The sequence below is a fragment of the Xenopus laevis genome, chromosome 7L, assembly GCF_017654675.1.
Source record: "Xenopus laevis strain J_2021 chromosome 7L, Xenopus_laevis_v10.1, whole genome shotgun sequence".
Classification (NCBI taxonomy): Eukaryota; Metazoa; Chordata; class Amphibia; order Anura; family Pipidae; genus Xenopus; species Xenopus laevis.
This window is the reverse complement of record NC_054383.1, coordinates 113718390-113790478: the sequence shown is the minus strand read 5'-3', so window position 1 is coordinate 113790478 and position 72089 is coordinate 113718390. Positions and strand designations below refer to the sequence as shown.

Genomic DNA, 72089 nt, shown 5'->3' with positions numbered 1-72089 from the left:
GTACACACCCTGGCTATATTTAAATAGCATTCATTAGACCACAAAGCTTGCAAAATGTTGGACACAGGAAACTATTAGTTGTGAAATGTTTCCCAGTAATGCTTGCACCTGCTCATATGTATGTACTTTCTTGACCATGTATGGCAAGTCCGTTTACATCTTTCTTATAATGAATGCTCTGTAAAATATATATAAACTTGGTCAAATGGACGTGACATTTAAAGCTCTCCATGCCATGCTAAGTGTGACATTGTGACAAGCTTCCCAAGGCTCCAATGTTTTGTCTAATAAATAAATCGGTTATTCTGAAGAACCTTCTTTGTCTTGGAGTTTTTAAATAATAAGGTTCTGGTAAATCATTTACCAACAGTGTCAACAGGTGAATAATGTGGGCATTTCAGTCTGGGTCTCAGGTGTGAACAGTACAGGGCTTTAGGGGTATGAACAATAGAGGTGTCACAGGTGTGAACAATATAGGGGGATCACAGGTGTGAACAATACAGGGGATAATAGTCTGAATTTGAGGTTTAAACAATGCAGGGACCAGTTAATCTCTGGTGGTACCTTTTAAAGTTTATGCATCGTAGGCAAACACAGCAGATAGGTGGGGGGTCACACAAGGGGGGTTGTGGGCCACATGCGGACAGCCCTGTTCTAGAACAGCCTTGTTCTAGGCAAAAAGAGCTCCCCTATAATATATATTGGATCTAACTGTCAATGATTATCTGACACCCAACAGCTGCATGAAGACAGAATGAAGAGAAACAGATGCTAAGAGAGGAATAGTGAAGATTAACTTGATTATTTCTGAAACAGTACAGAATTTTATTATTGATTGTACTTAGAAAGTTTCTTATTTCAGTATACTGAAGCTTATATTAAATGTTCATTTTTGTGATAGTTCCCCTTTAAAGTGTTCAGGCACAGATCCTGTATCCCCAGGTGAAGAAGCATTTGTGAGTTGAAGGGCCTCCATTCTTTTGTCCATAAGAGATTGGACTGGCCCCAAGTCAACAATGATAGGAAATATCTGAATGAGTCATTGCAGTCCTGCTGTAGTTGGTCAACAAGGTGCTGCTTCTGATGAGCTGAAGTTCTGGAAGTCACATTTGGCCTTGTATATGGAACTACAGAGATGCTCTATTGATTTCATGCTATATTCCTGAAAGAGAAGGAAGAGTTGTCTGTGTATCTTGTGAGGTAGGAGCAAAACTTGAGGCTGCTGGTAAGCTGTGGTGCAATCCAAAGCAATGAATTGGATCCACCAACTGAGAATATGGACTTTGAATTGTGACCGTGTTGGAGTGACAGTTACAGTGCACTGCCATTATAAGCTACCCACTTGGATATGTTGCTCTGATGGAGAAAGTTTAGCAATGGAGGCTGATGCCTGTGTGATGGTGAAAAGAAGTTCCACCTCAAGGGAAGCAGAGTAGCCCCCTGCTGATGCTTAACTGTTGGAAGAGAAAAACAAACTTCACAAAGAGGAGGAGATAAAAACTCAGTTGTCTGTGAGAGCCAGAACCCCAACCGAGACTAAAAAAGTTCCTAAGTGTTACCAATGTGGCAAGACTGGCCACATAAAGCCAGACTGTTCTGTCACAACTAGTGATAAGCAAAAAATTTTGCCATGTACAGATTTGCCGGAAACTTTTGGATTTTTGTCGTTTTTCATAAAACTGCTTTAAAAATTTACCACACGCCTCGTTTTACTTTACACAGCAACAAAAAAAGACGCAAGAAAATAAAAGATGCATGACAAATACTTTAGTCATTTTATCCTTCTCCTCTCCTTCCACTGGAATCAAAGGGATCTGTTTATATCAGGACATACATATATATATATATGGTTTATTCATTTTAATGGGGGATACAAAGCACCCACATATTATCTGTTGGTAGTCAGTGTTTGTAAGCTAGTACAGGTATGGGATCCATTATCCAGAATGTTCTGAATTAGGGAAAGGTCATCTCCCCTAGACTCCATGTTATCCAAATAATACAAATTATTTAAAATTATTTCTTTTTTCTCTGTAATAATTAAACAGTAGCTTGTACTTGATCCAAACTAAGATATAATTAATCCTTATTGGAAGTAGTACTAGCCTATTGGTTTTATTTAATGTTTATATGATTTTCTAGTAGAAGTATGGTATGAAGATCCAAATTATGAAAACATCCCTTATCCAGAAAGCCCCAGAACTTGAGAATTCTGGATAACAGGTCCCATACTTGTAGTAATATATCAACTAAAGATGGTACATTTTGCTTAAACAGCAACACAATGCAGTGTATATATCATTAACAGTTGACCAGAGGTAATGTAAAAAATCACAGACCTTTTTCAAAGAAATTGGCAACATGGGAGCCTTTTTTCTATTGGAAAAGCAGTTGATAGTGGATAGGAGGTCCTGTAACAATGTAGGGCATGCCCTCCCAATTTTTATTGGCAGCCCAAAAGCAGATGAAACAGCACCACTCCTTTATGAAATAAAAATGCCTTTATTGGAACCCTTTAGGGCATTACAGCAATAGGGATGTAGCGAACGTCGGAAAAAAAGTTCGCGAACATATTCGCGAACTTGCACAAAAATGCGAGCGGTTCGCGAACGGTTCGCGAACCCCATAGACTTCAATGGGAAGGCGAACTTTAACATCTAGAAAAGACATTTCTGGCCAGAAAAATGATTTTAAAGTTGTTTAAAGGGTGCAACGACCTGGACAGTGGCATGCCAGAGGGGGATCAAGGGCAAAAATGTATCTGAAAAATCTGCCTGTGTGTGCTTGGAAGAGATAGTGTAGGGGGAGAGCTGTTAGTGATTTCAGGGACAGATGATAGTAAGCTTGCTGGCTAGTAATCTGCTTGATACTGCTCTGTATTGGAGGGACAGAAGTCTGCAGGGATTTGAGGGACATTTTAGCTTAGGTAGCTTTGCTGGCTAGTAATCTACTGTTCTCTTTAAACAACTGCCATACGTTGACCTTGTAGGCATTGTTTGCCCAGTTTTTTTGGACGCAGCCACTGAAGCACAGTTGCCAGAAAAAATATGCCATATAAATGCTGAAAATAGTAATTTTTCGCCATACGTTGACCTTGTAGACATTGTTTGCCCAGTTTTTTTGGACGCAGCCACTGAAGCACAGTTGCCAGAAAAAATATGCCATATAAATGCTGAAAATAGTCATTTTTTGCCATACGTTGACCTTGTAGGCATTGTTTGCCCAGTTTTTTTGGTCGCAGCCACTGAAGCACAGTTGCCAGAAAAAATATGCCATATAAATGCTGAAAATAGTCATTTTTTGCCATATACGTTGAGTCAACGTATGGCAAAAAATGACTATTTTCAGCATTTATATGGCATATTTTTTCTGGCCTCTGTGCTTCAGTGGCTGCGGCCAAAAAAACTGGGCAAACAATGCCTACAAGGTCAACGTCGTTGACCTTGTAGGCATTGTTTGCCCAGTTTTTTTGGCCGCAGCCACTGAAGCACAGAGGCCAGAAAAAATATGCCATATAAATGCTGAAAATAGTCATTTTTTTGGTCGCAGCCACTGAAGCACAGAGGCCAGAAAAATTATGCCATATAAATGCTGAAAATATAATTTTTTTTGGTTGCAGCCACTGAAGCACAGAGGCCAGAAAAATTATGCCATATAAATGCAGAAAATATGCATTTTTTTGGTCGCAGCCACTGAAGCACAGTTGCCAGAAAAATTATGCCATATAAATGCTGAAAATATAAATTTTTTTGGTTGCAGCCACTGAAGCACAGAGGCCAGAAAAATTATGCCATATAAATGCAGAAAATATGCATTTTTTTGGTCGCAGCCACTGAAGCACAGTTGACAGAAAAATTATGCCATATAAATGCTGAAAATATAAATTTTTTTGGTTGCAGCCACTGAAGCACAGAGGCCAGAAAAATTATACCATATAAATGCAGAAAATATGCATTTTTTTTGGTCGCAGCCACTGAAGCACAGTTGACAGAAAAATTATGCCATATAAATGCAGAAAATATAAATTTTTTTGGTTGCAGCCACTGAAGCACAGAGGCCAGAAAAATTATGCCATATAAATGCAGAAAATATGCATTTTTTTGGTCGCAGCCACTGAAGCACAGTTGACAGAAAAATTATGCCATATAAATGCTGAAAATATAATTTTTTTTGGTTGCAGCCACTGAAGCACAGAGGCCAGAAAAATTATGCCATATAAATGCAGAAAATATGCATTTTTTTGGTCGCAGCCACTGAAGCACAGTTGACAGAAAAATTATGCCATATAAATGCAGAAAATATAAATTTTTTTGGTTGCAGCCACTGAAGCACAGAGGCCAGAAAAATTATGCCATATAAATGCAGAAAATATGCATTTTTTTGGTTGCAGCCACTGAAGCACAGAGGCCAGAAAAATTATGCCATATAAATGCAGAAAATATGCATTTTTTTGGACGCAGCCACTGAAGCACAGTTGCCAGAAAAAATATGCCATATAAATGCTGAAAATAGTCATTTTTTGCCATACGTTGACCTTGTAGACATTGTTTGCCCAGTTTTTTTGGTTGCAGCCACTGAAGCACAGAGGCCAGAAAAAATTAAACCAGTAGGGTTTGCACCCTAGTTTGTAACGGTGGCGGAGGGAGGAGGAGGACGCTAAAGGACAGCTGTGTGTGGAGTCATGAGGCTTGAAGAGAAGGACAGCTGCATAGAAGTCAGAACAAGTCTTCCGGCGTGCAGTAACCCTCCGAGATCCACCCCTCATTCATTTTAATAAAGGTCAGGTAATCGACACTTTTGTGACCTAGGCGAGTTCTCTTCTCAGTTACAATCCCTCCTGCTGCACTGAAGGTCCTTTCTGAGAGCACACTTGAGGCTGGGCAAGACAAGAGGTTCATGGCAAATTGTGACAGCTCTGGCCACAGATCAAGCCTGCGCACCCAGTAGTCCAGGGGTTCATCGCTCCTCAGAGTGTCGATATCTGCAGTTAATGCCAGGTAGTCCGCTACCTGCCGGTCGAGGCGTTCTTTGAGGGTGGATCCAGAAGGGTTGTGGCGCTGCCTTGGACAGAAAAACATTTGCATGTCTGACGTTACAGACTGGCCAAAGGGCTTTGTCCTTGCAGGTGTGCTCGTGGCAGGATTACTGGCACCTCTGCCCCTGGAATGTTGATGAGTTCCTGAAGTGACATCACCCTTAAAAGCATTGTACAACATGTTTTGCAGGCTGGTTTGTAAATGCCGCATCTTTTCGGACTTGTGGTATGTTGGTAACATTTCTGACACTTTATGCTTGTACCGAGGGTCTAGTAGCGTTGCGACCCAGTACAGGTCCTTCTCCTTAAGCCTCTTGATACGGGGGTCCTTCAACAGGCATGACAGCATGAAAGACCCCATTCTCACAAGGTTGGATGCAGAGCTATCCATCTCCGCTTCCTCATTATCAAGGACTGCATCATCCACGGTCTCCTCCCCCCAGCCACGTACAAGACCAGGGGTCCCCAAAAGGTCACCACTAGCCCCCTGGGAAGCCTGCTCCTGTTGGTCCTCCTCCTCCTCCTCCACAAAGCCACCTTCCTCCTCTGACTCCACTTCTGGCACCTCTCCCTGCGTTGCAGCAGGTTCCTGGGTTCGTTCTGGTGATTCCGACCAGAAATCGTGCGCTTCCAGCTCCTCGTCACGCTGGTCTACAGCCTCATCTGTCACTCGTCGCACGGCATGCTCCAGGAATAAAGCGAAGGGTATTAGGTCGCTGATGGTGCCTTCGGTGCGACTGACCATATTTGTCACCTCTTCAAAAGGTCGCATGAGCCTGCAGGCATCGCGCATAAGCACCCAGTAACGGGGGAAAAAAATCCCCAGCTGTGCAGATCCAGTCCTACCACCCAGTTCAAAAAGGTACTCGTTGACGGCCCTTTGTTGTTGCAGCAGACGTTCCAACATAAGGAGCGTTGAATTCCAGCGAGTCTGGCTGTCAGAAATCAAACGCCTGACTGGCATGTTGTAGCGCTGCTGAATGTCAGCAAGGCGTGCCATGGCTGTGTAGGAACGTCTGAAATGGGCCGACACCTTTCTGGACTGGGTGAGAACGTCCTGGAATCCTGGGTACTTGGAGACAAAACGTTGGACTATTAAATTTAACACATGTGCCATGCAGGGCACATGTGTTAAATTGCCTAGTCTCAACGCTGCCAACAGATTGCTTCCATTGTCACACACCACTTTTCCGATCTGCAGTTGGTGTGGGGTCAGCCACCGATCGGCCTGTGACTGCAGAGATGACAGGAGTACAGATCCGGTATGGTTTTTGCTTTCCAGGCACGTCATCCCCAAGACAGCGTGACAACGGCGTACCTGGCACGTCGAATAGCCTAGGGGGAGCTGGGGGTGCACAGGTGTGGAGGAGGAGAAGGAGGACCCAGCAGCAGAGTAAGAAGAAGAAGAAGACGAGGTAGAGAGCGATGGAGGAGTAGAGGTGGTGGCAGAACCGCGTGCAATCCGTGGCGGTGACACCAACTCCACTGTTGTTGTTGAGCTACCCATTCCCTGCTTCCCAGCCATTACCAAGTTCACCCAGTGGGCAGTGTAGGTGACATACCTGCCCTGACCATGCTTGGAGGACCATGCGTCAGTAGTCATATGGACCTTTGGCCCAACACTAAGTGACAGAGATGCGGTAACTTGGCTCTGCACATGTTGGTACAGGTGTGGTATTCCCTTTTTAGAAAAAAAATTGCGGCTGGGTACCTTCCACTGCGGTGTCCCAATTGCTACAAATTTGCGGAAGGCCTCAGAGTCCACCAGCTGGTATGGTAAAAGCTGGCGGGCTAAGAGTGCAGACAAGCCAGCTGTCAGACGCCGGGCAAGGGGGTGACAGTCAGACATTGGCTTCTTACGCTCAAACATGGCCTTCACAGAAACTTGGCTGGTGGCAGATGACTGGGAATGGGAACAGGTGGTCAAGGTGGAAGGCGGAGTGGAGGGTGGTTCAGACGGGTCAAGGAGAGCAGAGGTAGAGCAGTAAGATGCTGGACCAGAAGGAGTGTGGCTTTTAGTTTGCCTGTTGCCTTTGAGGTGTTGCTCCCAAAGTGCTTTGTGCTTGCCGCTCATGTGCCTTCGCATAGAAGTTGTACCTATGTGGCTGTTGGGCTTACCAAGGCTCAGTTTCTGACTGCACTCATTGCAAATTACAATGCTTTTGTCAGAGGCACACACATTAAAAAAATCCCACACTGCTGACTTTTTGGAAGTGTGCGATCTGGCGGTAACAGTAGAAGTTGGCGGTATTGGCGGCAATGGCGGGTGCGTTGGCCGGCTGAACACAGGTGCCGATACATGTTGTTGCCCTACTGATCCCTGCGGGCTGTCCTCCCTGCTTCTTCTAAGTCTTATTCTCCTACTGCCTCTCTGACTCTCCGTCTCTCCATCTGAACTACCCTCCTCTTGCTCTCTTCTACTAGGCACCCACAAAACATCAATCTCCTCATCATCATTCTCCTCAGATGCATCAATTTCTTCTGACACATCACAGAAGGAAGCAGCAGCGGGGACCTCCTCCTCATCACTCATTATGTCCATCTCTATCGTGTTCTCTGCCAGAATTAAATCTGGTGTAAGGTCCTCATCTCCTTCATCTTCTTCTGGCAATAATGGTTGCGCATTACTCAGTTCAAGAAACTCATGGGAAAATAACTCCTCTGACCCCAGTGAAGAAGGGGCACCGGTGGTGGAGGAAGTGTTACGTGGGGTGGCCATAGCAGTGGAGGATGAGGAGGATGTTGTGGTAAAGTTAGAAACGGTAGAGGATGGGGTGTGCTGTGTAAGCCAGTCAACTACCTCTTCAGCATTTTGGGAGTTCAGGGTCATTGGCTTTTTAAAACTGGGCAATTTGCTAGGGCCACAGGATTGCATAGCAGCACGGCCCCTAGCACGGCCTCTGCGTGGCGGCCTGCCTTTGCCTGGCATTATTTTTAAAAAAACAACAACAACAACAAAAACTCAGTTGGTTTTTCTGGAAACGATAATACACACAGCTAGATGGCGGGTTGAAGAAAACAGTGTGCAAATAATGCCTACAAGGTCAACGTATACACTACTACAGCGGTGGATACGGATTACGTAAAATATATGAATGCTGCTTGAAAAAAAGTAACTCAAGTGGTTTTTCTAGAGACGATAATATTATCAATATTTAGACAAAATGTGAACAAGCTCACACAGCTAGATGGCGGGTTGAAGAAAACAGTGTGCAAATAATGCCTACAAGGTCAACGTATACACTACTACAGCGGTGGATACGGATTACGTAAAATATATGAATGCTGCTTGAAAAAAAGTAACTCAAGTGGTTTTTCTAGAGACGATAATATTATCAATATTTAGACAAAATGTGAACAAGCTCACACAGCTAGATGACGGGTTGAAGAAAACAGTGTGCAAATAATGCCTACAAGGTCAACGTATACACTACTACAGCGGTGGATACGGATTACGTAAAATATATGAATGCTGCTTGAAAAAAAGTAACTCAAGTGGTTTTTCTAGAGACGATAATATTATCAATATTTAGACAAAATGTGAACAAGCTCACACAGCTAGATGGCGGGTTGAAGAAAACAGTGTGCAAATAATGCCTACAAGGTCAACGTATACACTACTACAGCGGTGGATACGGATTACGTAAAATATATGAATGCTGCTTGAAAAAAAGTAACTCAAGTGGTTTTTCTAGAGACGATAATATTATCAATATTTAGACAAAATGTGAACAAGCTCACACAGCTAGATGGCGGGTTGAAGAAAACAGTGTGCAAATAATGCCTACAAGGTCAACGTATACACTACTACAGCGGTGGATACGGATTACGTAAAATATATTATGGCTGCTTGAAAAAAGTCACTCCGGTGTTTTTTCTGGAGACGGTAATATTATGGATATTTAGACAGAATGTGAACAAGGTCACACAGCTAGATGGCGGGTTGAAGAAAACAGTGTGCAAATAATGCCTACAAGGTCAACGTATACACTACTACAGCGGTGGATACGGATTACGTAAAATATATGAATGCTGCTTGAAAAAAAGTAACTCAAGTGGTTTTTCTAGAGACGATAATATTATCAATATTTAGACAAAATGTGAACAAGCTCACACAGCTAGATGGCGGGTTGAAGAAAACACTGTGCAAATAATGCCTACAAGGTCAACGTATACACTACTACAGCGGTGGATACGGATTACGTAAAATATATGAATGCTGCTTGAAAAAAAGTAACTCAAGTGGTTTTATAGAGACGATAATATTATCAATATTTAGACAAAATGTGAACAAGCTCACACAGCTAGATGGCGGGTTGAAGAAAACAGTGTGCAAATAATGCCTACAAGGTCAACGTATACACTACTACAGCGGTGGATACGGATTACGTAAAATATATTATGGCTGCTTGAAAAAAGTCACTCCGGTGTTTTTTCTGGAGACGGTAATATTATGGATATTTAGACAGAATGTGAACAAGCTCACACAGCTAGATGGCGGGTTGAAGAAAACACTGTGCAAATAATGCCTACAAGGTCAACGTATACACTACTACAGCGGTGGATACGGATTACGTAAAATATATTATGGCTGCTTGAAAAAAGTCACTCCGGTGTTTTTTCTGGAGACGGTAATATTATGGATATTTAGACAGAATGTGAACAAGGTCACACAGCTAGATGGCGGGTTGAAGAAAACAGTGTGCAAATAATGCCTACAGGGCAAATAATGCCTAAAAGGTCAACTTATACACTACTACAGCGGTAGTAAAATAAAAAAAAGTAAAATAAAAAAAAAATGAATATTAAAAAAAAAAAATTAAAGTTGGTGCTGCTGAACTACTAGGAGCAGCAGATTAGCACACCAGTCCCACTCCCCAACACTGCTAGACTAATAGCACTGGGCTCTTATAGTAGTAGTAGTAGTAGTAGTAAAACAACAAAAAAATAAATAAAAGCAGTCCTTACAAGGACTACTGTTATTGCAGCAGTCAGCAGATGAGATCAGAAGCAGGACAGCTGCCCACTGCAGCTACATACAGAGCACTGCAGTAGAAGGTAGATTACTAGCCAGCAAAGCTACCTAAGCTTAAATGTCCCTCAAACCCCTGCAGACTTCTGTCCCTCCAATAACAGAGCAGTATCAAAACGATTACTAGCCAGCAAACTTTCAACTGTCCCTGAAATCACTAACAGGCAGCAGCTCTCTCCCTACACTATCTCTTCAGCACACACAGGCAGAGTGAAAAAACGCTGCAGGGCTTCGGTTTTTATAGGGAAGGGGAGTGGTCCAGGGGAGAGCTTCCTGATTGGCTGCCATGTACCTGCTGGTCTGGGGTGAGAGGGCAAAAAAAAGCGCCAACAATGGCGAACCCAAAATGGCGAACGTTGCGCGACGTTCGCGAACTTCCGGCGAGCGCGAACACCCGATGTTCGCGCGAACAAGTTCGCCGGCGAACAGTTCGCGACATCTCTATACAGCAACATTTCGGGTCACATCTGACCCTTTTTCAAGCTTGACAAAGGGTTAGGTGTGACCCGAAACGTTGCCGTAATGCCCTAAAGGGTTCCAATAAAGGCATTTTTATTTCATAAAGGAGTGGTGCTGTTTCATATTGCAACTGGAAAGTTTACATCTGTGGAAAAGTGGCCACTGAGAAAACTTGCATCACAAGTAAGAAAAAGCCAGGAGGCTGTGCTGACTACCTTGTACGCTAGCCCCAAAGCAGAAACAAGGTGCTACAAAAAATCGGTCATATACACTAATGTAGTTTGCTACAAAAATTGGGTGCAACAAAAATATTCACAAAACAATATAGTTTCATGAATTTTTCCCCGCTTTACAAATTCTCTGGCAGTTTCGAGACTTTTTTTGCAAAGTAAAACAGGACGAATTCACTCATCACTAGTTACAACCCAATTTGAACTGTGTAAGGCACAGAAAGATCTATGGAAGTGGCAAGTATTGGGTCATCGGATTCGGAAGATTTACAAAAGGTCTATAGTACAGTCCTGTTATGAGTTCAATATGTGAGAGTGACTCCCCTGATGAAGATGAGGTGTTGATTCAAGAGAATATCAGTGTGAAGAACCCTGTTGGAATGAAGGTGGGCAGAGGAAACGCTGACACTCCTGATATATATATATATATATATATATATATATATATATATATATATATGAGACCAGGTCTAGGTAAGTGGAGAACTCCAGGTAAAGCAAGGTAAGGTAAGATTCCCTGGGTAGAAATCAAAGTACTGCGCTTGCCATTTTGTTGAGCCTGCCTCCTCCGCAGTATGTCTACTAACTTTTCCTGTGTGCCTGCACTCAGAGTATGGACCACCCACTCCTGCCTTGATTGGACAGATACTGAGAAGGGCTGTGTTGCAAGAGTAGCAGTGTAGTCCTGCCCCTCCTGCTCCATTCCCTGCTTTGCTTTCTTTTAACATCACAGCCATGGTTTGCCACAATAATAATGTAACCCTTTCGATACCCCTTTGTCGGTTTTACACTCCACGTGTGGCGCTTACCTGATGACACAGGACAACCCTGAGCCACAGTGGTATGGGAAGAGACTGGGTACCTGGTACTTACTAGCGCAGTGCCTCCACCTAGTTGGATCTGGGAATGCTCCTACGGGTGGCCCCACTAGGAATACAGTAACAACACACACACAGTATTAGTTAAACTGAATAACGGGTTATATAAAATAACTGGCCAACTAGTACATGCAGCACTCCTAACCAGTAGCAATAGGGCCTCACTAACTAACTTGCTAGTGCCAAGCTGTCTAACTAACTAAGAAAAGGCAAAGTCCTTTAACAAACAGTCTCTTTATTCTTCAGCACCTCTTTTGGGTACTGTCCCTTTAACCAGGATACTCACAAATCCTCTTTGGAAACTTTAGAGCTCTCTTCAGGTGAATCCAGCACATTCAGACATACAGTGCGATTACCAGCCCCTTTGGATGCTCAGATAGGAATCTCCTGCTGTTTGTTCCTCCAGTCTGGATTCCTCTCACACTCTCTGTCTCTCCAGGCACAGTATGTGGCTTCCCTGTGCCAGCCTGATCCAAATGAATGCTTTTGGTGGAGCCTCTAAGCTCTCTGGGCCCACCAGCAGCTCTCTGGACTCTTTCTCTGTCTACCATGTGGCTCTCTATGCTAGGCTCTTTTCTTGTGCCAGTCTCTGTGACTTCCTCTTCCTGCCAGCCACTCACTAGCTGCTGTGTCACTTCCTTTTGCACTGAGATCATTGAACAGCTGGTTGCTAAGTAACAGCTTACAGCACACAGACACAGGCTCTGTGCTTCTACCCTTACAGGGATAAGAGCAAGGAGTTTGCACAAATTCCTTACAATAAATATACATACCTCCCAACATTTTGGAAACAAAAAGAGGGACAAATAATTTGGTGTGTAGCAGCGTGAATTTTTTTTTTACCATTTTTGGCCACATCCCCTAATTACCATGTTCATTTTACTCTGCAATTAAGTTAGAAACATTGTATCTTTTTTTTAGCTGTTCAGTGCAGAGAAAATCAGGACTTTCCAGTACAAACCTGTGACTGCAGGTTGAGCTATCAACAGAGGGACTGTCCCACTGAAAACCGGACAGTTGGGCGGTATGAATATAGAATGAATAGTACTTCATGGGGTACACAGAAGATGGCATCCTTTCCATTCCCCCTATTCTCCCCCTCACACTCCTAGTAGTTATACCACTGTCACTGTTTAAGGCAAAAATTCCAAGGGGGGACAAGTGCCCCCCATTGACCCTATTTGAGGAGGTCCATGTGTGGGAGTGGCTAAGGAGAGGTACTTTGGGGAAGGAAGCATTAAGGGCTGGATTTACATAGTGGGTGCCCCTAGGCCTGATGCCATTTGTCACCCCAATCCTCCCCCCTTTATTCTCACAAATTTTCATCAGCGGGATAGGAAAATGGGAATTGGTGCACAGGAAATTTTAAAAACTATTGTATCTCCTGCACATCCCCAGTGTTTCTGAACCAATGTGGGTTCTGCTGCCCTAGGCCCGGGCCTTGGTGGCCTCTCCACAAATCCGGGCCTGTTAGCATTACTTGGGGTATAAGACCTTTTGGGAAGGGACATTTGCTTTGAACTGATATACTTATCAGTTCAAAGCAAAATTTTGTTGGTGCAAAGCTTTTTGTGTTTTATTTTCCTAGTGAAATTCCCCTGAGGTGTACATCCTCTGTACCCACTAGGTGGAGGCACTGCACTGTAAATCTGAGTTCCCAGTATCTTTCATAACCAAAGAGCCCATATCTGCTCAATTGCAATAGGTTATAAGGCAGGTAAAGTGACAGTGATCCAATTGAACAGGAGTATGTCAACAATTCCATACCTCCCAACATTTTGGAAGTAAAAAGAGGGACAAAAATTTTTTTTTTCCGCACGTAGCGCAGCAATTTTTTGACCACACCCTTTTTGTGGCCACACCCCCTAATTACCATGTTTGTTTTACAAAATTTGTAGGTTATGAAAGTTTGAAAATATTTCTCCTTATCTAAACTGTGTATCTCAAACTTGTATCTTATTTGCACCTGTTAGGTGTTCTGGGCTCTCTGCTAAAAGCCAATTAAGTGAGAAACTTTGTTTCTTTGTCTGGCTGTTCAGTGCAGAGAAAAGAGGGACTTTCCAGTACAAATGAGGGACTGCGGGTCGAGCTGTCAAAAGAGGGACTGTCCTTCAGAAAAAAGGACAGTTGGGAGGTATGCAATTCAAACATTTTAGTTATTTAATAATAAGTTAATGCACAGCTGCATAGCCTGCAGTACAGGATTAGGACATTATTATTTGCCCTTGAAGTTGTTGACTGGCATTGCTTGCTACAGCAAAGTGTATCACCTACAAGGACTCCAAGGTCCTTTTCCATAATGGATTTGCCTAGTGCAGTCCCATTAAGGGTATAAGTGGCTTGCATATTTTTACATCTCAGGTGCATGACTTTACATTTATCAACATTGAATCTCATTTGCCACTTAGCTGCCCAGATTGCCAGTTTGTCAATATCCTGTTGCAAGGATGTCAAATCCTGACTGGAATTAATTGGGATACATACAATACCCTCACCTAGCCATTAATGAACAAGTTAAATAAAAGTTGACCCAATAGCAAGCCCTGAGGGCCCTCCACTAAGAACCCTACTCCAAGTAGAGAATGTACAATTAACAACTACCATCTGTACCCGATCCTGTACCCGATCCTGTAACCAGTTTCCTATCCATGTGAAAATGACTTAATTAAGCCCAACTGACCTTCATTTAGAAAGCAGTCATTTGTGGGGCATGATATCAACCTCTTTGGCAAAATCCAAATGCATCACATCTACTCCACCCACTGTCCAGCATCTTACCTCATCATAAAACGCAATCAAATTTGTCTGACATGACCTATCCTTCATAAAGCCATGCTGATTGCTGCTCATGATGCCATTCACTAGAACATTTTGAATGTGATCCCTTAAAAAGCCTTCAAATAATTTGTAGGGCTGGATTTATATAGCGGGCACCCCTAGGCCCCCCTCCCCTTTATTCAGGCAATTTTTTGTCATTGGGACCAGAGCAATGGGTATTGACGCACGGTAAATTTAAAAAACTATCATATCTCCTGCACATCCCCAGTGTTTCAGAACCAATGTGGGTGTGGTTGAGCGGCATGCTGCCCCCCTAAATTCCTGCTGCCCTAGGCCGGGGCCTTGGTGGCCTTTCCACAAATCCGGGCCTGATAATTTGCCCACCCCAGATGTCAAATTTACTGGCCTATAATTGCCAGGCTGAGATTGTAATCCCTTTTTAAATATTGGAATGACATCAGCTTTTCTCCAATCCATAGGTGCCATACCAGATGAAAGTGAGACTAAGAAAATCAGAAATAGAGACAAGTCTAAAACTAAACTAAGCTCTCTTTACATTGGGGGGGGGGTGTTCCATCTGGCCCTCGTGCCTTGTTCACATTAATTTTAATAAAGCTTTATGAATTATATGCTGAGTCAGCCACTGAATAGATTGAGGTGAGCCAACAGTGTATCTATGAGGTGAGTCTGGGAACACGGCCTACTCTATTGTATACATTGAAGAAAAGAACTGATTTAGAATGTTTTCTGTTTTTACAACCATACTGGTACCATTCTTTAAAGATGCATCTTTTTACTATTAATATACTTAATAGTACCACAATGTGCTCCGTATATTCTATTCTTGCCTTCTGGATTGCTGTTTTACAACATTTATTATAGTGTTAATGTTCAATAAATGTAGCTTCTGTCCCCACAGACTTATACCTATTAACTTCTTTACTTCTGTATTAAGCCACATAGGGTACTTCTTGGTGCTTCTAATTTTTCTTCTCAAGGGAATAAATTGAGAACAGTAAAAATGTAATAACATTTTAAATGACAATCATTGCTGCTCTGTGTTTTTAGCAAAAAACACCCCAATCTATGCTCTGAAGGGCAGCCCTCAAGGGTTTTTGTTGCCCCAGTCTATATTTGTTTTTTGCACCAGACATACAGTAAATTAGATCACTTTATGGTCACTATTACCCATGGGTTCAATTACTTGCTATTATTTGCTACATGTTATGGGTCATAAGAGATCACTAAATCCAGTAAAATGTTTTTCTGGTTGGCTCCTCCACAACTTGTGCCATAAAATTGTCACGCATCAAGTTTATACACTTGTCCTCATTAACTGATCTGGCAGTACTATTGCTCCAAAAAACTTTACTACTCAACTGCTGCAGTCTATATAGGCCTGTCAAAAGGGCCAAGTGCTGGAATATAGCCCCCAACTCCAAAGGGCACTCAATTCAAAAATTCAAAGATATATTTCCAGTCAATTCTCAAAGTTAAAAAGTCACTTTTTATTCATCATAAATATTAAAAAAGTAGGCATACAGACCAACCAATACTCCGCCCTACGCGTTTCGCACCCACAGGCACTTATTCATAGGCAGTACTGCTTAAGATGTGGCTAGGTGGCATGCCACTCCTTAAAATGTTGTCGCCCTAGGCCCAGGCCTTTGTGGCCTCACCACAAATCCGGGCTTGCCTCCAGTGCCAGCATCTCCAGCTCTCCCATTTTACCAGTCAGACTCCTTGCATTTGCAAACATACATTTAATACTGGTACAATATTGCATATATGACATGTTGTCCTCCCTGTTCATAACAGTACCCCCCAAACTTCATTTAACATGTCTTCCATAAAATCCTAGCCAAGTTTAAAATCTCCTCCAACCCTCTAGCAATCTTCTTCCCCAAAGCAGCTGCACCATAATCATTGAGGTGCAGCCCATTCCTAGCAAGGAGCCTGTAGCTGATCAGCATAAATCAGCCCAGTTCTCCAAAAACCCAAAACCCTCCTCCCTACACCAATCTCTCAGCCATGCATCTACCTAACCTCCCGCTGTCTTCTTAATGTAGCTCTTGGCACAGGTAATATCTTGGAGAAAATTTCCTTGGAAGTCTTCACCCTTTACTTTTCACCTCGTTTTTAAAATAATTCACAACCTCCTCTAGATTTGTCATTGGTACCATGTGTACTTAAACCGTTTGGTCTTCCCAGCACCTCCCAATAATCTGTCCACTTGCTCCACAACATGCTGATCCCTAGCACCAGGCAATACCTTTCTAATAATTGAATGCCCTATAACTGAAACCTGCCTTGCATGCACTCTGCTCCATATACGCCAATTCAGAGCTTTTCTCCCCAGCATCTTCAGCCAAAATGGTGAATCTGTTGTTCTGGACAAGCTGTGGACCAGCCCCCCTACCCTTCCATCCCCTACTTTCCATCTTGACTGTCACAAATTTGATCTGTCCACACCAATTTCCTGTCCTTCAGAAATGTTGAAAATGTTTTATAAAGGACTTCCTGTAAAGTAATAGTTTTTTTTTAAGCATAACTCTTTACAAACAGTACAAGCAGATATTCTGTCATTTTCCTGCCAGCTCTAGGTACTTTGCAGTCTGGTGAGGATAATACATACAGTATGCAAATACAAAAAATGTATTTTATGTGTCATTTCTCTGAGTTGAACAAACCATTCTAAAATTACATGTCTGGATTTGGAGTACTCAACAAGTTCTAAACTGTCTCCGGAAGCAAATTCAGCAAAAAAAATGTTTGTCAGAGCATGTTTATTAATGGATGACCAGCCACAAGCAAGCCCTACATAACCATGTATAATGTCAAGCATTGATTAGAGTGGTGTAGAGGCTACAGTAGAACTCTGGAAATATGTCCTGTAGAGCCATGATTTGCAACTAATTATCAGACAGGCTTATAACTGAGTTTGGGTCTGGCCAACACCAAAACTACCGGTGTAATGCTGATTGTTTCAAGGAGGATAAATAATAATGGCTGCAAATAGTTTTTCTTGGTCCTTCACATGGCAGTGGGCACTAACGGGTTAACCCCCCTCATCATGCGAAGGACAGGAAATTACATCAACCAATAAAAGGCCTCCTAGCCCCTGGCACTTCCTCTTAATTTTTTCCTGTCCCTCGTCGTGTACTCACCCCCGATTTTGGTGGACCTAGGCAGGCTCAATCCGTTGAAGCTGCGGGACCTGCAAAATGCCTGGTGCATCCCTACATTGCCCCTCTTCCTATTGCCTTTTGTTGCCAGCCGATGCCATAAGCCGCAGTGCTCCATTCCAGGGCACATGCACAGTAAGACGTTAACCGCAGTAAGGGTTAAGTTAGAGCACAGCAATGCGGAAGTGCAGGGAAATGTCACTTCCGCAGATTTGATTTGTCCTAGAATGGCCAATTCTAAGATGATCCCATCTAAAAACAAATTTATTGTTATTGCTACTTTTTATTACTCATATTTCTATTCAAGCCCTTTCCTATTCATATTCCAGTCTCTTATTCAAATCAATGTATGGTTGCTAGGGTAATTTGTACCCTAGAAACCAGATTTCTGAAATTGCAAACTGGAGAGCTGCTGCATAAAAGCCAAATAACCCAAAAACCACAAATAATAAAAAATTTGTAAATTGTAAATTGTCCCAGAATATCCGGCTCTGCATCACACCAAAGTTGACTCAAAGGCAAACAACCCCTATTAGATTTTTCCATCTGAATGTGATATAACAGGTTGTCACTAATCTGTGTATACAGAGGATGTAGCTCCTGTATTGCTGATTATAAACATGTGTACTATAATGCCATACTATAGCATGGTCAATCTACATTTTCTTTGAATGTTTGGGATAAAGCATACACATTTTAAAATGTATTTTCATACAGGGCTTATCTTGTTTACACTTTGTGTCAGAGGTTATTAAGCTCCTGCCTCTAACAACTCTGTGTTACTTCCCTATAATGAGCAGAGGGGAAAGCACAAGGTGAGGGTGACGAGCATATCAGAGAAAGTAAGACAAACACCACAGGCTGTTGCATTGATACTGCACTCATGGAATCCTACTGGCACCTACCTGCCCTGATGCTGCTGCTAATATCATTGCTTGGTAAGGATTCCACGGGACACAGACATAACATTATTCTTTCATAATGACCTAAATGAAGCAAGAGGAACAGAGAGCAATATCTGTGCATTTCATAGATAATTTGTAGAGGGACACATAAGGAAAAAGAAATAACAATTTGTTCACTATAGCTTTGCTTCTCCTCTCACAGGCTCAGTATCGTGCCTACAGAATGTATCAAGGAATGAAAGTGAATCTGTAATTTTCACAGTGAAGCTGAATTTACCTGCACAGAATGAGCGGACTGTAACATGGAAGTTTGGTACCAGTCCAATTGCATCTGCAGCACTGGGTAACCCTCCTACTTATAATAACAGCTGCACAGACAGATGCCGCCTGTATGGAAACACTAATCTCCAGCTGGACAATCTCACTCCTGCAGATACAGGGGAATATACAGTCAATGTATTCAACATAATCACTGCTGTGCAACAAACAGAACAGTTTCATCTCACGGTTTACGGTAAGTACTGACTGCTGATTTTGAAATTGTTAATTAATAATGTGCAATAAAATCAGGCTGCCCTTAAGTAGGCTGCACATATCACCCAAAGTACGTCTCACAGAATATAAACAGGAGCCAGTCAGAATGAGCAGCTGCTTCCAGCTGTGATGCACCCAGATATGGCTCCAATTTAAAAAAAAATGAATTGTATATCAATAGCATTAAACACAAAACAAATTGTATGAATTACTAATTAGGAATGGTGGTTCCTAGTCTGAGAAACTTTGCTGGACATTCTTTCCATGAGAGGAGTGAGTCGTTTATTTATTAAACCCTGCTTGTTAAACATTTAAAAATGTGTCAAACTTTATTCTCTGTTTATGAACGTTATAAGGCAGGAGGGTAAGCAGATACTGTAAACAGAAACATACATAGTAGATGAGGATAGAAAAAAGACACACAACCATTTCAGCTTTATTGAAACTGCCTTACTGCTAGTTGTTCCAGAGGAGAGAAAAAACATCTGAAGCCTCTCCAATTTGTCTGAGGGGGAAAGCATCCTTCCTGACTCCAAGATGGTAATCGGTAATCCTGATTTATTGCCCATGAATACCTTACACTGATCTAACAGTATATACAGTATGCTGCGCCTTTCTAGCTTTCATTTGTATTTTGCCCCGTAACAGAGGTGCCAAATATCTTCTCTCAATTCACAACATGGGGATAATTATACACTCAGACCCTGAACAATTTGCCTCACTGAACATAACCCCCAACAACTGACTAATGCCATGCTGGCCTGTAGCCACCCCCCCCCCCTTACACTATGGGGCAGGATAAATATAATAAAGATGGTATTACTGCCAAAGTACCTGTACCTTTTCCATAATTCACCAACATTTATATCCAAATAGACTTGTAACTCCATACAAGCCATGATAGTGCCCTTTTTTATGGAACAACTGTAAAGGAAACCGATACTCACGGCGCCTTGCTACTCCACGTGGATCCTGCTGGTCGCAGCGCTGTGACGCCATCATCTTCTCGCCCGCTGATTGGTCGACCACATTGGAATGGACGCCGGCGTCAGAACGGGCACCAGCATCAGAACACCAGCACCAAGACGCCAGCATCAGTGTTATGACGCCATCACGTCCAGCTTTTGGCGCCAAAACAGGCCTATTTAAAGGAGCTTGAACACTGCAACTTTGCCCAACTATAGGTTTCACTTTGTGCATTCCTGGGTGTGACTCTAGTATTGTTGTATTGATTCCTGTGTACCGACCTTTGCCTGAATTACAGTTTTGACCCTATCCTGCCTGGATTGACCTCTTGCCTGAACTCTGACCATTCTATTGCCAAACCCTCTTGTACCTTGAACTTTGTTTGTTTGAATTGCCTCCTCCTTGGTCTGCACTCCAACTGTGCCTACGGGCCCTTACAGTATACTTGGGCCATGGACCCCTCTGAGGAGGCACAAGCCCAGTCCGACTTCGGGAGAGCCTTCCGTGGACTGGCTTCACATATGGAGGTCTATGAAGCACAACAGACCCACTTCGGTCAAGCTTTAAGGGCTATCCTTGAAAAATTGTCTGCCCTCAAGCCGGTGACACTGGTCTCTGCCTCTGCTCCTATTCCTGTGGCTCCTGCTCACACTTCAGAGCCTCGTAACCTCTCTACAGTGGTGATCCTTTGGCATGTAGAGGATTCATAAACCAATGTGAGATTCAGTTCACGCTGCTTCCCAACCAATATGTCTCGGAACGCGCAAGGTGGTGGTATATTATTACCCGTCTGACTGGAAAGGCTCTAGAATGGGCATCCCCTCTGTGGGAGAAGGAGGATCCTCTATTAGATGACTCCAAGGCCTTTATTCAAGATCTGCGAACAGTGTTTGAAGCTCCCGGCTGGGCAGTGTCCGCCTCTTCGCGCTTGTTCCAGATTCGTCAGGGGACTCGTACTGTGCCAGAATTTGCCATAGAGTTCCGCACGTTGTTCACCGAGATGGGTTGGAATAATGAGAGCTATCATGGTGCTTTCTACAACAGGCTCTCTATTCGCCTGGAGGACAATTTGGTCTCCAGTGAGCTGCCTATGCGCTGGGAGGATCTTATCACTTTGGCTGTCAAGGTGGACACTCATCAAAGAGAGCACCAAGCAGATAAGGATAGTATGAAGAAGTTCCAACCTATTCTGGCTCCTTGCTTCCAAAGACCCTTGCTCCACAGCACATCCTCTACTCAATCTACGTCTACTGCTCCAGCTTCTCCTTCTACTACCACTGAACCACCACTGATATCTTATAAGAAAGATAGAAAATTGGCATCCATGTTGGTTAAATCTGACATAGGGGGCAGGAGAGAGATCCAAACCACTTTGTGTCCTGTCAGAAATGGAACGTTTCCTTGTTTGGAATGCAACTGCTGCTCTAATTGCCAGAAAGGGGATGTAGTACACCATATACAAAATAGGGGTGTGGAAGCACTCTAAAGGCTAAGTAATAGTATATTTAAGTATAATGGAAGTGCTAGTTTTAATGCACATTCCCTGGGCCCCTGTCTCAAAAGTAAGTTTATAAAACAGGGGTTTTTAGTTACAAAGTTATGATCAAGTTGAAAAGCCACCATACCACGTCAAGGTAAACCCCACATGGCGATCCCTAACTTGTTTGCCTTTCGGCCATAGTATAAAAAGTCTTACTGCATAGTAGCATTCAGTGTAATCAGTGTCTGTTGAACCTTGGTTTCAGTGAAAAGGATCTATCCTCCCCCGCCAGTATGCGGCTTTTAAGGGAGAGGGATTGTCCAACCAATGCCCATTTTTAAAAGTATAGGGCCCCATTAGTTTAAGGGGGGGTATGGGGTGCTATTAAAAACCACATGAAGCTCAGCCACAGCTTCTGGCAACAATACAATGTACAAAATAGGGGTGTGGAAGCACTCTAAAGGCTAAGTAATAGTATATTTAAGTATAATGGAAGTGCTAGTTTTAATGCACATTCCCTGGGATCCTGTCTCAAAAGTAAGTTTATAAAACAGGGGTTTTTAGTTACAAAGTTATGATCATAAAGTTGAAAAGCCACCATACCACGTCAAGTTAAACCCCACATGGCGGTCCCTAACTTGTTTGCCTTTCGGCCATAGTATAAAAAGTCTTACTGCATAGTAGCATTCAGTGTAATCAGTGTCTGTTGAACCTTGGTTTCAGTGAAAAGGATCTATCCTCCCCCGCCAGTATGCGGCTCCCACAACCCCCCTGTTTTGATGTAGTACACCATCCACGCAAGGGAACCCCATTAAAAATTCGGGGTTTTTATACATGCACATCAAGTTTTGTCGTATATATCATTAAATGCCCGTGTGGCGTATTATATGTGGGACAGACAACACGTTCCATTAGAGAACGTATGAGAGAACATAAATCGGCAATTAGAACTGGAAAAGGAGTGCAAGCGGTTGCACACCATTTTATAGAAACCATAGAGGCCATGGGATACAACAATTAAAATATCAAGTGGTGGATCATGTGCCTATTCTTAGACGAGGGGGGGACCGAGTAAAAATATTACTGAGGAAAGAGGCCATCTGGATAAGAAGATTAGAGACACTTGCCCCACAAGGGTTAAACAGAGAATACGATCTGCTATTTTTCGTTAAATATTTTGGTTTTAATTGATTTTAATTATTATGTCTTTCAGATATGTTTGAATCAGTGCTGCGATTGTAATTTGTACAGAGTCAAGAAGTTTTGTGTGAACTTAATGACATTGTAACAAATTTGTATCGATACTCCAGATAATGTCCTTAATGAGTATATTTGTAATTTTATTTCAATTTGTAGCCAGTAGGTAGCGAAACTTTGTCTATAAAAGAGCTAATCTAACCAGTGTTAAGTGAGCTTGTGAAAATGCCACACTAAGGCCTGAAACGTTGCTGACCAGATTCTGCCATGACAACTTGAATTAAAGCATTTTTACACTATAACGTGCTGTACAGAAGATTTCTATTACGATGATTACTTTAGTTATCCAATAAAGGTATCACCTTTACACCACTTTTGTAATTTATATTTCAAAAGGGTTGACCTGTAATGTGGTGTTCCTTACAGCTATCTAATATATCTGCCAGTACAGCCTCAGGAAGAGAGTTTCACAACTTCAAAGCTCTTAAAATTAATCATTTCTGAAAATGGAACCCCTCTTAATCTTACTGGATGCAATTAAGAAGGACTTTCTGGTGAATGAAATATCAGAGGGTTTATTGAATGACCCTTAAAGGAAAACTATACCCCCCAAACAATGTAGGTCTCTATTAAAAGATACTGAGTAAAACAGCTCATGTGTAAAACCCTGCTTCATGTAAATGAACCATTATCATAATAATATACTTTTTTAGTAGTATGTGCCATTGGGTTATTATAAATAGAAAATTGCCATTTTAAAAAATAAGGGCCGCCCCCTGAGATCACTGTGCACACATACAAACCACATGTAAGGTCACATGAGCCAATTAACAGACAGAGTTCTGCCTTTTGCTTCCTCACTTCTTCCTGTTACAGTTAGGGGCACATTTACAAAGCTCGAGTGAAGGATTCGAATTAAAAAAACTTCGAATTTCGAAGTGTTTTTTTGGCTACTTCGACTATCGAATGGGCTACTTCGACCTTCGACTACGACTTCGACTACGAATCAAACGATTCGAACTAAAAATCGTTCGACTATTCGACCATTCGATAATCGAAGTACTGTCTCTTTAAGAAAAACTTCGACCCCCTAGTTCGGCAGCTAAAAGCTACCGAACTCAATGTTAGCCTATGGGGAATTTGAATTAAAAAAACTTCGAATTTCGAAGTGTTTTTTTGGCTACTTCGACTATCGAATGGGCTACTTCGACCTTCGACTACGACTTCGACTACGAATCAAACGATTCGAACTAAAAATCGTTCGACTATTCGACCATTCGATAATCGAAGTACTGTCTCTTTAAGAAAAACTTCGACCCCCTAGTTCGGCAGCTAAAAGCTACCGAACTCAATGTTAGCCTATGGGGAAGGTCCCCATAGGCTTGCCTGTGTTTTTTTGATCGAAGGATATTCCTTCGATCGTTGGATTAAAATCCTTCGAATCGTTCGATTCGAAGGATTTAATCCTTCGATCGAACGAATAATCCTTCGATCGAACGATCGTAGGATTAGCGCTAAATCGTTCGACTTCGATATTCAAAGTCGAACGATTTTAGTTCCTAGTTGAATATCGAGGGTTAATTAATCCTCGATATTCGACCCTTAGTAAATCGGCCCCATAGTGTTGTAGTATTTCTGGTCAGGTGATCTCTGAAACAGCACAGATAGAGTCAGGAAATGGTGGTTCAAGGCAAGAGATGTAAAAGGGCAATATTTATGTAAATATATATTCCAGTTTGGTAAGATTCTTTAATATGTCATTCAATTTGATATAAACTATCTGTTGCTTAAGTATTCATTTTGGGGGTATAGTTTTCCTTTAAGGCACCTAAAGGAAATATAAAAACAAAAACTATATAATAGAAGAGTTTGCAAATATATATATATATATATATATATATATATATATATATATATATATATATATATCCTGTTCCTAATTCTGTTTATAAACACAAGATTGAATTAACCATTAGAACACTGTTTCTTCTTGTTCTTCAGTTTTTACGGACAACTAAGACTTTCCATACCCTTTATCAAATTATCTGTACTTTATAAATATAAAACTATTATAAATATAACTTTATAAATACATATATATATATATGTGTGTGTGTTTATAATGATTACAGACCAAAGCTGCACTGCATAATTTAGATGGAATCTATGCCCATTTTAATAAACGACAAAACCTTACTGATTTTTCCTGTTGCTGGTTGGCATTGTTTGTTATAACTATGTTTATTAACCATGGTATCCCCAGATCCTTCTCTATAAAGAATGTGTCTAATTTAATCCAATTTAAGGTATAGGTTAAGACATATTCTTGTATCCAAAATACATGAACTTGCTTTTATCAACACTAAATCACATCCTGCAATGATGTAACATCCTAGATGGAAGTAATTGTCCTGATAATTATGCATCCTAAGCAAATACAGATACATTACATACAATGCTCTCCCCCAAGTCATTAATATATACATTAAATAAAAGAAACCCCAATTTAGAGCACTGCATGACCCCACTAAGAACCTTACTCTAAGTAAAGAATGCTCTGTTGCAGACAATATTTGCATTACCAATTTTCAATCTATGTAGAAACAGCATTATTAAAGGGATACTGTCATGGGGGGAAAAAAAAATTCTAAATGAATCAGTTAATGGTGCTGCTCCAGCAGAATTCTGCACTGAAATCCATTTCTCAAAGGAGCAAACAGATTTTTTTATATTCAATTTTGAAATCTGACATGGGGCTAGACATTTTGTCAATTTCCCAGCTGCAACAAGTCATGTGACTTGTGCTCTGATAAACTTCAATCACTCTTTACTGCTGTACTGCAAGTTGGAGTGATATCACCCCCTCCCTTTTCCCCCCCGGCAGCCAAACAAAGGAACATTGGGAAGGTAACCAGATAGCAGCTCCCTAACACAAGATAACAGCTGCCTGGTAGATCTAAGAACAGCACTCAATAGTAAAAACTCATGTCCCACTGAGACACATTCAGTTACATTGAGAAAGAAAAACAGCAGCCTGCCAGAAAGCATTTCTCTCCTAAAGTGCAGGCACAAGTCACATGACCAGGGGCAGCTGGGAAATTGACAAAATGTCTAGCCCCATGTCAGATTTCAAAATTGAATATAAAAAAAAACTGTTTACTCTTTTGAGAAATGGATTTCAGTGCAGAATTCTGCTGGAGTAGCACTATTAACTGATGCGTTTTGAAAAAAACATGTTTTCCGATGACAGGATCCTTTTAATGCCAACAGACCTTAGCATAAAACACAAGTATTTATGAAACACTGTATCGAAACCTTTAGCAAAATCCACATAGATCACATCTATTGTTCAGGTTCCTACTTACCTCACCATAAAAAAAGCTATTATTTGTCTGACATAATCTGTCCTTCATAAAGCCATACTGACTTTCTAGGCATCTTCACCATCATCATTGAGGTGCAAAGCACCTGTAGCCAATGGAAAAATCAGCCAAGTTTTCTAGAAACCCAAATCTCTTCTCCCTATACCAGTCACTTAACCATATATTAATCTCCCTGAGCTACCTCTAACTTCCTAATGTAGTGTATGGCACAGAAATCTTTTTTTAAAAAAAAGTCCTCAACCTCAATTGATGACGTGTCTCCTCTTGTAAAATAATGAAATTGTGACTTTGTATTAAGGAAAAGCCACCAAAAATAGAGAATTTTTCTAGAGAATAGATAAAAATATCAAGATGGCCATGGAGACTGGCAGTGGACAGATTATTATTTTGCATATGGTGGATGATAATCAGGACATGCCAACCCCATGCCAACACTGCAGATCAGGGTAAGCTTAAGTTTAAAAACATCAGCTGACTGACAGAAGGATGAAATCTGGGTAACTGTTGCCATTCTGCTTAAGAGATGGGATAACTGGTAGCTCAATCTCACGTAAGCCTGCAGTTTTCTTTAGACAGAGGAAAAACTGTAAACATACACCATCCTTCTCTTGCTTCAAGAAGACATAACTTTATTTACACTTCTGCATTAGCAGACAAAGATCATGTTACATGACACTGTGTCAGTATTAGATTAAAGGACAAGGAAAATAGAATAAGGCTAGAAATGCTGTATTTTGTATACTAAATATAAACTTACTGCACCACAAGCTTAATCAAACAAATGATTTATGCTTTCAAAGTTGGCCACAGGGGACTGTCATCTTGTAACTTTCTTAAACATATTTACAAGACCAAGACTGTGTACATGCTCACTGTGGTTTGGGCTGCTTAGGGATCATCATAAATTATCAAAACAGGGAAACAAACAAAGCTGCTTGAGTTCTGCATGGCTGGGAAGTAAGGCGGGGGCTCCCCCTGCTGTTCATAAGTATATTTGTTTCCCTGCAGAGCAGTTAGGGACTGTCTGACAATTCTTATCCACAGCAGTAAATGAAAGGGAATTTCACTGCATACAGTCAGGTTTCTTATAAAAACAGTACACATTTTTTAATTAAAGTATATCTTTTGCACCTATCTCTCTATGGGTCAGGCTCTTGCAAAAGTTACACTACTGAGACCTTCTTTTATTTGGTTTGCTTGGGCATGCATTAGCTTTGGTGTCCTTTTGGTAGCAGTTGTAGCAGACAGGGTTAATGTTGCCTCTCTCCTTTACTATTATAACAGGGGTGCTGACCTGCATCACATAATCAGTGTTTGGGCTGACACGGTATCTCACAGTGTCCTCAAAACTGTGTTTTAAACTCAGTAAAAGTCACTTTTCCTTCACCTTGTGTGATATTGATAGCAAAGGGTTTAAATGATTCAGATAGGCCCTTAAGAATCATTGCAATCAACAGTCCATCACTTAGGGGCAGATTTATCAAGGGTCAAATTTTGAAGTGATAAATACTTCGAAATTCAACCCTCGAATTGAAATAGTTCGACTTCGAATATCGAAGTCGAAGTATTTTTTACCGAATTTGGCCATCAAAGTAAAATCGTTCGATTGAACGATTATATCGTTCAAATCGAACGATTATATTGTTCAAATCGAACGATTCAAATAATTCTAGTGTACGATTGAACGTGTAAAGACTAACAAGGCTAGGCTAACATAACACTTCGACAGGTTAAATTATTCTATAAAAAGTATTGAAGTCGAAGTTTTTATAAAGAGACAGTACTTCGATTATCGAATGGTCGAATATTCATAGTATTTTACTTCGAATCTAATTGGAAGTTGAAGTCGAAGTATCCTAATCGATGGTCGAAGTATCCAAAAAATTACTTCGAAATTCGAAATTTTTTAACTTTGAAAATTCACTCGAACCTAAGTAAATCTGCCCCTTAGTGTCTCTCCAGCATTTCTCAGTGATGTAATGGCTGTTTCTGCACGTATTATATAGTCTTTGACATTTTCATTTGCAGCTTTTTGAAGAGATGTTAACTCTGTGTATAAGGTAATTATTCGTGGCTTACCTTTTCCAGAATAGTGGCTTCTGAGGATTTCAAGCTCTTTCCTTCCATCATCAGCTGCTTCTCAGAGACAAACTTTTATCATCCAAAAATTTAATTAACTCAGCATAAGCCTCTTCTTTCTTACTTCTGTCCTCATCCAAGTCTGTGTACTCTGTGGATTCATACAGGATGATTTCTTTAAGATTCATCAGGTGCATATGGCCTAGAAACTTTGTCTCCCGTAGTTCATAGTTCTTTTCATCTCCATAAAATGTCAGCCTGCTCCATCGGTTTCCACCACCTCTACTGGGCCCATAACCTGTTTCCATTTTGCTTTAGAGATGTGATAACTGGTGACTCAATCTCACGTGAGCCTGCAGCTTTCTTTAGACAGAGGAGAAACTGCACACAGATACCATGCTTCTCTTGCTTCAAAAAGACATAACTTTATTAACACATCTGCATTAGCAGACAAAGATCATGTTAGATGACACTGTATCAGTATCAGATTACTATGGGTTCTGTATAAGAGCACGCCCATTAATACATATCATAACAGTAACCTATGGGTCAAACCACAGGTCCTACATGTTTCTGGTTGGCCCATGCAACACTACCACACCTATAGATAAACTACGGTCTCCTATTCACAGGTACAGTCATAAATTATACCTATGCTTATGTACCTGCAAGTTCAAAATTTCTCAGGTGTTTTCTTTTTAATACATTAAATTAAAGCTACATTTATCTGCTTTGACTTGGGGAAATGGAGCCTTTAGGACCAAGAATATATTTTTAACCTGACTGGATCTAGGGGACAGGCTGTTTTGTTTCTAAGAGTTGGTTTCTGGTGGCCTCTTATGCTGTGCTGTTTTTTCACTGCAGTGATGCAAAATGCAAGGCTGGGAGATACACCTGTAAAATAGAGAACCCTATCAGGAGTAACACTAGAGGTTCTTCCCGAAGTTCACAAAGGCCTGCGATACCGCAAATCTTCGCTGTGGGCGAGATTTTGCTGGCAACATTTTTGAGAGAAGACTCCATCGGAGACGGAGTGTTGCCACTGTTTCTGATCTGGACCATGGCTGTGACCAGATATAGGGTGCGGATTGCTAATCTGTTTGCCCCATCACCCTGCGGCTGCGGTTGCAACCCTTCTGCTGATTGTCGGCCACGTGGAACTCGTGCTGATCCCAAGATGGCGGATATCAGTTGAGATGGATAGGAGAATGAGGATGTCCCAGCTGGGACCACTCCCTGTTCGATGTGTGACCCCCCCCGGTCATAGACCGTGAGGAAAGGACCCTGATGATGGGATCCCCTCATCAGGGTCACAGTCCCCTCATCAGGGTCACAGTCACAAAGTCATTTGGGAAGCTTTGCTGTGTTGGAGACTGACACTTGAGAATGCAGGGAACTGATAGAGGCAGGGGGTTACCTGCATTAGGAAAGTTTAGTAATACATTTATATTGTGTCACTATCTCTTTCGTGCACAATACAAACAATACTTCCTTTGTGCAAAAAATGTAAACTATTGTGAACTGCATATTTCAAAAGACAATACATCTGAAAGCAAACCTGAATTGCTGCATATTACTCTATAGGTTGGATGACTATTGTTGGAAACATTTACTGACTTGATCTCGTACCACTGAAATCAGCACCCACTATTTTTCAAAGTGTGCCATCTCAATAAAGAGTTCATCTGGTTTTAAAGAATGACTGGCACCCAAGTTTATTTAAAGAATCTGTATATTGGTAGAGATACATTATGGTTTACCCTTTCTCCAACAGTTAAGCGAGGGCCCATCTAAGTGAGAATAGTTTTATGTACTAAGTGCCCTACAAGGAGTTGCCAGGAGATGAATCCCCTTGGACAGGCCCAAGGTATACCAGCAGAGGTAATAGTAATAATGGGGTACCCCCACTACATACATATAAGAGGGATTAACAGGAGAGAGGGACAGGGAAGTTTCTCCAGGTACATATTAATGTTATTTAGTTTACTCAATGTGTCTGTCTGTAATGACTAATAGTCTGTATCTAACTAATAGTAAATTATTGCTATAAAACTGTAACATGTAACAATTATCTTTACTAACCATTCCTAACTATCTCAAAATACACTCCTTCACGTAACCTACGCTCTGTTTCTGACCTTCACCTCTCATAACTTCATCCCATAGTTTCTGCCACTCAAAAGCTATCAGACTCTCCCCTTCCTTCCAAAACTTGAAACACTCCCTAATGACCCACCTGTTTAGAGAAGCAAATTCAATGCATCTTGATTGATCAGGGATAAACTTATAAAACACCAATTATTTTATCCTTCCTTATGTTTCAAATGTTCCTTTACCCTTTAGATTGTAAGCTTTTGTGAGTAAGGTATTCTTTTTTTATTCTGTAACCCTCATTGTAAGACCCCAATAGCTATAAATTAATTTAAAGTGCTGCAAACTTTGGTGGTGCAATATAAATAAATTATGATGTTGATGATGTTGTTCTCTGGTTGGCAGCACATGTATCTAATGTGGCACTGAGCAGTAATGCATCTTCAGGGCTGCTGTGTCCTGGGAAGGATTCAGTGAATCTAACATGTTCAGCTCTTGGCACTAACGTCACCTTCTCCTGGTACCTGGATGGAGCACCATTACCTCCAGACTCCAGATATCACTTAATGAATTCCAACTCCAGCCTCATTATCAGCCCTGTAATGACAACAGACACTGGGTTCTTTACCTGCACTGGTTCTACGAGTCTGAATAGTGAGACCAGTATTCCCCTGACTCTCAGCTTTGGCTGTAAGTATTATGTTTATAGCTGACCAGGCAGATTTTTTCCTTGTTCTAGGATTCTGGTTGGATACAGGGGAGTAGTTGGGCTACATTGTGAAAGTAATGCTCCTGTGTTGTGTGATATATCCATCAAGTATAAAAATGAAAGTAAACTGGTCATGGCAACAATAGCTACATTAGTTCAGTTGTATCAGCATATTATTTTATGGCTGCTGTTAGGCTGTATACTGTATGTTACACCTCTGTCTATATTTAATATGCCTGTCAAATTGTGGATGTGAAGGAACATTTGGTATCACTGTATGACACTCTAATGCAAATGTCCATACTGCATGCTCACCCCACTGGGCTAATTTGCACAAAATGTAAAGCCAATGCACTGATGCACCATTACCCAGGGAAAGCTACTAATGTATTTGCTTTAAATTATTTATTTACTACACAGAACTCCACATAGCAGAAAGTTCTATAAACAAAGTTTGCTAAGTAGAAGGCAATAACTATAGGGCCCCTTTACTTCCTGAGTGAACATCACAAACCTGCCAGCTGAGCACAACTACTTTAGTATTTTGCCTGTGTTGTGAGTGCCAAAGAGACTTTGTACCCTGGTGTACTGTGTAAGGCATTGTGTGAGGCATGAACTCTGTACTCCATTCATAAATGTGCCCTGCTAAATTTCAAACTCAAAACTTTAATCCTATATCCCTTTATTACAGGTTCTCCATATGGAAATGTCCAGTGTAATGCAGTCAAATCAGATCAGTCAGTGACACTGAGCTGTTCTTGGCCAGGAGGATACCCTGCTGCAAATGTTACCATGTTATTTCAGAATAAAGTGGAAACAGCTCAGGATACTGTAACTATGAATGTACCCCAAAATTCCATTTCCTCTGGGGCTGAGCTCACTTGTTTGGGTGCACAAGAGGGACAGATTACAGCCAGCACAATGATATTAAGTAAGATACAGTATATCACCTGCCAGAATATTGTGTAATATCTCGGTGGGCCCCACTGCTAGACAAGCACTTGACTGGCTTTTGGTAGCAAGCTCTAAGCACCCTGCTGTCCTGTTTCCTTTATTCTGCCCTGTATCTTCTATGATCAAGTCCTTCAGCAATCAGTTAAAGGAACAGTTCAGTGTAAAAATAAAAAACTGGGTAAATAGATAGACTGTGCAAAATAAAAAAAAAAACAGCTCTCTAACTCTGAGTTAGTCAGAGACTTGAAGGGGGGCCACATGGGACAAAACTGTTCAGTGAGTTTGCAATTGATCCTCAGCATTCAGCTCAGATTCAAAATCAACAGTTATGGCCCATGTGCCCCCCCAAGTCACTGATTGGTTACTGCCTGGTAACCAATCAGTGGAAATCAGGAGAGCTGAAAAGCAGGAAGTAGTGTTCTGGCTATTATGTTACACATCCAGTCACTCCAGCTTTTATACATTACATTTGTAACTATATTCGAAACATTTTTTATTTTGCACAGCCTATCTTTTTACCCAGTTTTTATTTTTATACTGAACAATTCCTTTAATGTAGGAAAACTTTTCACCCACCCCCCATCCGATCATGGCTCAGCCAAGCCAGGTCCACAGAGAGTAGAATGTGCAGTGTGCTTGAAACCTTCCTTCAAGTAAGTGCAAGTATATTAATGTGAAGTGCATAAAGGTGAAGGGCACCCCCCTGTGTTCATGTGTATAGAGGTTTTCTTTAGCTGTTCTTCAGACAGAAGGGAAGTTGGGGGTATCAATCTTTTGCAGAAGTGATGCAAAAGACTGTAAAAGCAAGGAGAGAGACATGATAAGCAGAAAAGTAGATGAGAGAACAAGAAAAAGAAAAAAATACAAGAAATAGCAGAAAACAATAATGAAGAGTGGAAGCCAGAAGGGAATGACAAAATATGGGGTGCAGAGGAGAAAATGGAAAAGTAAGGGAAAGCCTAAGAGAATCAGAAGAGAATATAAAGCTCAAAAAGGAAGATTTTTCAAAAAGAGAGAGACGAGGAAAGGAGAGACTACAAAAGAAAGGTGATTAGATGAGTGGAAGGTGGAATAATAGCTATAATCATAGATAGATGATAGGTTATATATACAGTATATATTATATTTATACATATTCACTGCTGCATGCAAGTAAAAGTGAGAATTAAGTAGCCGGCTTGTGCACCTAAGCTACAACAGTTCCACACTGTTTGCCTATTGCTAAAGGACCAAAGTTGAGAAAATATTTGTAAATTTGCCAGATTTCCTAATTTTTTCTGATTTTACTTATAAGTAAAATGAGATTTTTTATTCAGCTGCATCATTTTCCAAACTTCATTACATATGAAGAATTTATGAAGCCAGTTGAAAAAGTTACAGGGTAAAATTGATGACTAAGACAATAATCACAACAGGCTTTTAGAATATTTCATTTCCTTCTTCACAGCTTCCAGTGACAATACAATTTATAAATTCACCGCTGAACTGTACTGTAATGTTCTGAAAGCTTGTTGTGATACAGTGGCGTAACTATAGAGGAAGCAGTCGCAGGGGGCCCAGGGAGAAATGGTGCAATGGGGTCTGCTTCCTGTATAGGTAATAAGAACTCCCCCACTTCCCCAGCGGCTCTTACCTGCAGTGGGGAAGCAGAGTGTGTCGGCAAAGGGCAGAGAGTGGGCAGAGTCTGGGAGGGGTCCAGGCAGGGAGTGCGTGGGGGAGGGGCAGGAAGTGAGCGGGAGGATGGGGATCAGAGTTTGCTTGGCCCCTTTGAAGATTTTTTTGGCAGAGGGGCCCGGGCACTCTAGTTATGCTACTGTTGTGATCATTATTGTAAAAACTCACCCTGGTGGTCTTGCGGGAGGGGGCCGACAGGGACGCCTGTCTCCCCCTCGGTGGGGATGCCAGCCAGGAGGCGCCTCTGCCTCCAGATCTGCTGCTCCTTAGGCCACGCACAGCGCGCCTCTGCTTTATTTGTAGGCGCAGTTATAGGATTTGTTCCTGGAGCTTCTGAGCTGTTGCTATCTGTGTATCTGATTCTGATTCTCTGTTGTGACCCTGCCTGGCTTTTTGACGATTCTGACTTCTGTATCCTGACCCCTGCCTGATATCCGACTTCGCTTCTTCTATATTCCCTCTGATTGATCTCATGGTTTTGACCCTTGCCTGCCTGACTCCGTTTTGTATTCTGCCTGCCCGGACCCGGCCTGATCTGACTATGATTCTGTATACGCCTTGTACCGTGACCATCTGCCCAATAGACTTTGCAATACCATTGTGCCCCTGTGCTTGTTCAGAACCCCTCATTTGCACCTCTCTTAATAAGACCTGGCGGCATCCGATTAGCCAAGGGCTCCTCCCGAGGTGAAGGGTGGCTGTTAAAGGCGGAAGCAAGAGCCGAGAACAGGGTACTTAGCATCGGTTCTGAATTTAGGGTTCCAACCATGACAATTATCTTCATTAGACACCTTTACACCACTTTTGTTAAGCTTACCCTGCGGATAAACGCAACTTAAAAATCAGCCCCTACGCTCAAATCAGCATTTTTGTGTGTACTGAAACTTGAGATGAGTGAATATGTTGAGCGAAATTGCAAAAAAATTTGCAAAACATCAAAATTTTGTGAAACGCATTGACGTCTATGGGCGTTTTTTGTCCTAATGCATTAAAGTCAATGGGCATTTCTTCTTATGGCAATTTTTTTTCTCCAGATGCATTAAAGTCAAATGGCGTTTTTTCTTATGATAATATTTTTCTTCAGATGCATTAAAGTCAATGGGTGTTTTTTCTTATGATGATTTTTTTTCCAGATGCATTAAAGTCAATGGGTGTTTTTCTTATGGCGACTTTTTTTTTTCTCCTAATGCATTAAAGGCAATGGCCATTTCTTCTTATGGCAACTTTTTTTCTCCAGATGCATTAAAGTCAATGGGCGTTTTTTCTTTTGATGATTTTTTTCTCCAGATGCATTAAAGTCAATGAGTGTTTTTTCTTAAGGTGACTTTTTTTTCTCCAGATACATTAAAGTCAATGGGCGTTTTTTCTTATGGGTGTTGTTTCGCTGCCAATTTTCACCTCAGTTTCGCAAAGAAATTTGCAAAGAAATCCATGGCTCGCGGATTAATTCACTCATCACTACTCAGAGCCACTGCATCAGGCTGGATGCAGACACACAGAGTGGATTTTGTTGCTGAAATGTATACTCAAGTGGTTTGGAACTAAAATACTTTCCATGTCCATGAACCCAGACTGATGCTGTGGCTCTGGTGCAGATACACGAGAACGCTGATTTGATCATAGGGGTTGATTTCTGGGCTGCATTTATCCACAAGCCAAAATCAGCCCCATGTGGTCATAACCTAAAGAACCCCAACAGTCACTAATATCATCAAAACTGCTTCACCAGCTCAGATATTAGTTATTGCCATTATTGTATGGATGGAGGCAGCACACTTAACAATGCTCTATATTCTACTGTATATTTGCATGAGACATAATGTAATATGTTATATTTATTTTATTTTATTTAGGAACTCCAATAGGGACAACCAGTAACTTTGTCTCTGTAGTGACAAAAGGAGACAATGTCACCATGTCTGTTGCATTAGAATGGAGCAGAAATGTTTCTCCCAGAATTCAAGCACTTCCTGCAACATTCTCCTGGTCCCAACATGACCGCCCTCTTTCAATCAATGGAGGAAAGATCTCAGTCATTTCCAGTGATTATAAATCAGAGCTGGTGATCTCTTCAGTGACTGCCAGTGACAATGGAATTTATGAATGTGTTGCTGAAAACTTTATAGGAAAATCAACTTTCCCCTTTGAGCTCAGAGTGACTGCAGGTATAACTTTAAGATATTTTCACTGCTGCATTAATGCCTATACTTGATTAATATAAATTACATTTGTAGTTATATCTTTTGACCATTAAGTATAGAAGATTATCAGTGCCAGCTAAGAAAATATATTTGATACTTCCTAACCACCTCATACATGTCACATGGAGTTATACAACTCTAGGGGGTCTATTTACTAATTTTCAAATTCCTTTTTTTTTGTATCTCTAAAAAAGTGTGGTTTTTCTATATTTCTTTAAAAATCAAAACATTTGGGATTTATTAAGGAGCAGATTTATCAAGGGTCGAATTGAAAATTCAAATTTAGAATTTAGAGTTTTTGTATGGCCAAAACTGTCAAATTTGATTTGAGAAATTGGAGACAACCGGAGTGATAACATAGTTTTTGCAAGGGAGTCTAGCCAAGGAGACCAGATTCAGTCAAACTTTTTCGGGCATCCTCTTGCCAGATAGGTGAGCTTGTATAGTTTCAGCTGTGAGTTAACTAAGTATAATCCATTTGTGTAAAGTTGGTGGTGATGGGCCCATCCAATGTAATGCAATGCTTTTTTTTCCCATAAAACAGAAGTAGCCTCATTAAATGTCTGGTATTTGTTCTGAGTACTACGGAGTCCAGGAGGCCCAGCAAAGACGTGGCCGGTAAAGCCAGTTCTGTGCCCATAAAGTGTATGATCTGTTGCCAAAACTGCTGCACCTCAGGACAATTCCACATTTACGGGGGAATGTAATAAAAATCGCTAACGGAAAAACTATTCGCAATGCGAAAAGTTATGCCTTTGTGCGAATTTAATATAGCTTTTGCGAGCCCGGAAACTGTTTAGCGACCACTTCCGACAGTGAAAGACCGTTTGCGAATTTTATAGTTTGCGCCAATGCGCAGTCAATGTAATAAAACTTCTTACTGAAAAAGTCGTTATGTTTCCTCCAAAAGATTACAACACCTTCAAGCACTTCTTATGAGTGCGCAATTAAAATTCGCAATGCAATAACAGTTTAAGGAACAATATTACATTGCGAGATGTGGATTTTTAGTCTTATTGGTGCGAATTGTTTTGCTCTTTGTGACTTTAATTACATTCCCCTGTAAGTGCATAAATCAGCTGTCTGGGCTTTACATCTCAGGCAGCTTGGGGAGTCTTGCTTACCCATTACATACAATTTTTGTGGTGTAAGGTAGGTCTGATGAAACATTTTAAACTGAATGAGTTTATCCCTGGTGCTTACTAGTGGCTGATATAGATTATCTGCAATTTCTTCCCAATCACAAGATCTACGTGGACCCCACTAGCTTCCCACTTATACTTTACCCTAGGCCTTGGATCATATCTCCTGGAAATTAGTAATTTGTAGGTGTTAGAAAGAAGCTTATTCTTGGCTGGTTGGGCTATAAGGCTCTCTAGATCTGAATGCTAAATGTGTGGTGCGACATGGAATTGCACTAAGCAAAGATGTTTTATTTGTATATATCTGAATTCCGACAGGTCGGGTCGAGAGATGGCTTTTTGGAGGAGTGGACATGTGTGTAATTCTCCATTTGTGTAGAGGTGGCTAATGCGTTTCACCCCCAATTTAGCCCAGGTTCCTGCTTCCGTAAAGGCTGCGGTAGGTTGCTATTTCCCCATAATGGCATGTCTGGAGTTATGTTTCATGTTTTATTGGTAAGCTGCATCATACTATCCCATGCCCGTTTAGTGGCATCCAGCACAGGTGGCAGCTGGCTCACATCCTTTCTGCTCCTATATAGGACATTGTTTAAACTTTCTACTGAGGTAAAGTATAGAGCCTCTAGTGTTGATGCTGGATTTTCAGCATCTAAGACTTTCCAGTTGGCAATATGCATACTTTGGGATGCTAGATAGTATATTTCATAATTAGGTGATACCAGCCCTAGTTGCTCTGGTGGTGCATTAAGGGTTGATCTGTAGGAGTTTTGTTTCCCATCATGAAGGTGGACTGGATACGATCAATAGCTAGAAGAGTTCCCTTGAGCATAAGGCATGGTGCATTACTTTAAATATATAAAAATGTAGGTAGAAAAAACATTTTACATATATTTATTCTGCCTATGAGTGTGAGAGGTAACTTTATCCAGTGGTTTAAGGTTTCTTTGAATTTAGCTAAGAGTGGATGGAGGTTCAAAGGAATGAATTGCGCAGGATCTTTATGAACATTTACCCCTAAGTATTTAAAGGTGTTAGCTATTTTAAGTGTGCACTGAGGATCTACCATTGCCGGGACTTTATCATCTTGGGGGAAAATAATGGATTTTTCCCAATTGATTTGAAAGCCCGAAAATCCCCCAAATTGGCTAATTATATCAAGGGCTGATTGGAATGAGGCACAGTGATCTGCTAAATAAAGTAGTGTCTCACTGTTTTGTAGATGAGGCCGTGAATTTGGGGGGGAGTGCTGAATTTTTATGGCCATGGGCTCAATATCCAGGGCAAAAAGTAAAGGGGAGAGAGGGCAGCCATGACGGGTACCCCGTGTTAGGCCAAATGAGGGGGATACAATTCCATTGACTTTAATGGTGGCCTTGGATTCCCTGTACATTACTTGGACCGATTTAAAAAATGATGGGCCAAAGCCCATTCTAATCAAGACTTCCCACAAATACATTCAATGGAATCGAAGGCTTTGGCCATGTCATGTGATACCACCAGTCTGGATCCTGTATTTTGGTGAGGTAGCTGTAAATTAAGAAATAACCTTCTGAGGTTAAAGCTTGTAGATTTAGCTCGCATGAATCCAGACTGGTCTGGTTCACTTTAGCTAAAATTCTCTGTATAATGAGCTGTAGATGTATACAGCGACTTATAGCCTGCTGTTTAAGTTGGCGCTGTAAGTCTTCTATCTGTGCTGTGATTCGTGCACACGTGTTTTCCAGTGCACTCACTCTATTCTCAAAAGCTGTAAATCTGTAAATCAGAAACAGGCCTATTTTCACCACTTCTATCCAGGCTGTTAGAGTAGCTAGGCAGGTTACAATCGCAGCCAAAACCGGTGCTGAGGTTGTGTCGGGTGCCAAGCCCTCCGGGGGATCAGGAGGTAAGGAGTCCTCTGCGCCATCTTGGGCAGGTCGTCTACATTACTTTTCCTTTTTCTGCGACGTATCTGCTGTTTTTGGTCCCTTATTACCACCCATGGCTGCTAGGTATGTTCAGGTGATAAATAAATGTGAAGTTGCTAAGGAATAACAGGTATAGGTTTGGTATAGGTCCATGTGCCCATGGAGCTCACCACTATTCGACCAGTTAGTCCGGCATTCGGCCACACCCCCCCACAAATTTGATTTTTAAATCAATTTCGATTGGTCAAATTTTGAGTTCATGGGAGTTAATGCGAGTTTTTAAAAACTAAAATTAATTTAAAATTCGACCTTTGATAAATGGGCCTCTAGGTATAAAAACCACAAAAAAACTCTAAGGGGTCTGTTTATGAAGACTCCATTTTTTAAAGTTGAGTTTTTTAGGGTGACACTTGAATTTTTAGAGGAAAAGAAACTTGAATTTTTAGAGCTTTATTATAACCAAAAGCTGCTAACAATCTGAATCCGAAAATGTAGAAGTCAATGGCAGATGTCCCTTTTACAATTTGAAGATATTGTGATCTGTGCTGGGTTTCATACAATACTTTAAAAAATGGGGTTTCAGGGTTTTCAGGTGACAAATTGAAAATAGGCAGAAAATTCCAAAAAAAACCCGCACGATTGGAATTTTTTCTTTATTTTGTCTAGACTTTTTCTGACCCAACTTTTTCAAGCTAATTATTTGATAAATGAGTTAAATTCATGAATGGGCTGTTAGGTCGAGTTTGTTTTAATAAAAAAAATTTGATACATTTGAGAATAACCCACAAAAACAATAATTCACAAGGTTAAAGTTGTCAAGGTCGTATAGAAGTCAAATGGAGTTATGCTGATCCTATTGGACTTTTTTTAATCAATTCGGACTAAAGTATTTTTTTGATTTTTTAGAGGTTTGTTAAGCGCTTTTTTCGTTACTGCTTTTCATATTTGGATTATTTAATAAATTCCTTGGCAAATGATACAGAGCAGGGATAACTGTTACTGGGCACCTGCACCATGAAGGCACAGCCTGCCAGAAAGTAGTTCCATCCCAAAGTGCAGGCACAAGTCGCATGACTGGGGCAGCTGGGAAACTGCCAATATGTCTAGCCCCATGTCAGATTTCAAAATTGAATATAACAAAATCTGTTTGCTCTTTTGAAAAATGGATTGCAGTGCAGGAATTTGCTGAAGCAGCACTATTAACTGATGCGTTTTGGGAAAAAACATGTTTTCCCATGACAGTATCCCTTTAAAGGAATTGTTCAGTGTAAAAATAAAAACTGGGTAAATAGGCTGTGCAAAATACAAAATGTTTCTAATATAGTTAGTTAGCCAAAAATGTAATGCATAGGCTGGAGGGATTTGATGTATAACATGTCAGTCAGAACAACACTTCTTGCTTTTCAGCTCTCTTGGTTTACACTGACTGATTACCCTGGTTACCAGGCAGTAACCAATCAGAGACTTTAGGGGGGCCACATGGGTCATATCTGTTGCTTTTGAATCTGAGCTGAATGCTGAGGATCAATTACAAACTCACTGAACAGAAATGTACCATGTGGCCCCCCTTCAAGTTGCTGACTAGCTCAGAGTTATAGAGCTGAAAAGCAGGAATTGGATTCTGACTGTTTTATTAGACATCTGTTCACTCCAGCCTTTATACATTACATTTTTGACTGACTAACTATATTAGAAACATTTTTTATTATGCACAGCCTATCAATTTACACAGTTTTTATTTTCACACTGAACTGTTCCTTTAAGTCTAGTTTGAAAGGCATTTTGGTGAGGCCCTTACTTTGTGCACTAAGGGTTATTATGCTGCTGAAAGGCCTTTCCCAAAAGAGGGAAGCACAACATTATGAAGTTTGATGTAATGGCACCTGTGTTGGCAATAATAAGTGTGGCTTAAATATTCAGTTCCAATTATTATTAGTATGGCCTATAGTTTTGTCATCAAGGGGCATATTTATCAAGGGTCGATTTCAAATTTGAAAAACTTTGAAATTTGAATTTAAAAAGACCAACTGAAATTAAGTCAAAGTTTTTTTTTTGGCCGAATAGGTCAGTTTTCAATCGAATGGGTCCGTATTTGGCCAAATTCGAATTGTACGAATCGAAGCAATAGTGCATTCGATCGAATTCGATTCAAAGTTTTTCCCCAAAAAAACTTTGATTTTTCAAAGTCCATTAATTGACTCCAAAAAGGTTCTAGGAGGTCCCCCATAGGCTAAAACAGTAATTCGGCAGGTTTTAGAAGACGAATGGTCGAATTTTTAAAGAGACAGTACATCATAAATTTCGATATTCTCATTTTTAAATTTTTTAAAATTTCAAATCGAATTTGGACTATTCCCTAGTCCACACAAAAATAGCTCAAAATTTGATTTTTTTTTTCATTCGAAAATTCAACTCGACCTTTGATAAATGTGCCCCCAAGTGTACATCCCTTTCACTAAATTCTGACATGTGCTCCACACAACTATAGCCTAACTATGAAACTCTCTCTAATGGCATGTAAAAAACAATGCAAAAATATATATATAATATAAATATATAAATCTAGCGTACGCATGATAAATTATTTTACACAGCTTTTTACACCCTTTTTTCTGCAAATTTTGTTTTACACAGCATAATAAATAGGACCTATGATGTTTACATTTTAACCTTGTTATACACTTACCCTTAATAAGATTAACTCCCTTCGGGAAAAGAAGTCCTTACTAAATATTTAAAAAATATGCCAATGTAAATTCTCCATAACAGAAATATTACTTCTGATTTTCATGTTTACTCATTCTTTGTGCCTGCATGGTGCCTGCTGATTTTAAAAACCTGATTCCATGTTCTTCTGTTTTCTGTTCTCAACATTTTAGGTTCCAACCAACTTTCTCCTGGTGCAATAGCCGGCATTGTGATCGCTGTCCTGTTTGTTGTAGCACTGATACCTCTCACTGTAATCTTCATTCTCCGCAAGAAGAACAACAACAGTGAGTGCTAGAAGGGGCGATTCACCCTTATGTTTATTTTTAGTATTTTATAGAATGCTCTATTCTTAGCAACTTTTCAATTGGTCTTAGAATTCTTTGCCTTTTTTTCTACATGTCCCACTTTCAAATGGTGGTCACTGACCCTGGAAGTGAAAAAAAACCGATTGCTCTGTGAGGCTAAAATATTATTGTTATTGTTGCTTTTTATTATCTGTCTTACTATTTAAACCCTCTACTAATGCTCTTTAAGTCACTCATTCAAATTACTACCAGGTAGGTAAGGTAAATTGGATCCTAGCCACTAGATAGCTTCTAAAATTCCAAACTGGAGAACTGCTGAACAAAAAGCTAAATAGTTTAAAGAAAAAATTAAAATTAAAAAATTAAAACTAATTGCAAATTGGCACAGAATATAACTGTTGTAGAAAAATATAATTAGAAAAATATAATTAGATGGTGAACTTGCCCTTTAATGATAACCATAAAACTAAAATGCATAAAAAAATATATAATTATGAAAGTTTATACACTAAGGGGGTTATTTACTAAAATCCGAATTTATCTCATATTTTGTTGAAAAAAACACAACCAAACGCCCATGCCTGGTTTTAGCTTATTTAATAATAAAAAAATGAATTTAATTGGATTGCAGAAAAACTCAATAAAATCATATGAACAACCAAATCACTTTTTCCCAGATTGCTTTAATTTTGCAAGTTTTTGCCTGAAAACCCCCAAAAAAGTTGAATTTTCAGGCTAAACCCAGCACAGACCATGAAAACTTCAAATTGAGATAGGTGCCTCTCCCATTGACATATACAGGACCTTGACAGATCTGAGACGGTGAATTTTCACATTCAGGCTTTTTGCAGCATCAGGGTTTAATAAATCTAAATTTTTCTAGTTTTCAACATTTGGATTTTAATAAATAACCCTTATAGTATTTGTCTGATATTATTGAGTGCAGTTAAGGTCTAAATGAAATTTGTCTTATTAATAAAGACAACAAAATGGGAGCAGGGTATTTTAAATAATGCAATGGTAGCATCTTCAAGAGGTGATTAAAGAGTATGCACATTTGCATTTAAAATCACATCATATGTAGAGATGTCGCGAACTGTTCGCCGGCGAACTTGTTCGCGCGAACATCGGGTGTTCGCGCTCGCCGGAAGTTCGCGAACGTCGCGCGACGTTCGCCATTTTGGGTTCGCCATTGTTGGCGCTTTTTTTTGCCCTCTCACCCCAGACCAGCAGGTACATGGCAGCCAATCAGGAAGCTCTCCCTGGACCACTCCCCTTCCCTATAAAAACCGAAGCCCTGCAGCGTTTTTTCACTCTGCCTGTGTGTGCTGAAGAGATAGTGTAGGGAGAGAGCTGCTGCCTGTTAGTGATTTCAGGGACAGTTTGAAAGTTTGCTGGCTAGTAATCGTTTTGATACTGCTCTGTTATTGGAGGGACAGAAGTCTGCAGGGGTTTGAGGGACATTTAAGCTTAGGTAGCTTTGCTGGCTAGTAATCTACCTTCTACTGCAGTGCTCTGTATGTAGCTGCAGTGGGCAGCTGTCCTGCTTCTGATCTCATCTGCTGACTGCTGCAATAACATTAGTCCTTGTAAGGACTGCTTTTATTTATTTTTTTGTTGTTTTACTACTACTACTACTACTACTACTATAAGAGCCCAGTGCTATTAGTCTAGCAGTGTTGGGGAGTGGGACTGGTGTGCTAATCTGCTGCTCCTAGTAGTTCAGCAGCACCAACTTTAATTTTTTTTTTTAATATTCATTTTTTTTTTATTTTACTTTTTTTTATTTTACTACCGCTGTAGTAGTGTATAAGTTGACCTTTTAGGCATTATTTGCCCTGTAGGCATTATTTGCACACTGTTTTCTTCAACCCGCCATCTAGCTGTGTGACCTTGTTCACATTCTGTCTAAATATCCATAATATTACCGTCTCCAGAAAAAACACCGGAGTGACTTTTTCAAGCAGCCATAATATATTTTACGTAATCCGTATCCATCGCTGTAGTAGTGTATAAGTTGACCTTTTAGGCATTATTTGCCCTGTAGGCATTTTTTGCCCAGTGTGTTATTCAACCAACTGCCATCTAGCTGTGTGACCTTGTTCACATTCTGTCTAAATATCCATAATATTACCGTCTCCAGAAAAAACACCGGAGTGACTTTTTTCAAGCAGCCATAATATATTTTACGTAATCCGTATCCACCGCTGTAGTAGTGTATACGTTGACCTTGTAGGCATTATTTGCACACTGTTTTCTTCAACCCGCCATCTAGCTGTGTGAGCTTGTTCACATTTTGTCTAAATATTGATAATATTATCGTCTCTAGAAAAACTACTTGAGTTACTTTTTTTCAAGCAGCATTCATATATTTTACGTAATCCGTATCCACCGCTGTAGTAGTGTATACGTTGACCTTGTAGGCATTATTTGCACACTGTTTTCTTCAACCCGCCATCTAGCTGTGTGAGCTTGTTCACATTTTGTCTAAATATTGATAATATTATCGTCTCTAGAAAAACCACTTGAGTTACTTTTTTTCAAGCAGCATTCATATATTTTACGTAATCCGTATCCACCGCTGTAGTAGTGTATACGTTGACCTTGTAGGCATTATTTGCACACTGTTTTCTTCAACCCGCCATCTAGCTGTGTGAGCTTGTTCACATTTTGTCTAAATATTGATAATATTATCGTCTCTAGAAAAACCACTTGAGTTACTTTTTTTCAAGCAGCATTCATATATTTTACGTAATCCGTATCCACCACTGTAGTAGTGTATACGTTGACCTTGTAGGCATTATTTGCACACTGTTTTCTTCAAACTGCCATCTAGCTGTGTGTATTATCGTTTCCAGAAAAACCAACTGAGTTTTTGTTGTTGTTGTTGTTTTTTTAAAAATAATGCCAGGCAAAGGCAGGCCGCCACGCAGAGGCCGTGCTAGGGGCCGTGCTGCTATGCAATCCTGTGGCCCTAGCAAATTGCCCAGTTTTAAAAAGCCAATGACCCTGAACTCCCAAAATGCTGAAGAGGTAGTTGACTGGCTTACACAGCACACCCCATCCTCTATCGTTTCTAACTTTACCACAACATCCTCCTCATCCTCCACTGCTATGGCCACCCCACGTAACACTTCCTCCACCACCGGTGCCCCTTCTTCACTGGAGTCAGAGGAGTTATTTTCCCATGAGTTTCTTGAACTGAGTAATGCGCAACTATTATTGCCAGAAGAAGATGAAGGAGATGAGGACCTTACACCAGATTTAATTCTGGCAGAGAACACGATAGAGATGGACATAATGAGTGATGAGGAGGAGGTCCCCGCTGCTGCTTCCTTCTGTGATGTGTCAGAAGAAATTGATGCATCTGAGGAGAATGATGATGAGGAGATTGATGTTTTGTGGGTGCCTAGTAGAAGAGAGCAAGAGGAGGGTAGTTCAGATGGAGAGACGGAGAGTCAGAGAGGCAGTAGGAGAATAAGACTTAGAAGAAGCAGGGAGGACAGCCCGCAGGGATCAGTAGGGCAACAACATGTATCGGCACCTGTGTTCAGCCGGCCAATGCACCCGCCATTGCCGCCAATGCCGCCAACTTCTACTGTTACCGCCAGATCGCACACTTCCAAAAAGTTAGCAGTGTGGGATTTTTTTAATGTGTGTGCCTCTGACAAAAGCATTGTAATTTGCAATGAGTGCAGTCAGAAACTGAGCCTTGGTAAGCCCAACAGCCACATAGGTACAACTTCTATGCGAAGGCACATGAGCGGCAAGCACAAAGCACTTTGGGAGCAACACCTCAAAGGCAACAGGCAAACTAAAAGCCACACTCCTTCTGGTCCAGCATCTTACTGCTCTACCTCTGCTCTCCTTGACCCGTCTGAACCACCCTCCACTCCGCCTTCCACCTTGACCACCTGTTCCCATTCCCAGTCATCTGCCACCAGCCAAGTTTCTGTGAAGGCCATGTTTGAGCGTAAGAAGCCAATGTCTGACTGTCACCCCTTGCCCGGCGTCTGACAGCTGGCTTGTCTGCACTCTTAGCCCGCCAGCTTTTACCATACCAGCTGGTGGACTCTGAGGCCTTCCGCAAATTTGTAGCAATTGGGACACCGCAGTGGAAGGTACCCAGCCGCAATTTTTTTTCTAAAAAGGGAATACCACACCTGTACCAACATGTGCAGAGCCAAGTTACCGCATCTCTGTCACTTAGTGTTGGGCCAAAGGTCCATATGACTACTGACGCATGGTCCTCCAAGCATGGTCAGGGCAGGTATGTCACCTACACTGCCCACTGGGTGAACTTGGTAATGGCTGGAAGCAGGGAATGGGTAGCTCAACAACAACAGTGGAGTTGGTGTCACCGCCACGGATTGCACGCGGTTCTGCCACCACCTCTACTCCTCCATCGCTCTCTACCTCGTCTTCTTCTTCTTCTTACTCTGCTGCTGGGTCCTCCTTCTCCTCCTCCACACCTGTGCACCCCCAGCTCCCCCTAGGCTATTCGACGTGCCAGGTACGCCGTTGTCACGCTGTCTTGGGGATGACGTGCCTGGAAAGCAAAAACCATACCGGATCTGTACTCCTGTCATCTCTGCAGTCACAGGCCGATCGGTGGCTGACCCCACACCAACTGCAGATCGGAAAAGTGGTGTGTGACAATGGAAGCAATCTGTTGGCAGCGTTGAGACTAGGCAATTTAACACATGTGCCCTGCATGGCACATGTGTTAAATTTAATAGTCCAACGTTTTGTCTCCAAGTACCCAGGATTCCAGGACGTTCTCACCCAGTCCAGAAAGGTGTCGGCCCATTTCAGACGTTCCTACACAGCCATGGCACGCCTTGCTGACATTCAGCAGCGCTACAACATGCCAGTCAGGCGTTTGATTTCTGACAGCCAGACTCGCTGGAATTCAACGCTCCTTATGTTGGAACGTCTGCTGCAACAACAAAGGGCCGTCAACGAGTACCTTTTTGAACTGGGTGGTAGGACTGGATCTGCACAGCTGGGGATTTTTTTCCCCCGTTACTGGGTGCTTATGCGCGATGCCTGCAGGCTCATGCGACCTTTTGAAGAGGTGACAAATATGGTCAGTCGCACCGAAGGCACCATCAGCGACCTAATACCCTTCGCTTTCTTCCTGGAGCGTGCCGTGCGACGAGTGACAGATGAGGCTGTAGACCAGCGTGACGAGGAGCTGGAAGCGCACGATTTCTGGTCGGAATCACCAGAACGAACCCAGGCACCTGCTGCAACGCAGGGAGAGGTGCCAGAAGTGGAGTCAGAGGAGGAAGGTGGCTTTGTGGAGGAGGAGGAGGAGGACCAACAGGAGCAGGCTTCCCAGGGGGCTAGTGGTGACCTTTTGGGGACCCCTGGTCTTGTACGTGGCTGGGGGGAGGAGACCGTGGATGATGCAGTCCTTGATAATGAGGAAGCGGAGATGGATAGCTCTGCATCCAACCTTGTGAGAATGGGGTCTTTCATGCTGTCATGCCTGTTGAAGGACCCCCGTATCAAGAGGCTTAAGGAGAAGGACCTGTACTGGGTCGCAATGCTACTAGACCCTCGGTACAAGCATAAAGTGTCAGAAATGTTACCAACATACCACAAGTCCGAAAAGATGCGGCATTTACAAACCAGCCTGCAAAACATGTTGTACAATGCTTTTAAGGGTGATGTCACTTCAGGAACTCATCAACATTCCAGGGGCAGAGGTGCCAGTAATCCTGCCACGAGCACACCTGCAAGGACAAAGCCCTTTGGCCAGTCTGTAACGTCAGACATGCAAATGTTTTTCTGTCCAAGGCAGCGCCACAACCCTTCTGGATCCACCCTCAAAGAACGCCTCGACCGGCAGGTAGCGGACTACCTGGCATTAACTGCAGATATCGACACTCTGAGGAGCGATGAACCCCTGGACTACTGGGTGCGCAGGCTTGATCTGTGGCCAGAGCTGTCACAATTTGCCATGAACCTCTTGTCTTGCCCAGCCTCAAGTGTGCTCTCAGAAAGGACCTTCAGTGCAGCAGGAGGGATTGTAACTGAGAAGAGAACTCGCCTAGGTCACAAAAGTGTCGATTACCTGACCTTTATTAAAATGAATGAGGGGTGGATCTCGGAGGGTTACTGCACGCCGGAAGACTTGTTCTGACTTCTATGCAGCTGTCCTTCTCTTCAAGCCTCATGACTCCACACACAGCTGTCCTTTAGCGTCCTCCTCCTCCCTCCGCCACCGTTACAAACTAGGGTGCAAACCCTACTGGTTTAATTTTTTCTGGCCTCTGTGCTTCAGTGGCTGCAACCAAAAAAACTGGGCAAACAATGTCTACAAGGTCAACGTATGGCAAAAAATGACTATTTTCAGCATTTATATGGCATATTTTTTCTGGCAACTGTGCTTCAGTGGCTGCGTCCAAAAAAATGCATATTTTCTGCATTTATATGGTATAATTTTTCTGGCCTCTGTGCTTCAGTGGCTGCAACCAAAAAAATGCATATTTTCTGCATTTATATGGCATAATTTTTCTGGCCTCTGTGCTTCAGTGGCTGCAACCAAAAAAATTTATATTTTCTGCATTTATATGGCATAATTTTTCTGTCAACTGTGCTTCAGTGGCTGCGACCAAAAAAATGACTATTTTCAGCATTTATATGGCATATTTTTTTTGGCCTCTGTGCTTCAGTGGCTGCGGCCAAAAAAACTGGGCAAACAATGCCTACAAGGTCAACGACGTTGACCTTGTAGGCATTGTTTGCCCAGTTTTTTTGGCCGCAGCCACTGAAGCACAGAGGCCAGAAAAAATATGCCATATAAATGCTGAAAATAGTCATTTTTTGCCATACGTTGACTCAACGTATATGGCAAAAAATGACTATTTTCAGCATTTATATGGCATATTTTTTCTGGCAACTGTGCTTCAGTGGCTGCGTCCAAAAAAACTGGGCAAACAATGTCTACAAGGTCAACGTATGGCGAAAAATTACTATTTTCAGCATTTATATGGCATATTTTTTCTGGCAACTGTGCTTCAGTGGCTGCGTCCAAAAAAACTGGGCAAACAATGCCTACAAGGTCAACGTATGGCAGTTGTTTAAAGAGAACAGTAGATTACTAGCCAGCAAAGCTACCTAAGCTAAAATGTCCCTCAAATCCCTGCAGACTTCTGTCCCTCCAATACAGAGCAGTATCAAGCAGATTACTAGCCAGCAAACTTACTATCATCTGTCCCTGAAATCACTAACAGCTCTCCCCCTACACTATCTCTTCCAAGCACACACAGGCAGATTTTTCAGATACATTTTTGCCCTTGATCCCCCTCTAGCATGCCACTGTCCAGGTCGTTGCACCCTTTAAACAACTTTAAAATCATTTTTCTGGCCAGAAATGTCTTTTCTAGATGTTAAAGTTCGCCTTCCCATTGAAGTCTATGGGGTTCGCGAACCGTTCGCGAACCGCTCGCATTTTTGCGCAAGTTCGCGAATATGTTCGCGAACTTTTTTTCCGACGTTCGCTACATCCCTAATCATATGATAAAAATCAGTAAGGATATTTTCCACCACAAATGCACCGTGGAAAGGGCAATTTTTGGTGCAAGTTGCAATGTATTTTTACCCATACTGCAGTGTATTTTTGCTACATTAGTAAAGGACCACATGGAACCATAAATTTTGTTGTTCAGAATGTAATGAGCCCTTGGTGTCTAAAAAGGAGGCTTTAAATGAATTGAATTGATTCTGGTGTTCAGTACTGTGGATTTGATGTTATTGTGATGACACAATTGCTATTTCTGTGTCAGTACCTTTAATGAATGGCATCAATTTGCAAAAGGACTGCATCTATCTTAGCATGACATCAACTGCATTTGTGGACTTAAAAAATACCTTATAAGTTTCTCCTTTATAGATTTTGAATTACACTTTTTTCTTCATTACAGAGACTCCAACTTCCACAAATCCAGTATATGAAAATACAGACGCCCAAGCTCCAAACACTTATGACCGTGTCATTACAGATTCAAAGGTACAGACTGCTCCCTGTTGCCTCTCTGAAAAACTGGGAAAGGTCATGCATGTCTGTTTGTGCTCATTTTACAGCCAATCAGGTTATATAAAATCAGTGGTTATTCTTAGATCATGCTGAGAAGTGATTACTAGTTGGAAGTAATAACTAATTGGTGAGTTTAATGAAATGTCTACTAGAACTTTAAAATGGAACATTATAAATAGGAATTCTGTTCAAAACGTGTCTCATAATCTATCTCTGAAAGGATCTTTTAATCCCTAAATCTTCATTTTCTCCACCTATGTTTCTAATTTATTCTGTCTAATGACTTTCCTTTTGGCTTTCTTAAAGCACTGTCAACACTGAAGGATATGTAAACCTTGAAACAAAACTGAATATAAAAATATAAAAAGCAATTTTGCACTAATTATTTATATTATTTTTAGTTTCAGAGCTATTTCACTACCAAAATAATGAATCCACCCGCCAGTCAGTTCCTGTAAATGTACAAGACTTATACCTTCAGGAGGAAAACAGAGAAATGTTCTATTGTTGCTTGTCTCAGGAAGGAGATGGGAATGGGCATCTGAGGTTTATCTTTCCTGAGCCAAGCAACATCAGAACACTTCTCTGCTTTCCTGTAGGTATACTGTATGAACTGACTGGCAGGTGGTGGGTGGTGTTACAAAATATATTGGCAGTTAATAAAACTTAAGTAGCTCTGAAATGAAAACAAAATAAAAAAGTTAATGTAAATTGAAAAAGTGCTTAGATAAGCACAGTTAGCACTTTTACATTCATTTTTTAAAGGTTTACCTATCCTTTAATTACGCTAAGGAAAAAATGGAAATTCAAATATTTTCAAATTCAAGTTTTCCAACGTCAAACTAGTTGTTATTGAGGTTTCTTTAATGAAAAAAGAACTTGAATATTCAAATGAAAACATTTTGCAGCTAAAACCTAGGAAGGTTCTATAAGTCAATGGTAAAGTTATTTCCAACATTCAATCTTTTTTAGAAGTTGAGTTTTATTTAAAAGCTGACTTTGTAAAAATGAATGGAACAATAGGATTTTAATTGGTTGCAAATGAAAGCACTGGAGTTTTTCTGATTCAAGTTTTTTATATATATATACTTATTATAGGGGTTGAGAAACAACTACTTATTCGTGAAAAAAAGTTCAAGTTAATGCAAGTTTTTTTCTTCATAAGTTTTAAATTTGAAAATTAGTAAATTGGCCTCCCATTCTTCCCTTCTTCTCTCTTTTCCCTTTGATTGTAACATTTGACCAAACTATAAATATTTCTTGCTCAGGAAAACAAGATCATAAAATATCTTCTCACATTGGAACTGTTCTCATTGTGAATGAGACTTTTATTTTCTACAGATAATTTTTTATGTAACAGATCTTACAAAACATATACCAAAAATGCTGAGAAGTGATTACTAGTTGGAAGTAATAACTAATTGGTGAGTTTAATGAAATGTCTACTAGAACTTTAAAATGGAACATTATAAATAGGAATTCTGTTCAAAACGTGTCTCATAATCTATCTCTGAAAGGATCTTTTAATCCCTAAATCTTCATTTTCTCCACCTATGTTTCTAATTTATTCTGTCTAATGACTTTCCTTTTGGCTTTCTTAAAGCACTGTCAACACTGAAGGATATGTAAACCTTGAAACAAAACTGAATATAAAAATATAAAAAGCAATTTTGCACTAATTATTTATATTATTTTTAGTTTCAGAGCTATTTCACTACCAAAATAATGAATCCACCCGCCAGTCAGTTCCTGTAAATGTACAAGACTTATACCTTCAGGAGGAAAACAGAGAAATGTTCTATTGTTGCTTGTCTCAGGAAGGAGATGGGAATGGGCATCTGAGGTTTATCTTTCCTGAGCCAAGCAACATCAGAACACTTCTCTGCTTTCCTGTAGGTATACTGTATGAACTGACTGGCAGGTGGTGGTGGTGTTACAAAATATATTGGCAGTTAATAAAACTTAAGTAGCTCTGAAATGAAAACAAAATAAAAAAGTTAATGTAAATTGAAAAAGTGCTTAGATAAGCACAGTTAGCACTTTTACATTCATTTTTTAAAGGTTTACCTATCCTTTAATTACGCTAAGGAAAAAATGGAAATTCAAATATTTTCAAATTCAAGTTTTCCAACGTCAAACTAGTTGTTATTGAGGTTTCTTTAATGAAAAAAGAACTTGAATATTCAAATGAAAACATTTTGCAGCTAAAACCTAGGAAGGTTCTATAAGTCAATGGTAAAGTTATTTCCAACATTCAATCTTTTTTAGAAGTTGAGTTTTATTTAAAAGCTGACTTTGTAAAAATGAATGGAACAATAGGATTTTAATTGGTTGCAAATGAAAGCACTGGAGTTTTTCTGATTCAAGTTTTTTATATATATATACTTATTATAGGGGTTGAGAAACAACTACTTATTCGTGAAAAAAAGTTCAAGTTAATGCAAGTTTTTTTCTTCATAAGTTTTAAATTTGAAAATTAGTAAATTGGCCTCCCATTCTTCCCTTCTTCTCTCTTTTCCCTTTGATTGTAACATTTGACCAAACTATAAATATTTCTTGCTCAGGAAAACAAGATCATAAAATATCTTCTCACATTGGAACTGTTCTCATTGTGAATGAGACTTTTATTTTCTACAGATAATTTTTTATGTAACAGATCTTACAAAACATATACCAAAAATGCAGTTTTCCATGCAGTAAGATTGAAGTTTATTATTTGCAAACTTGGGTCAAAGTATTGGGCCTTGGTAGCAAAACAGGACATGGGACTGATCAGCCAAACATATTAGGACAATGAGTCTATTGTAGAAACTTGGACTTGGATCAGCCCAATATCGGGCAGCACAAGGTGAGTGGATCTAAAGGTGTATAGCTTTAGTGGGAATTTGTCTCATTATGGAGGTTGTTTACTAAAATCCAAATTTATCTCATTGTCCCAATAGAAAAAAGCTCGACCAAACTCCCATCCCTGATTTTGCCTTATTTATTACTACATTAACTTGATTTAGGGGCCGATGCATCAAGGGTCGAATATCGAGGGTTAATTAACCCTTGATATTCGACTGGGATTTTGCGCAAAATACTTCGAACGAACGATCAAAGGAATAATCGCGCGATCGAACGATTAAATCCTTCGAATAGAACGATTCGAAGGATTTGAATCCAACGACCAAAAAAAACTTAGCCAAGCCTATGGGGACCTTCCCCACTTTAAGGTGGCAAACTAGGGGGTCGAAGTTTTTTCTTAAAGAGACAGTACTTCGAATATCGAATGGTTGAATAGTCGAACGATTTATAGTTGAATCCTTCGATTCAAAGTCGAAGTCGAAGGTCGAAGGTCGAAGTAGCCCATTCGATGGTCGAAGTAGCCCAAAAAACTTTTACTTCGAATCCTTCACTCGAGCTTGGTGAATTGGCCCCTTAATGTGATCGGTAAAAAACTCGGAAAAATTCTAAAACCCAAATTGCACAATTTTTTCTGACCTTTTTCCTGAAGAGCTAGAGTTTTGAATCTTCCCAAAAACTCCAAAAGATTTTCAGGCTAAACCCTCCATTGACCACGATACCTTCAATTTGGGATGGGTACTTCTACCACTGACTTAGACAGGACCTCAACAGCTTTCGGATTCTGCTTTTTGCAGCATTGCGGTATAATAAATCTCGAAAAATTCAAGTTTGCTTTATTCCATGAAAAATTTGAGTTTTGCCCCCAAAAATCTCACCAGAAAGATTAAAGGTTTAATAAATAATCCCCTATGTGTAACTGATTGTACCACAGATTTTTAAGATTAACTGAATTGGATTGTTTATCTGACAGGGGAATTTGGCAGGAAATAAGTCTCAGGAATCCAGCTATCAGGTACATTCTTTATAATATTTTATGGCAATTACTTTATTATTTTATGGCAATCATAATGCATATGTTTTCTCTACCTTTATAAGTGTTCCAAAGAAGGAAGTTCCAGAAGTGGGAAATACCAGACATAGCTGGATAAGGAGAGGCACATTCAGGACGTACAGTGAACAAAATATTTAAACAGAATGAGGCCATGTACAGAATAATGTACATAGTGTTATAATATAATCCCTTTCCTTAAAACACCCTTCTCTTCTGTTGCTGAGCACTATGCAGTTGCAATGCTGTAGGTGTAATTTACTTACTGAAGAGGTGCAAGTGTGAGCCCCTTATTGCTTATTGACAGAGCACTAGTGCCCTCTGAATTGCTGGTCTCTGCACTGATCAAAAATCCACTGCATTTGGTGCAGAAAGCAGTGTCAGGAGGTGCATAAACAGGAGGTACATAAATAGCCCCAATGCAGCTGACACTCCCTAATATATGCATCTGAATGTAGAACAAATTAGGGGGGTTGGTTTGGGGGCTGTCTACATCCCTCCCCATCCAGGTCATGATATATCTAATATAAGTAATTAAAAAAACAAAACAAAAAAAAAAACAACTGGACTTGCTGAGTAATCAATGAAGACGTTTCACTACTCATCCGAGCAGCTTCTTCAGTTCAACTGACTGGTGTGGGAAGTTCTCGGCATATAAACTCTTCCACTAATCCAATCACAATGGCACATTGTAACTCTTCAAAGAGGTGACATCTAAAGAAATTCACAGAGGTGTAGATTCTGTGTAGTTACTGTGATAGGATTATCCAATGTGTCATGCAACTCCTAGATACAGGTGTTACTTGTGAGAGTTGCATGAATGGATGTGTGAAGTGTTCTGAATCCCAACGGGTTTTTTCTGACCCTTTTTACACTTTGCACACTGCGTTGTAAATGACCCCTTGTTTATCTACTTCCCTGATATGTTATTGCTTGTATCTGTAAAGTGTTATCTCTTTGTGTTATTGTACACATAATAATACCTCAGAGTTCCATGACCTGTATAAAAGCTTTATGCTTAATGGACATGTAAAGCAAATTTCACTGTGGGGTGCCAAAATGTTAGTCAACCCCGATAAAATAAATGGGTAATTATTTTCTTCGGGCTAGTGCTCCTGGTAGGAGGCAACAACACCAGAAAAAACTGTAAGCACCACACCAGCATTTACCTTACCTCCCAGTGTGCCAGACATCCCTGGAGCAGATTCTTGTTTCCACATTAGCAGTAGAGTTAGGAACCCTGCCAAGTTTTGTACAAATCAGAACAAAAGTTTGCATTTGACAATGTAATATTCTTTATTAGACTGTTATTGCAATTTTAATATTAATTGTGTGTTGTACATTTTAGTGGTGCAAACTATATCATTTGCAATCTTTCTTCCTTTATCGGAATTGGTTGCTAAACAATTTTCTGGTTTGCAAAAGCTATATTAAATTTTGAAAAAATTAAACATTTGTTTGGACAGAGGCATACGATTTTAAATTGTGGATATTTTCCTGCTGCTGAATTTTCTCACACTCCCCATAAATGCCATTTAAATATAGTTCTGGAGCTTCTCTGTGTGCCTGCACCAAATGTGTGGTTTCCATGTGTAATCTCTGTTCTGAGAAATATGTCAGTACTATATAAAAAAGCATAACAGTAATGTGGATGTTTTAATATGTATAAAATTACAAAAAAAATATTCATTTTTCTTAAATATTTGCTTGATGTAAAGTACATATGAAAGTATATAAAGGTAATATGTATTTCTATTTCTCAAATAAACAGGAACTTCAATTCCCTCATAATAATGTTTATAATAATTTGAGGGAAAACTCCCAGATAATAATCCAGGTAATTATTTTTGTTGTTGTTAATAGGAGCTTCACTTACATAACAAATAAGTTATTGCTTTCTCTGCATGATTGTATGATTAGAAGACTTTTTGCTAAGCAGCATTATTATCTTTTTACCATGATATTTTCTACTTATTGAAAATAAAAGCTCCTACACTTAGGGGCAAATTTATCACAGGTCAAATTTGGAAGTTATGTGATTTTTTTTTTCCTAATAAATTCGAATGGGAGGTTATTTATGAAAAAACTCGAATGTCTTAATATTCGATTGAATAGGACTGACCCTAAAATTGTTATTGAATACAAATCTAATTTGAATCAAGTTTTCCTCCAAAGACAAATTTGAATATCAAGAAGACAACTAAAATCTTCAAATGGTTCAAGGGACCGCTGCCACTGACTTATAAATTAACTTGGCAGGTTTTAGGTGGCAAATTTTCAAATTAGAACTGTTTCCAGCGTCCAGATAAATCTCACATACAAATTCGAGTTGGTGATATAAACCTAGCGACAAAATGCATGCAACAAATCAGATGGAGATGTAGGCATCAAAAATCTAATTTGTATGAATGAAAAGTTGCATGTAAGAACTACATTATATCGCGACACGTCTGTGGACGCAGTAAGCAGCATCTTCATCAGACAGTCGGACCGTGTAGTTCTTACCTGCGACTTTTCATTCAGTCCAATTAAATTTTGACACGTGCGGCTCCATACGATTTGTCTCATGCGTTTTGTCGTCCGGGCGTTGCGCCGATTAAAAACGCTCGTGTAGTTGAGGCCTTAATTGTATGAAACAGATTTTGTTCTCATGTTTTGTTTTCTAGATTATTCCCAGCACTGGAGAGTCAATCCATTCACCCCTGTTCCTAGTGCACAATGGAGTGCACAAGCTGGGGGGTTAGAACACTCTATATACTGATCTTCTCATCAGAACAAAATGACAAGTCAAAAAAGATCTTAATTTCCCCAGACAATACTTAAAGAAGCCTCATGTACATTTTGCCTTTTAGAAGTGAGTTGGGACAGGTCTGAAACGAAGGCTTTTTGAAATGGGACAATGTTTTGGGTATCTGATTCAACTATCACAAACTTAACGGCATATTTATTAAAATGTGACATTAGAGCTTAGTAAGTAAAAACTCACGCACATTCTATTTATTCTATTCCTATCGTATTTTTAGAATTGTATTTATCAATGGGAGAAAGGTTGAACTTCCCATTTGATAAATATGGTTCTGAAAGTCCTCAGAAATGAATAGAACGTGGATGAGTTTTTATTTATTAAGCTCACATTTTGATAAATCTGCCCCTAAGACAACCTTTCCCTACATAATGAACAGTGGGATACTGTATGTACACATAGAACAATAAAACCATTGGTATAAAAAGATTTAAAGATCAACAAAAACATTGATGAGACTTATTTCAGATCCGCATATTGTACACTTTTGCACATAAGGAAAGACTAGTTTTGCCCTCCTTTTTACTCTCTACATATTATGTATATTCACAAAATCCTGGATACAGTCTAGGAACATTTACCATCCCTTGCACAGGAAATGACCAAAATACTCATCCTTGCACTCATCACTTATAGGACACTTACAGCAACACATTTCTCTGTGAATCCCCCATGTCTAAATGGATTCCACTCATGAACACTACTGGCACACTCATGCAGATGCCTCTTCTTCCACTACTTAACATTTCAAGGGCCTCCAGACCTTTAAACCTACAGTTAAAGCCCACCCCCAAATCCAAGTTTATGTTCTCAGTCCACAAAACCTGGCAACCTTTCTCAGTCTTTAAAGGTAACCATACACATGGCCAAACTGCATGGTAACAATCCTGTAAGCTGTATGGACCATTAACAAACAATGTGTATGGTTACCTTTAGAGGTTAGGAAAGGCATCTCCTCTTCTGTTTCTTTTAGCCAACAGACAATGAATTGATCTACAAAGATCATGAGCTACAAACATTGCAGGATTGATGGCCTGACTAGCCTTACAACTTGCCATACATGCAGATAGTAAGGCATTATCGTTTAAATTAGACAAATTGTCTTACCAAATCTAGGCATGTTTGGTCAGCTTAACTCTTCTCTCATGCACTTTTAATTAGGGATGCACGAATCCAGATTCGGTTTGGGATTCGGTCAGGATTCGGCCTTTTACAGCAGGATTCGGATTCGAATCCTTCTGCCCGGGACGAACCGAATCCGAATGGGAAATTGTGTCAGAAATTTTTGTCACAAAACAAGGAAGTAAAAAAATGCTTTTCCATTACCCACCCCTAATTTGCATATGTAAATTAGGGTTTCGGATTCAGTATTTTGGCCAAATCTTTCGAGAAGGATTTGGGGGTTCGGCCAAATCCAAAATAGTGAATTAGGTGCATCCCTACTCTTAATTACTGATGTACACTACAAACTTAATTGATAATGTCTCACTCACTAATAGCTCACAAATTTGCTGTGCAGGGTATAAATAATGTTTGATCCAATGAAATCTGGCTGCCCCCAATGATAAAATTTCACTAAACTTCAGTCCCACCAACTAAATAACAAAATGCTACCAAACTATCCTAATTTAAGGATAGAGTAGCAAATGTAAAATAAACCCCATTCGTTTTTAAAAATAAAATACAAAGAATTATGCAAATTCAGGTATAGGCAGAATACATATTTAATACAAGCCTAATTTATTTGGCTTACTGTATTCTCTTTTTTTTTCTTCCCATAATAACTGATATATTCACTGCGTTATGATTCTGAATAACGCAGACAGATGGGAAGAGCATCGTTTGGACTTATACTTAGGAGCAGATTTATCAAGGCTCGAATTTCGAGTTCATGGGAGTTATTATAAACTCCCATGAAATCCCATGAACTCGGAATTCGACCAACTGCAATTTTTTAAAAAAATCTAATTTTTGATATTCGGGTGAATAGCAAACTCGAATCAATTTTGATTCAAGTTTTTTTCCGAAAAAAAACATCAAATGTCAAGAAGGCTGCAAACAACTCCAAACTGATTCCAGTGCATCCTCCATAGATTAAAACAGCAATTTGGCAGGTTTAAGGTGGTGAATAGTCTAATTCAAGTTTTTAACAAGCCAGTGTATGATAAATTTTGAAAATCTAATTAGAATTTAAAAAAATCTTGAATCGAATTTTAACAATTCCCTAGTCAAATTTGATAGTTTTGGCCATAAAAAACTTGAATTTGAATTTTTACTTCGACCCTTGATAAATCTGCCCCTTAATGAACTTAAATAAATTTAGAAGGTGAATGAATGACAAAACTATGCCCCACCTCATTTACCAACACTACTCATTGAGTAAATAGCGTTGACCTTCAAGTGCTTCAGATAGACAACTGAATTATCAACCTAAACATAAGTACAAACTAATAAAATGAGATTGTTCAGATAAAATCCTCCCAACAAACATAACATGCAGCAAAAAAATCTATGTTCTAAGAAACAAATGGACCAGACATGGTCATAAGTTGTACCTATACATAGGATTTTTTTGTGAAAACTAAGTACTGTAGGACACAATTAGATTAATGTTTAGAAGTAATACAAATGAGTAAAATCAAATAACATAAAACAAGTACTTGTAGGTATAATAAAATATAATATAGACTGTAGTTAGTACAGATCTATTAGATTATTATAATGCTCTATTTCCTTTTTTTTTTTGTAACTTGGATTTTTATTGGATAAAATTCAAGTTTACATCAATTGCATAAGAACATTGCATACTATGGGTACACACAATGCCCCTTTCACTGTTAACATGTCATCATCAGTATATTATGTTATCCATTTTTTATTTAATAAAATTACATAATGTCAAATAAACAGAAAGAATACCATACCCAACTAGTCTACCTTTATTTACTTTTTCAGTGTGTTTGTTAACTTGTTCTCCGGCTAATATGTGGAGCTTACAAGGATTTTAGCCAGGTAGTCGTACAGCTATATCTCTAGATGATCCGTTATCCATTACAGGTTCGTTAGGCAAGAATGGCATCTTATCATATTTATAAATGATTTACTACATTCTTGTTATAAGTAGGGATGGGCGAATAAATTCGCCATGGTTAAATTCGCGGCGAATTTCTGCAGTTTCGCCGCGGCGAATTTTCGCGAAATTGCGGCAAAAATTCGCCTCGCGACTCGTTTCGCCGCGCGTCGAAATTTTCGTCGCGCGACGAGCCGCGACGCCGCTAATGCGCGTCAAAACAAAAAGAACGCGCGACAAACTAAACATCACCCACAGCAGCCAATAAGATGTGAGCCATCCTGAGCCAACCCACTGGCTATATAAGGAGCTGCAGAGGCGGCCATTACTCGTGGCGTTTCTGGTAGAGGTAGAGAGAGCAGGATAGTGAGAGATTTGTGTGTGATTTAGCTAGTGGAGGATTGGTGTAGAGAGCTTTTTTTTTTTCTGAGTCAGTGCAAGGTGGAGGTTGTGGATTTCAGTTTACTGTTTTCGCCTCTTCTGCTTGCCTGCTCACCACCCAATAGCCCTTTTTAGGGCTAACTGTCTTTGTCTTTGTCTGTGCTGGTGTGTGTACTCCTTGTGGGTACACACTTCTGCTGAGGGGATTTAGTTTGAGGGTTTTATTTTTTTCTCCTTTCCTTCCCCGAAATATCCAAACCCCCCCCTTATATATATATTTTTTTTTTTTAAGTTAGTTGCCCAATATGACGGGCCGTGGGAGAGGGGGGATGGGTGGTGGTGGTGGTGGTGGGAAGAAGGGTGGGTTAGGGATGGGTGGTGGGTGGTGGTGGTGGGAAGAAGGGTGGGATAGGGAGGGGTGGCCGAGGAAGAGGCCGTGGTGCTGGGCCGTGGGCATCCAACCCCACAACAGCCATGTGCCATGCCCAGTCTGGGCACTGTAAATCAGTCGCAGCACAAGCTGCCATCAAAGCAGCTGCCATCACAGCAGCAGCTGGCAACAACAACAGCAGCAGCTGCAAACAACAACAGCAGCAGCAGCTGCCAACAACAGCAGCAGAGCTGCAACAACAGCAGCAGCAAATGCCACAGCAGCAGGTGGCTGTGGGTCGCAGCAGCGGGGCAACTGGTTCCACGTAGGACTGTGCCCGATTTTTTTGCCACTGCTTCGCGACCATACGGTCGCAGCAGGCAGAGGCAGTGGTAGACTGGCTGACCCAGGCTACCTCATCTGCAGCAGGCACCAGTGAGCGGCAGGAGGTGGCATCACCTGCTAGCTCAGTGTGGGATGACACCCCATCCCTCTTATTTGATCCTGAGGTGGACTTGGGCCAGAACACCCTGGATCTTTTTGATGATCAGGCAGGAATGGGGGGGGCATTTCATGTCTGATGAAGAGGAGGAGGTGGTCATGTCACAGCCCACATCAATAGGGGATATTGGGCAGGGTCCCCTTATGGCAGGGCAGCAGGTTGCTGGTGTGGGGTCAGACACCAGCATGCTGGATGTGGGTATTGATGCCATGTATGATGCAGGGTCTGGTCTGGGGGAGGACGATGACAGGGACAGACCCTGGGAGCCGGCTCCAGAGGATAACAGCAGCAGTTCAGGGGGGAACTGTTTGTTGTTGATGAGGATGGAAGAGCCGGCTCCAACCGACCACTGCTAGGGGGGCAGGCAACAGGGGCAGCACTGCGCCTAGGTCCAAAGCCTATGTGCGGTACGGGTGGGGACCATCCTCAACCTCCACAAGCAGGCAGGCAGTGGCCCGCACTTCAGCAGTGTGGGCTTTTTTCACGTGCCAGGCAGAGGACCAGGCAAATAGCAGTGTGCCAGCTCTGCCGGGCAGAAGGTTCGAAGGGGGCAGGCAGGGTCAACATATGGGAACATCAGCTTTAAGTTCCCATATGAAACGTCATCACAGGATGACGTGGGAGGCAGCACCAAAGTGGCAGGGCACCGGGTGGCAGTGGTGCTCCTGTCCACCTCCTCCCATTCCTCAGGGAAGAGGTGCTAGCTCCCCAGACCCTGCAGCAGGTGAAGAGGATTCTGGGGCTCACAGTCGGAGGCAGCCACTGTGTAGCTCAGCCTCTTTCTGCAGCCTCCTCCTCCTCAATGCGGCCCCTGTCCCGCCAGGTTCCCTCCCCCAGTTCCTCAGCCGCAAGACGCTCTCTCTCCCCCAGCCACCCCAAGTGCAGAGGCTTAATGGCTGCCTGGCAAAGCTTCTGGCAGTGCAGCTGCTGCCCTAATCAGCTAGTCGAAGCAGCCCCCTTCCGACAGCTGATGGCTTTGCGCTGCCCCTAACTGGGCGGATCCCCAGCCGCCATTATTTTGCCAGGAAGGCCGTCCCTGCATCCACCAGCATGTTGGTTGAGAATGTGTCCCTGTCGCTGGATCATGCTGTTGGCGGCAGGGTGCACTGCACCACTGACACGTGGACCAGCAGGCATGGGCAGGGGAGGTACATAACCTACACTGCGCACTGGGTCACCCTCATGAGTGCTGGGGAGGGTGCAAGCCGGGGCGGCTTCCCCTCAGGCTACAGGTGCCTCCCCGTGGGGTACAGGGCAAAACCCCACATGTCCACCTCCTCCTCCTCCACTATGGATGAGCCACCCCTGAAGCGTCCCCGCAGCTACGCTTCAGTGCAGCACAGGCGATGTCAGGCTGTGCTGCAACTCCTCTCCCTGGGCGAGAGGAGTCATACTGCACCTGGAGCTCAATGGCTGCCTTCCAGACTCAGGTGCAGCGGTTGGTTCACTCCCCGCCAGCTCCAAGCAGGTAATATTGTTTGCGACAACGGTCGCAACCTGCTGGCCGCCATCCGCCTAGGGCACCTGACCCACATGCCTTGCTTTGCACATGTCCTCAACCTTGTGGTGCAGCGCTTCCTCAAGAGCTACCAAGGGTTGGGTGACATGCTTGGAGAAGGTACGTAGGGTATGTGCCCATTTTCGCAGGTTCCCCACCGCCAGCGCGTCTTTGGCACGGATGCAGCGGCAGCATAGTCTGCACCCCACCGGCTCATCTGTGACCTGGCGACGCGCTGGAATTCCACCCTGCACATGGTGGAGCGCCTCGTAGAGCAGCGCTGGGCGGTCAGCAATTACTGCTGGAGCACAGTGCCAGGGGTATCAGGGGGCAGATTTGGGGTACTTTAGTGCAGCGCAGTGGCAGCAAATGAGGCAGCTCTGCCCAAGTACTTCCCCCTTTGAGCAGGCGACACGCTTTGGTTAAGCATGGGGACATGCGTGTCTAGCGATTGTCATACCCCTGGTGATTCCTCCTCATAGCGCCAACGTTGAACTGGGCTGCTAGAGGAGGGTGACGTGGCCTGAGGAGGAGGAGGAGGAGAGTAGGCCCCGTAGGCAGGCAGAGGGGGGGCTGAGGAGGAGATGGTGCCGATGAGGGGTGAGGGAGAGGAGGACTGGGTTGGCCCTGCGCAGCCTGGGGAGCAAGGGCACATGCCAACAACCACCCAGCTATTGTCCGCGGCTGGGAGGGTACAAAGGGGCAGGTGAGCCAGATGACCTGCTGCATCTGGAGGGCAGTAAGAAGAGTGTTTGGTCGGGGGCACCTCTTTTAACATGGCTGCCATATGCAGACTCTGCCTCCGAAGCGATCCCCCGGGTCTGTTTCTCTCAAAGACCGGGAGGATTTATTGGGGTGGCTATTTAGCTTGCCCACGTACAAGGGAAAGGTTGGGGAGTTCCTTTTGTCCCCAGCCAGAGAGAGGGAGATGGGTCAATTGAGGAAATGGGCTCTGTGGCTCAAAATTAGTGAGGCTTCCAGTCCTGACAGTTTCTTCTAGGCCTCCACTACTCCACAACACCACAGAGACGGGGGCCTAGCAGCAGCAGCAATCCGTCCAACGGAGCGGAGTCTCATGGGTGTGTGGAAGAGCTTTTTTTCGAGCTCAACGGCAGCAGCAGGCCCAGTCAGCAACCAAAGCCCACCACCAGCAGCGGGTGGAGCATATGGTGGCTACTACATTGGGGTCAGTCAGCGTGCAGGATGTCCATTCGCCCTGACGATGACCCTGCATTATTGGGTCTCGAGGCTGCGACCAGTGGCCAGAACTGGCACAGTACGCTCTGGAGGTGCTGGCTTGCCCCCTGCCAGTGTCCTGTCAGAGCGTGTCTTCAGTGCGCAGGTGGGGTGGTCACTTGGAGAAGCCGGACACGGCTATGCCAACTGGCAGCGTGGATAAGCTGACATTCATTAAATGAAATGAGGCATGGATAAGGGGGATATCCAAGTGCCCATTGCAGACAGCAGAGACTAGCCTCCTCTCCTCCTTCTCCTCATAGCTTTATCTCCTCTCTCCATTGCTGGCCCTGACTCTGACTCCTTCATGGTATGGCCCATTCCCATCTGTCTGCACCTGCTGCCCTTGCTGCTTGCTGCTGCTGCTGTGCTGTCGCCTGCTACTAGCCCTAGAGTATGTGCTGTGGCTGCATTGTCTGCAATTTTTTATGGTGGGGGCCTATAAAAGCTCCTCTGCTATCGTAGATACTACTGGCTGCATTGTCGCAATTTTTTTAGTAGTTGGGCCTAACTGGCCTCTAAATATGTTTCCTTCGATACTGCCACATTGTTGGCTAATTTCTTCTGGTTGAGGTCCTAACATGGCTTTCTAAAATGTTTCTACGAAACAATACTGCCACATTGTTGCTTTAATTTCTTCTGGTTGAGGCCTACATGGTTCTAAATATGTTGCTTATAATTTTGCCGCTAAGTTGGCTAATTTCTTCTGGTTTGAGGCTAAATGGCTTCTAAAAATGTTTCTTTGATACTGCACATTGTTGGCTAATTTTCTTCTGGTTGAGGCCTAACATGGGCTTCTAAATATTTTTCTTACAATTTTGCGACTAATGTCTTCTGTTTGGGGCTGCCTCATTTAATTTTCCTTTCCTTTTGGGGCCCCCCTCTATATTAGTTGATTAAAAGTTACCAAGTTACAAAAATGACTGTTTGCTGCCACTGTGTTGCTACTAATGCTCGTTTTTGGCAAAAGTCTTCTCTGTTTGGGGCTGCCTCATTTATTCTTCTGGCTCTAATATAGAGTTGATTGAATTTACAACAGAACTGTTTGTTGCCGCTGCTGTTGCTAACTATGCCTCATTTATTTGGAAACGTCTTCTGTTTGGGGCTGCCTCAAATTTTAATTCTTCTGGCTCTAATATAGAGTTGATTGAAATTTTACACAATGGACTGTTGTTGCGTGCTGTTGCTAACTCAAATGCTCATTATTTGGCAAACGTCTTCTGTTTGGCGGCTGCCTCATTTAATTCTTCTGGCTGTCTAATATTGAGTTTTGATTGAAATTTCAACATGACTGTTGGTTTGCGCTGCTGTTGCTACTAATGCCTCATTATTTGGCAAACGTAATCTTCTGTTTTGGGGCCTGCCTCATTTAATTTTCTGGCTTACTATTGAGTTGATTTGAATTTACAACATGAACTGTTGGTTGCGCTGTGTTGCTACTAATGCCTCATTATTTGGCAAACGTCTTTCTGTTTGGGGCCTGCCTCATTTAAGTTCTTCTGGGCTCTAATATTGAGTTGATTAAAAGTTTACAGTTAACAAAATGAGATGTTGCTGCCACTGCTGTTGCTATTATTGCCTCGTCTATTTAGGCAAAAAGTCCTTCTTCTGTTTGGGGCCTGCCTCATTTAATATTCTGGCTCTATATAGAGTTGATTGGAAATTTACAACATGACTGTTGTTGCCTGCTGCTGTTGCTACTAATGCCTCATTATTTGGCCAACGTCTTCTGTTTTGGGGCCTGCCTCATTTATATTCTTCTGGCTCTAATATGAGAGTTTTATTAAAAGTTACAACATGCTGTTTGTTGCGAGGCTGCTTTGCTACTAAATGCCTCATTATTGGCAAAACTCTGGTGGTGTTCTTAATCAAGGCTCCTACTGCTGTTGCTGACACTCAACTGCTGTTGTCGGCAATGTTTTTTTTGTAGCTTTGAGGCCTATCTGGTTCTAAAAATGTTTTCTTCGAATACTGGCCTACATTGTTGGCTAATTTCTTCTGCGGGTTTGAGGCTATCATGGCTTCTAAGAATGTTTTTTTTTCGAATACTGCATATTGTTTGGCTAATTTCTTCTGGGGTTTGAAGGCCTATCATAGCCTTCTAAATAGGTTTGCTTGTAATTTTGTGCCGCTAACGTTGGCTTAATGTCTTCTGTGGTTGAGCTATATGGCTTTAAAAATGTTTCTCTTGCGAATACAGCCCATTGTTTGGCTAATTTCTCTTCTGGGGGTTGAGGCTGCCTTCATTTATCTTCTGGCTCTAATAAAATTGCATTACAACAATGCTTGTGCTGTGGTTGTCCAAATGTATACCACATGCCTCCCTGTTACATTTTTTAGAGCACTCCTATTCATTTCAAGAAAGAATATGACAGAGGCAAAGGACTTTTGGCCGCAGTCGTTTCAGGGGTAATAATAGTGTGAATACATTTGACAACCAAGCAGCAAGCATTGTTGTAATGATTTTATTAGAGCCAGAAGAATTAAATGAGGCAGGCCTCAACCCCCAGAAGAAATTAGCCAAACAATGGGGCTGTATTCGAAGAAACATTTTTAGAAGCCATGATAGGCCTCAACCACCAGAAGACATTAGCCAACTTAGCGGCAAAATTACAAGCAACCTATTTAGAAGCCATGATAGGCCTCAACCCCAGAAGAAATTAGCCAACAATATGGCAGTATTCGAAAAACATTTTTAGAAGCCATGATAGGCCTCAACCCCCAGAAGAAATTAGCCAACAATGTGGCAGTATTCGAAGAAACATTTTTAGAAGCCATGATAGGCCTCAACTACAAAAAAAATTGCCGACAATGCAGCAGTAGTGTCAGCAACAGCAGTAGGAGCCTTGATAGACACCCACCAGAGTTTTGCCAAATAATGAGGCATTAGTAGCAACAGCAGCGGCAACAACAGTCATGTTGTAACTTTTAATAAACTCTATATTAGAGCCAGAAGAATTAAATGAGGCAGCCCCAAACAGAAGACGTTTGCCAAATAATGAGGCATTAGTAGCAACAGCAGCGGCAACAACAGTCATGTTGTAAATTTCAATCAACTCTATATTAGAGCCAGAAGAATTAAATGAGGCAGGCCCAAACAGAGAAGACTTTTGCCAAATAACGAGCATTAATAGCAACAGCAGTGGCAGCAACAGTCATTTTGTAACTTGTAACTTTTAATCAACTCAATATTAGAGCCAGAAGAATTAAATGAGGCAGGCCCCAAACAGAAGACGTTTGCCAAAATAATGAGGCATTAGTAGCAAACAGCAGCGGCAACAACAGTCATGTTGTAAATTTCAATCAACTCAATATTAGAGCCAGAAGAATTAAATGAGGCAGGCCCCAAACAGAAGACGTTTGCCAAATAATGAGGCATTAGTAGCAACAGCAGCGGCAACAACAGTCATGTTGTAAATTTCAATCAACTCAATATTAGAGCCAGAAGAATTAAATGAGGCAGGCCCAAACAGAAGACGTTTGCCAAATAATGAGGCATTAGTAGCAACAGCAGCGGCAACAACAGTCATGTTGTAAATTTCAATCAACTCTATATTAGAGCCAGAAGAATTAAATGAGGCAGGCCCCAAACAGAAGACGTTTGCCAAATAATGAGGCATTAGTAGCAACAGCAGCGGCAACAACAGTCATGTTGTAAATTTCAATCAACTCTATATTAGAGCCAGAAGAATTAAATGAGGCAGGCCCCAAACAGAGAAGACTTTTGCCAAATAACGAGGCATTAGTAGCAACAGCAGTGGCAGCAACAGTCATTTTGTAACTTGTAACTTTTAATCAACTCAATATTAGAGCCAGAAGAATTAAATGAGGCAGGCCCCAAACAGAAGACATTAGCCGCAAAATTGTAAGAAAAATATTTAGAAGCCATGTTAGGCCTCAACCAGAAGAAATTAGCCAACAATGTGGCAGTATTCAAAGAAACATTTTTAGAAGCCATGTTAGGCCTCAACCAGAAGAAATTAGCCAACTTAGCGGCAAAATTATAAGCAACATATTTAGAAGCCATGTTAGGCTCAACCAGAAGAAATTAGCCAACAATGTGGCAGTATTCGTAGAAACATTTTTTAGAAGCCATGTTAGGCCTCAACCAGAAGAAATTAGCCAACAATGTGGCAGTATTCGAAGAAACATATTTAGAGGCCATGTTAGGCCTCAACTACTAAAAAAATTTGCCGACAATGCAGCAGTAGTATCTACGATAGCAGTAGGAGCTTTGATAGGCCCCACCATAAAAAATTGCAGACAATGCAGCACAGCAGCAGTACTACTAGGGCTAGTAGCAGGCTACAGCAGCAGCAGCAGCAGCAGCAAGGGCAGCAGGTGCAGACAGATGGGGAATGGGCAATACCACTGAGGAGGAGAGTATGGGCAGCAATGGAGAGAGGAGGATAAATCTATGGAGGAGAAGGAGGAGAGGAGGCTAGTCTCTGCTGTCTGCAATGGGCACTTGGATATCCCCGCTTATCCATGCCTCATTCATTTTAATGAATGTCAGCTTATCCACGCTGCCAGTGGATAGCCGTGTCCGCTTCTCAGTGACCACCCACCTGCGGCACTGAAGACACGCTCTGACAGGACACTGGCAGGGGGCAAGCCAGCACCTCCAGAGCGTACTGTGCCAGTTCTGGCCACTGGTCGAGCCTCGAGACCCAATAATGCATGGGGTCATCGTCAGGGCGAATGGCATCCTGCACGCTGACTGACCCCATGTAGTCAGCCACCATATGCTCCACCCGCTGCTGGTGGTGGCTTTGGGTGCTGACTGGGCCTGCTGCTGGCCGTTGAGGCTCGAAAAAGCTCTTCCACACACCATGAGATCTCCGCCCTTGCTGCTGCTGCTGCTGCTAGGCCCCCGTCTCTGCTGGGTGTGTGGAGTAGTGGAGGCCTGAGAAGTGTCAGACTGGGGGAAGGCCTCCACTAATTTTGAGCACAGAGCCTTCCTCAATTGACCCATCCTCCTCTCTCTCTGGCTGGGTACAAGGAACTCCCCCACCTTTCCCTTGTACCGTGGGTCAAGCAAAGTAGCCACCCAATAATCCTCCCGGTCTTTGATAGAACAGACCCGGGGATCGCTTCGGAGGCAAGTCTGCATATGGGCAGCCATGTAAAAGAGGTGCCCCCGACCAACCTCTTCTTGACTGCCCTCCAGATGCAGCAGGTCATCTGGCTCGACCTGCCCCTGCTCTGTACCCTCCAGCCGCGGACAATAGCTGGGGTGGTTGGGTGGCATGTGCCCTGCTCCCCATGCTGCGCAGGCACCCAGTCCTCCTCTCCCTCATCCTCCTCATCGGGCACCATCTCCTCCTCAGCCCCCTCTGCCTGCCTACGGGGCCTACTCCTCCTCCTCCTCCTCAGGCACGTCACCCTCCTCTAGCAGCCCATCCAACGTGCGCTTGAGGAGGAACACCAGGGGTATGACATCGCTAAGACACGCATTGTCCCTGCTAACAAAGCGTGTCGCCTGCTCAAAGGGGGCAAGTACTTGGCAGAGCTGCCTCATTTGCTGCCACTGCTCTGCACTAAAGTACCCCAAATCTGCCCCTGAGTACCCCTGGCACTGTGCTCCAGCAGGTAATTGCTGACCGCCCAGCGCTGCTCTACGAGGCGCTCCACCATGTGCAGGGTGGAATTCCAGCGCGTCGGCAGGTCACAGATGAGCCGGTGGGGTGGCAGACTATGCTGCCGCTGCATCCGTGCCAAAGACGCGCTGGCGGTGGGGGACCTGCGAAAATGGGCACATACCCTACGTACCTTCTCCAGCATGTCACCCAACCCTTGGTAGCTCTTGAGGAAGCGCTGCACCACAAGGTTGAGGACATGTGCAAAGCAAGGCATGTGGGTCAGGTGCCCTAGGCGGATGGCGGCCAGCAGGTTGCGACCGTTGTCGCAAACAATATTACCTGCTTGGAGCTGGCGGGGAGTGAACCACCGCTGCACCTGAGTCTGGAAGGCAGCCATGAGCTCAGGTGCAGTATGACTCCTCTCGCCCAGGGAGAGGAGTTGCAGCACAGCCTGACATCGCCTGTGCTGCACTGAAGCGTAGCTGCGGGGACGCTTCAGGGGTGGCTCATCCATAGTGGAGGAGGAGGAGGTGGACATGTGGGGTTTGCCCTGTACCCCACGGGGAGGCACCTGTAGCCTGAGGGAGCGCCCCGGCTTGCACCCTCCCCAGCACTCATGAGGGTGACCCAGTGCGCAGTGTAGGTTATGTACCTCCCCTGCCCATGCCTGCTGGTCCACGTGTCAGTGGTGCAGTGCACCCTGCCGCCAACAGCATGATCCAGCGACAGGGACACATTCTCAACCACATGCTGGTGGATGGCAGGGACGGCCTTCCTGGCAAAATAATGGCGGCTGGGGATCCGCCAGTTAGGGCAGCGCAAGCCATCAGCTGTCGGAAGGGGGCTGCTTCGACTAGCTGATAGGGCAGCAGCTGCACTGCCAGAAGCTTTGCCAGGCAGCCATTAAGCCTCTGCACTTGGGGGTGGCTGGGGGAGAGAGGCGTCTTGCGGCTGAGGAACTGGGGAGGGAAACCTGGCGGGACAGGGGCCGCATTGAGGAGGAGGAGGCTGCAGAAGAGGCTGAGCTACACAGTGGCTGCCTCCGACTGTGAGCCCCAGAATCCTCTTCACCTGCTGCAGGGTCTGGGGAGCTAGCACCTCTTCCCTGAGGAATGGGAGGAGGTGGACAGGAAGCACCACTGCCACCCGGTGCCCTGCCACTTTGGTGCTGCTCCCACGTCATCCTGTGATGACGTTTCATATGGGAACTTAAAGCTGATGTTCCCATATGTGACCCTGCCTGCCCCTTCGAACCTTCTGCCGGCAGAGCTGGCACACTGCTATTGCCTGGTCCTCTGCCTGGCACGTGAAAAAAGCCCACACTGCTGAAGTGCGGGCCACTGCCTTGCCTGCTGTGGAGGGTTGAGGATGGTCCCCACCCGTACGCACATAGGCTTTGGACCTAGGCGCAGTGCTGCCCTGTTGCCTGCCCCCCCTAGCAGTGGTCGGTGGAGCCGGCTCTTCATCCTCATCAACAACAAACAGTTCCCCCCCTGAACTGCTGCTGTTATCCTCTGGAGCCGGCTCCAGGGTCTGTCCCTGTCATCGTCCTCCCCAGACCAGACCCTGCATCATACATGGCATCAATACCCACATCCAGCATGCTGGTGTCTGACCCCACACCAGCAACCTGCTGCCCTGCCATAAGGGGACCCTGCCAATATCCCCTATTGATGTGGGCTGTGACATGACCACCTCCTCCTCTTCATCAGACATGAATGCCCCCCCCATTCCTGCCTGATCATCAAAAAGATCCAGGGTGTCTGGGCCCAAGTCCACCTCAGGATCAAATAAGAGGGATGGGGTGTCATCCCACACTGAGCTAGCAGGTGATGCCACCTCCTGCCGCTCACTGGTGCCTGCTGCAGATGAGGTAGCCTGGGTCAGCCAGTCTACCACTGCCTCTGCCTGCTGCGACCGTATGGGTCGCGAAGCAGTGGCAAAAAAATCGGGCACAGTCCTACGTGGACCAGTTGCCCCGCTGCTGCGACCCACAGCCACCTGCTGCTGTGGCATTTGCTGCTGCTGTTGTTGCAGCTGCTGCTGCTGTTGTTGCAGCTGCTGCTGCTGTTGTTGTTGCAGCTGCTGTTGCAGCTGCTGCTGTGATGGCAGCTGCTTTGATGGCAGCTTGTGCTGCGACTGATTTACAGTGCCCAGACTGGGCATGGCACATGGCTGTTGTGGGGTTGGATGCCCACGGCCAGCACCACGGCCTCTTCCTCGGCCACCCCTCCCTATCCCACCCTTCTTCCCACCACCACACCACACCACCCATCCCTAACCCACCCTTCTTTCCACCACCACCACCACCCATCCCCCCTCTCCCACGGCCCGTCATATTGGGCAACTAAACTTAAAAAAAAAAAATATATATATAAGGGGGGGGTTTGGATATTTCGGGGAAGGAAAGGAGAAAAAAAAACCCTCAACTAAATCCCCTCAGCAGAAGTGTGTACCCACAAGGAGTACACACACCAGCACAGACAAAGACAAAGACAGTTAGCCCTAAAAAGGGCTATTGGGTGGTGAGCAGGCAAGCAGAAGAGGGAAAACAGTAAACTGAAATCCACAACCTCCACTTGCACTGACTCAGAAAAAAAAAAAGCTCTCTACACAATCTCCACTAGCTAAATCACACACAAATCTCTCACTATCCTGCTCTCTCTACCTCTACCAGAAACGCCACGAGTAATGGCCGCCTCTGCAGCTCCTTATATAGCCAGTGGGTTGGCTCAGGGATGGCTCACATCTTATTGGCTGCTGTGGGTGATGTTTAGTTTGTCGCGCGTCTTTTTGTTTTGACGCGCATTAGCGGCGTCGCGGCTCGTCGCGCGACGAAAATTTCGACGCGCGGCGAAACGAGTCGCGAGGC

General features: G+C 42.3%; 1 protein-coding gene across 1 annotated transcript; it reads left to right on the top strand.

Annotated features, from left to right (window-relative positions):
• Positions 1–18406: 18406 nt before the first annotated feature.
• LOC121395501 (carcinoembryonic antigen-related cell adhesion molecule 1-like) lies at positions 18407–56519 on the top strand. The gene is made up of 10 exons (XM_041569071.1): positions 18407–18535; positions 18705–19016; positions 30638–30922; positions 31633–31872; positions 35423–35734; positions 41699–41812; positions 49768–49853; positions 53698–53739; positions 55547–55612; positions 56442–56519. Exons 1-10 carry the CDS (start codon positions 18481–18483, stop codon positions 56517–56519), a joined length of 1590 nt encoding a protein of 529 aa, XP_041425005.1. The 5' UTR covers positions 18407–18480.
• Positions 56520–72089: the final 15570 nt, after the last annotated feature.

Bases quoted from the DNA above. Each gene is read 5' to 3' on its own strand.
- LOC121395501 (XM_041569071.1), top strand. From the start codon at position 18,481: ATGGAATCCTACTGGCACCTACCTGCCCTGATGCTGCTGCTAATATCA. The intron at 30,923-31,632 runs GTAAGTATTATG...CCTTTATTACAG, and splicing joins CCTGACTCTCAGCTTTGGCT to GTTCTCCATATGGAAATGTC. The intron at 53,740-55,546 runs GTACATTCTTTA...TCAAATAAACAG, and splicing joins CTCAGGAATCCAGCTATCAG to GAACTTCAATTCCCTCATAA.